This window comes from Colias croceus, chromosome 8, assembly GCF_905220415.1.
Source record: "Colias croceus chromosome 8, ilColCroc2.1".
Taxonomy (NCBI): domain Eukaryota; kingdom Metazoa; phylum Arthropoda; class Insecta; order Lepidoptera; family Pieridae; genus Colias; species Colias croceus.
Window position 1 is genome coordinate 3,910,482 of NC_059544.1, and position 72,089 is coordinate 3,982,570.

The following is a 72,089-nucleotide window of genomic DNA, read 5'->3' on the forward strand; positions in this document are numbered from 1 at the left end:
GTTTGTACCTAACCCACAAATTGATCAATAAATGATTTTTATTTTTATTTATTTTATTTACTATGTATTGGTATTGAACGATTCTGCTACTAATCGATAGGTTCTAAATGCTAGTGAAGAAAAGTATAAACGCCGGTTTCGCAGCTTTCACGTACTGTTTTATGTTCTGTTTAGCTTAACTGTCAAATAATTAATATTAAAATTCACAATTGTTAAAATGACAAATAATTAAATATTAAAATTCATGTCAAAAATACAAATAGGTAATAATGGATATTACCAGCGAGCGGAAAATCTGGCTCTAACTTTTGCAATGTAGAAATGTTGGATCACATCCGAACTGTAAAAAATATCGATTAGTACAACTAGTTTAACAACTCATGATATTTTTTTGTAAAACATAATTCGTCTTCTTCATGAACTTGTGGTAAGATAATTTTGGATTTCCGTGTTTGTTCAGTATTTTTATGAAACGCTAGGCTAAAGAGGAAAATATTATAAATCTCCTGATATTTTAAAATTAATTAAAATATTGTTTTTGCATGAACGAAAACTTCATATCAATTTCTTTTATTTGCTACGTAAACAGTCCCATTGTGATGTAATTGAAAAATCGCTGCCTCGAACTACGATCAGCGGGCTACATTATTCAGTCGACAATCACGTGAATTTCCGAAAAACGAAGTAAAAACATTCCGCTGTTGTTCCTCGACGATCTGCTGTATAAAAAATTCAGTGACTTAATCGCAACGGTGACCAAACAAACTCCATTCGATTTGCGAAACCATGATAGTTCGCAATTTATCCGACTCATTTGTGAAACATTCGAGCAAATAACCTTTTTAAAGAATAACTGATGTCTAGACTCGTGTTTGTCTTTCTTTAACTGAACTCATTTAACTTTGCACACTTATTTTGGGATTGTTCAAGCAAACAGAATAAGTTTGGGGTTGAGCAATTTTTTAAAATAACATAATATAGAAAATATGTTTCCAAAAAAATATAAAATAATAAATCTAAACTAATTTATGTTCAAGTGCAATTTATTATATGGTAGACAATATTGTTGTAAAATTTAGTTAAAATATTTAAGAAAAACTTGCGTTACACTTATCACATTTCACGTCTTTATAAATACATTAAAATATATTAAAATGATTTAACAACTTTACTGCTATCCGCATATTATTGATCACCTACTTAAAATTTTGTTAAAATTAATATTTTTTCCGCACAACTGTTATTGGACACGACTGATCCCCAATTCAATTAGGGTATTCTCGCAAAGCAAATATCTTTGGGAATTTTTCCTGATAATTTTTCTTGAGCATATGCGGGCAGAGCATACCCGTTCCCGTCGCATGGGGGAAAACTCGCTAACTCATCAAAACAATAAACAAAGTATCGGGGCCCTATTTTATTATATTATTATGCACGCCGCCCTATGATTTACGCTGCATAACATTTTATGTGCAAAATATTTTTATTCGGTTACCAAGAACATTTAACGTTTTCCACGGTTATCTCATATAACCAAAATTTTTCATTCTAGCTGAATTTCTGTATAAATTAAAATATGTTATTAATTTTGATGGCTTTTTCACAACAATTCGGTTTGCAGTTTGCACGCCGTCGCTTAAAATAATTTGCCACTATTGTCGCCTGAGACCACAAGACATTCTTAGCCGCTGGAACATCATATTTTGTTTATCCAAACTTTAACAGAACCGCTAATTAGATAAACCTGTATTCTAGAATCTAGATCAATGTGTCCACAAGCCCACATTTGTTTTACCTCCACACAAATAAGGTCCCATTTAATTCTCACACGAAGTGTTTTTCTGTAACCGCAAGATTATCAATCAAGGAGCATTCTCGGTACAAATTTATCACGAGCGTCTTATTGTGAAGCCGGATAACACAATATCCATCGGATATCCGGAGGGGAGCTCGACATCATATTTTTATCATCATTATGTCAAAAAAATTGTTAACTAATGGTGGACATTACACGAATTTAGTGGGTATAAACGGTTATCTGGATGTTTGAGTGTTAGGTACTCCTAACACCTAAGTGTGGGTAGTAATTATAAAAAAGTTAATTGCATAAAACATACCTACATAACTATGGAATATTAAAGAACCTGTTTAGAACTTGAAAATTTACATCATTATTTTTGTATAACTTCAAATTAAAATATGCTAATCTAGGCCATAATGATAAACACAAGTATAAATTAATAATATCTACTGTAACTCATACTAATACTCAGTTGGTACGCCTACGCCCTTTTTTACAATACATAAAATGAAAGTAACTAGATTATTTCAATTAAACTCTACAATTTACACAAATTACATTTTTTTAAACGCGGTTACATCCATAGTAAACTTTCGGTTCGCGTATTTTGATTCCGTCCCGCGCTGTTTTTAACGCGCGATGCATATTATTTCCGGATTAATGATTCCATAGTCACCTACTCAAGATCTTATGAAAACAACTGCAAATTTTTCAAAAATTATAAAAGAATTAATAATATTATAATGTGCAAAACAACTGAACTATAGCAATAGACATTAATTTTAGATATATGTAATCCCACCAAAAACATTTTCATGTAAAATGTTGCCAAGACGAGCCCATATGACTCGCACTGTCAAAAAGTTATCAGATCTCATGTAGAGCCAAGTTTCTAACACTACACGCCCTAACTCTACAAAGCCTAACTTCACAAACTCTACACCTTAGTCAAAATATGTGGCTTGGCCATTTCGCTACATTCACATCGGCGTAAGGTGAAAAATTAATTCACTGTTCATTACTTTTGTGTTATACAATAGTTCTTGTAGTAACGAACGGCCAAGCCACATATTTTGACTAAGGTGTAGAGTTTGTGAAGTTAGGCCTTGTAGAGTTAGGGTGTGTAGTGTTAGAAGCTTGGCTCTACATGAGATCTGATAACTTTTTGACAGTGCGAGTCATATGGGCTCGTCTTGGCAACATTTTACATGAAAATGTTTTTGGTGGGATTTCATTTCTTTTTGTAAGTTGTTTGTAACAAAATTTTATATGTCAATTAATTTTTTTTTTTTAACAAGGAGTACCTATACATATACATATCTACCTATGTATATCTAGGGGAGCCAAGTTTTAGATTATGAGATTAGACCTCTAGCGTCATCAAAATTTAATTTAAAATTACAGGTCTCATACAAACTCCCATCCCCTAGTTTAAGGGGTTGGGGGATGAAAGTCATAACTTTATAATTTTTTTGTTGTTTTTGTGCTAATACTAGCGTACATACAAAATTTCAGCTTTCTAGGACATTAGGAAGTACCTTAAGAATTTTGATGATCATCAGTGAGACAGTGACGAAATTAGCGTTTTTTAGATATAAATAAAATCTGAAGTATAAAAGCTAATGTAATTAAAACTTAATATGTTCAATAAGTCCGCTATTGTCAATATATCCCGAAAATTTTGTTGATCTAGCATAATCCAAAACCAAGTTATGAGGGTTCAAAAAAACGTCGAAGCGCTTCGAGAAAAGGTAGGTAGTGCCCGTGCGCTTCGCTTGTTCGCTTGGCTCGTCTTGGCGGGGACACTACCGTGCCCCCAGATATAATTGCGTATACTTTTGACCTACCTACTTTTTCTAGATTTTTGTATCGTTCTTTCAGTCACTTCACTGGGACTTTCTGGAAGAGATCACTCATAAGTGATAAGGCCGCTTTCTGTGCTGTATTTCTTTTAGAATATTTTTTTTTGTATTGTTTTTATTTTATCGGCGCAATAAAGTGTATAAGTATAGGTAAGGAAATTAATAAATCATTTCACGATCTGGGCAATATTAATTACTAACATAGTTATTAACTCTAGCCATGATAGAGGTAAGTGGCTATGACTAAGGTAACTATTATTTTTAATTGTGTTTCTTTATGTAATGTAAGATTATGGGGATAGTAAAATCATAAAAATTCAATCATTGTAGTAATGTGATTATTTATTATTAACATATTCGAACTTACCTTAAACAATTTAAACAATTTATTAATTTTTCAGCATGGCGGTGTGGTTACAATTGTGGAATTTAGAACTTCCCTGTTAAGTTAAATAAACCTAAATAATAAACCTTGGTAGAATAATAGTATTTATATTTTTTGGTTTTTATGGCATTCAAATGCTTTATAAGAAGAATAATAGTAATCAGACAATCATCACTTTCCATTTAAGTTCTATTTATTCGAATACGTTAATAACGGACTTTTGTATTTTAATTAGATCATTTAAATCATGAAAACAATAAGTTTCCGTTCTTATATTACTTGTGTGCTTTATTTTGCGTCTTCCGGTTTCGTATACCGTAGTCTAATAGTCTTCGAAAGCTAATAGATCTGCGACATCCAAATTATATGCTAAATAAATAAATAAATATTATACTGAATAACATATGCTATGACGTCCGCGTCGGTCCTATAAATTAATTATATTATGAGCTGGGCTCTTAAAGCTTTATTTTCATATAAGATGTTCCAGGTCTCTCCTATCTTAACAAATCAACTGAAAATTCTCATGATAACGTCTTTTTCTAAGAGGTTAGCCATTTCTATATGTCTCATAATATCTTATTTTATAACATAAAACAAGACTATCTTTCATATATATGTATGATTAAAAGAAATTCTTGTTATTTATACCACTTATAACTCAAGAACGGCTGAACAAATTTTAGTTTTGGGTTTAATAAATTGGTCTCCGATTGGATTAAAAAAATAAAACGTATTCAAAATCAATAACGGGCATCAAAAAGCGAAATACGTATTAAAATAATTATTTAGTGCTACCTTGTACCTTCTCAGCTATTTAAAATGTCAGTGTTTGACTAAGTTAACTTTTTTAGGTTTAATCGTTACAAGTTCTGAAATAAGATTAATAAATACCTATTATCTAGTATTAACGTAATTTGAGCCGAGATAAAATAAATTATAATCATTTCAATGTTCTGAATAATGAATATGCTGATCGTATTTTATATTAAATAAATTAAATGATAATAATATGTGAAATAACAATGTAAATATTCTAATCAAAATTTATACCAATCCGGAAAATATTCACTGTTGTTTAATTTTTATTCTGAAGTATATTTGTAACAAGAAATTTCAAGTTTAATAAACCATCTTCGTTATATAACCATATTCTCGTATGTGTGATTAAATCTCACCCCATGGGTATTTATCAATCGTCTAGAAAGTTAGACCGATCAATATGATTTGCCATATTACCTACCCATTGTAATCCGGCCAAATGAAATATTACTTTTTTGTAGAGATCTTCTCTTTAAACTCGATATCCTGGATTTGGACGTGTTACAATGAATTGTCTCGCTTCACGGAATCTCGGCTTTCAGCAATGAAGACGGTTTTGGGCGTGTTCCTTTTAGACCACGCCCAATGAATGGGCGTTCCTTACAATAATATTCCAGTCTATATAATATAGCATACTGTAGGATAATATTATAGAAGATATTATTTTTACAAACCGACAATTTAATTGTGTTCTAGAAATTGAGCAAACGTAATCTGAATGATTTCTGAAAAATCCTGCCTGTAAAAGTATGGAATATTTTAAACAATTTTCTTTTATTTGACGTAAAATTCATATTTTACCTATAGATCTATAATCATATTCGTTAAAGGTTGGAAAAAAAGATCCATTACAATTTATTAGATGTTGTTTATATGTGGGCCAATTGCATGTTTTTATTAAACTACACTTTCCTCAACAAATCAAAAAAGACAATACTTAATTTGATTATGACATAATTTAATTCTACGTAGGTATTGATTTATTTTGATAATTTTAAACCGAAGCGTCGCCGCGTCGTTTATTTTGAATTTAGAAATAATTATCCCACCAAACAAACACATTTTTATCCTAGAAATGTATGAATACACCCTTAAAACCGTTCTTATTCACATTCACATTGCTTCACCTATTATAAACTTTTGACACTGCCTCTTTCTTCACCACTGCACTAAGTCTGTAAGGCGGAGCCTAACCCCGATTTTCCGCCCGAAGTTTTCCGAACACGACCGAGTTCGGACTCACTAAAATGCAAACCACCATTCTAAGACCTCCCCCGCTTCATACTACAGCCATTATTCTCATATAAGTTATGTCTTCAGCAGGGGGAATGGGAGGTCATGGTAAAATGGTAGAGCTCTGGGAGAAAATGCATGAAAATTGAGGGATGAGTGAAGGAATTTGCCAGGATCTGTTACGTAACGTCAGTTGAGTGTGGACCGTGGTGCAGGGAGCACGTTTCTATTGTTATACCGGTACACAATAAACAACAACAACGTGTTGACAGACGTAAACAAGATACTTGGGCGGTTTTTGAGATTTGTCGATTTCAGGTAAGATTTTTGAATGGTATTATTTTTTTGTGAACTGTGCGATACTATTGTTATTTTTATATTGTATTTTATAAATGTGTATTAATATTGCATATTATTGAATATATTTTATATGTATTGATTGAATATTATTTATTTCTATATTGAAGCTATGTAATGATTTCAAATATTACATAGATATAAGTATAGAACAAATAACTCTACCTCTTTTGCAATGCAAAATAATGTAAGTAAAATTGAATAAAACGTTTATTTAAAAAAGAGAATTTCATGATTGAACAAGACTTAAAATTTTTTAATGTGAAAAGTTAGACCTGTTGTAATTTTTCATAGGTAGGTACTAATTTTATTTTTTTTGTAGATTTATCTAAAGCAGATTATTTTACAAATTTACAGAAATATTAAATAATCTATTAATTTAAGAATACGTAAGTAATTAAGATATTTTGTCAATCTTTTAAATAGTTTTAATATTTATATATCATTTACAAGCCCACCTCCATTTTGAAAGGCGACTTTATGCGCGATGGTGAATAATTATCATCAGTCAACACCACGATATTCCATTCCATTCTCTTATCAAACTCGTATTTAAACCTAAATTTAACTTTACCTACTGTTAAACTATTATTTATTTATTATATTATTTTAATCTTTAAAAAATTATAGAGCCTATTGAAAGTTTATATTATATAGAGCTTTCGAAAGAGCAATTAAATTATTCATCTTACATTAGTATAGCCTTATTATTGCATTCAATGAATAACGTAAAAAAAATTAAATTAGATAGATAGATAGATTATACATGTACTTATGTTTTCACCGTCGTATTTAGGTATGTACACGGGTGCAAATCATTTCGCTGCCCGAATACCGGCTGAATTTAAAAGCCATCTTATTAACTATTTTAAATTAAAGTCATTCCCAATGAAAATAAATTACAAACAATCTATTCAATTAGCACTTATTATTATTTATCATATCCAACATTACCTATTTTTTTAAGACAACTTGCTCCAAATTTTATTGCACTCACAACTATACGTTTAAACATTTAGATAAACGCGGTAAAAGTTTCGCCTACATATATCGATTAAACTAATTGTTTATTGTATCGAGGGCACCCTTGTTTACGTCTCCCCTCTGTTTACTGTTTACCTCCCTCCCTGCATCGCTATGCACCTTTGAAGACACGTTTTTGTGATCTTGATTTACATGATACAATGAAAGTTTTAAGTAGTGCTTTTGTGCAACAATACATTGATTTATTGATATTGGTATTATAATAAATACAAAAAAATGTTTAACTAATTAAAAATATGAATCTAATTAGATGAGTAAGAAATTAACTTAATTTTCTTTTCATCCGTATAAAGATTCAATTGTTTGATAATATAATTTGACAATTTTACAAATACCAATTGTATAAAGTCATAATCTTTAACATAACCTTTTTTTTCTCTTGAATGTTTATTCAACGTTAATACCAAAGGCGATAGGTAGTAAAAGCTCTATATAATATTATAATATTAAAAAGCATTGATAGATCTCGATAAATATTATACTTATTCCTACATACCATATTACTATATATTCTATTACTTTGAATATATTAAAAATTAATTGACTAATATGTAAGAGTTTTACTTATCCAATAAATATTTCAAAATAGAGTTCTAGAGTTAAAGCTTGTATAAAAAAATCGGCGAGAGTCATTTTTAAAACGCCTGAATTAGCCACTACCGCAAGATTTCAAATCTTTCTTTCTATTTCCAATTAATTACATTAATTCAAAAAATAAAATATTCATCTCAAAACATGACTAATTAAAGAAAAGCTGATCTGAATATTTGATTGTTACCAGAGGGTAATAAGCTAACCGCGGCGTGGTTTAATAATTCAGATATTTAAACAATTGAATCTGAGCGCGATACCTGTATTAAATATGTAAATTAGTTATTTATTCAAGTCTCACAAAGGGGAGCTCTTTATGAAAACTTTCTCATGCGAATTCGTGACACTGTGTCATGTAAAACCACTTTGTGGAAGTGATTAGTGGGAAAGTGTCACGTTTCAATTCAATACTTCATCTGCAAATTATTACAAATATGGTAAATCTATACTTAATATTATAAATGCGAAAGTAGTTAACTCTGTCTGACTGTCTGTCACTCAATCACGCCTAAACTATTGAATCGATTTTCATGAAATTTGGTATGGAGATATTTTGATACCCGAGAAAGGACATAGACTACTTTTTTCCCGGAAAATTGACGCAATCCCGGAAATCCCATTCCCCATCCCATTTTTTCCTAATTATGAGTTATTAAGTAGGTATAAAAAAACGTATATTCATAGAAAAGTAAATTAATAAAGTTGTAATTATACTTTATAAGGTTATACAAATTTTTGATATTCATCTACAAGGCGGCTATAGCCGAGCTAATCAAAATTATTAATTGAAGAATATTAAACAATAGCAAGATATCGTGAGCGGTCTCCCTTGAGAATCGTTTAATTTAGATTATTTATAATTTCGCCGGCCCAAGACGTCGGTACAAGCTAATTTCAAAAATAAATATTGGTTCAATCAAACCGCTTCGAATGGACTGTAATATTACAGTCATTGTTGTTCCGTCTTAGCTTCTCTAACTTATAATAATTGATCTATCTAAATTTAAGGAAATAAAAATAATATTTTGATTTAATCAGACGATAGGTACAAGCTTAAACATGTAAATCTGTTTAAATACTTTTAATATTATTGTCTCGTAAGTATAAATTGGCGCATAAGAAAATTATTTTATTTCACTACATTATTTTCGCTATATTTATGCTAACTACTCAACTCAATTAAGCAACTCTACTTTATGCAGCAACTAAAAAATGAACTGCAGAAAGCTTGTGTAACAAGTCACAATCTGAAAAATAAATACATAATGTTATAATATTAGCTCTACATACTTTATATTACAATAGCTTAAAGATAAGCGAAAGACAAGATCAGAAATGGAAGAAGGTGTATTGTTTTCAATAAATTAAACGTAGGACAAGGACCAGCTCCGCAAACAGCCGGCGGCCTCCGTCAACACAATTATTATACTCGGACAGCCACCCTTGTTGATAAACATACTCTAAATAAATTAACTCTCTCTAATATAGAAATGTTTATTGTAATAACAGTTCGGAGCATGGACTGCTGGATATTCTATTTATTTATTATCTTACATTTAATAATATAATAATATCACGAAGCAAGGAAGCAGGGGAATTATAACTATAAATTAGATAATACACACTTAAATACTTAAAATAATTTTACTTTTGTTACAGATCATAAAAAATGAGTGCGCCGACAACCGCCGGTGCTCGTACCAAGAAACAGAACCACGCCAACATACCTTGTCCGATTGAAGATTGCGCTCGCTTCACATATGGAAAATTACCTGATCATCTCACCAAAATACACGGACTGACTGGAGCCGAACGAGACGCTCTCAATGAACAACAACGTAAACGTTTCTTCAACGGTGAACTTTGCCAAGTCCGCTATTTGAAAGAATCAGCTATTAGAGATCTTTGGGGGTCCGATTACGACGATCCACGGATCAGAGCAAAAATACACCAAAGTTATGCACTAGTCAAAATAAGAATCATACCTTTAGCTGCAACTCAACGAAGTCGTCCCCTAACAGAGCAGGATGCGAATGTTCTAACAGCCTATAATGCAAGAACAGCTCCGAGACCAGCACGTGTTCAAAGAACAAGAACCAGAGCTAGACCGTACTCTGTGCCAGAAACCAGTTCAGTTGAAAGTCGCGTATCCAGTGAATCAAGCGAGGGTGAAGACAGTGCTCGCAGTTCATTGCCTCTATCACCTCCGCCGTCGTCACCGTCACTGCCACCATCACCATCTCCATATGAATTACAACCAGTAGAAACACGGTTACAAGATATATTTGATTCCAAAATTGACGCAGGCTACAAAGCGGTAATTGATGACATGAAGAAAACGATGGCTATGGGTCGAACGCTTGGAGCCAGAAAACGGAAAATCTACAGAACATACCGGCGATACGCAAAACGATTGATCGCGTTCTTACATCGACAGCACTCACCACTGGCGTATGATGTTGATGTCCTCCTGTGTGGAGAGAGACAAGTTTGTGCTTTCCTTGAGCGCATAAGCAGCGAGCATAAAACGAAAACGCTCAGAAACTACATCGTAGCCGCGATAAAATTGCTGGATTCACGCCTTTTCGCCATTGAAAGAGACCCTTCATGCAAGGAAAAAGTTGTATCAATGACACGTGTTTATGAAGTTTTGCTTGGACGCTTGAACGATTGTGATAGACTTCTTGCACAAAAAGAGATAATTTGCCAAAAGGAAACATTCGAAAATGATGATTTAGCTCAAGAATTCCACGGAAGCTATGACGAACTTGTATAAAATAAAGGCGAATCGATGAAAAAATATGGTGTATAATATTACGAACTTTTTTATTTGTAAATAAATACTTATTTTCTTTTATATTGGCTTACATGTAGAGTAATACATTGTTCTAGTCTTGTACACTAGTCATAATATCAATCATTCCAAATGTAAAATAAGTTTTAGTACATATATCATGCTGTTTCTACTATATTTTAAATAATTAGGAAATAAATCTGTACATTATTTAACAATACGTGTTGGAAGCAATAATATAAATTATAACTATTTATTATGTTATTAGAAATAATGCAAATCGTATTATTTAAATAATTCCAGTAATATTTGTGAATTATAAACGTAGTCATTGAGTAATTAATATGCTTTAAAATTTCATTTACATAAAATAGTGTTATTTGTAAGCAATGTCTATTATTTATTATTATCAGTATTATCTACCAACGTAGTATTTACTTAATAAGCAGTAAGCACATCTTCTGAATTATTGATTTGGCTGTAAGCGATTAATTAATAATAATTAATAAAATTATTAATGACAAACATGTACATAGTATCGTAATTTTATTGATAGCGAATAAATTCACTGTCTTAGACAAGATCTCGTTTTATTTCACATAATGGTACCAGCAAAACTTTTCTCAGAAAACAAACCTCTACTATCTTTTGTTTTTTCTTTTGGGAAATCTTACCGTCTAAAACCCCACTGTCGAGACGCTTTATCGATGGGACTACTACCTACCACCTGTCTACCTACTATTTAAATTTTCTATTGCAAAAAAAATGTTATTGTAAGTAGGTATGTATTGGAATGACTGACGTCATTCAAGCCGAAGTTAAAATTGAGGAAAGATTGCAATTCCATAATCATACGGTTAAAGACTATCGAACTCAAACTAAGAATTTAGCTTGAAATTGTTTTCCAATTGTTTCATCAAACAAACAAACAAAGTTTTCCTCTTTATAATATTATTAGTGTAGACTATAAGTTTTTTATTAAACACCTTGTCCGCATTAAAAATATAGATGGCGCTGATTCTATATTCTCTATTATTTCTTTAGTAATAATGCCATCTTGTGTCAACTAGCAACAATAACAAGTTCGTAATACTTCCATTAGGCACTAGATAGCGTGTTTATTATCATTGTCATGTATTTAGCCACTTCAAGTTTATGATATCCTAGTACGCGGCGATCGTAACTGCCTGCTCCAGATTCTCCACTTACGGACGCCCACGTTCCAAGCATGCCGATATAAATTCAAAAGAAACAACGGCAATCCAAGGAACTTTGATGGATGGATTTTTCACTATTTAAAAAAAATCTTGCTAATTTAATTTTTATGTATCTACTTCTAGGAATGCTCATTTTAATATTGAGCAAACATAATAATATCTTCCCTACGAGTTTATTTTTTTGTGTTTCATTTAGGTATATCATCTACTGCTAGTATTTTACAACCACAGTATTACAATATTATAGGAAATATGGTAATACTGTGGTTATAACATTTAACACTAAAGAAAAGGACATTTTTGCTTGTCTTTTGTTTGTCGCTTCTCCGCTCTACTACTTTTGTAGGTAATTGTGTTTTTTACTTAGGTTTTTTAGTTATCCGTGCTTTTACTCTATTTTATATTATAGTATACACACTACTCAGGTTCGATATCTTAAATTTATTTTATAAAGTAATGGTTTCAAGGGTATTTCAATTTTTATCATGAGTTTAAACATTATTATAATATAAAATTTGGATTCTGCAGTTAGCTCGAGGCTAGTGTGGGGAAGTGGGGAAAATAATACTAGGTTCTCTTGATTTTTTTTTTCTTCTTGTAGTAATTTAAAAAGTGTATCGTGTCGTATTTTTTTCTTGATTTTCGTATTAAAGATCTACTTATCTCGTGCAATTTAACATTCAAATACATTTTGGATAATTCGTTAACTAGCATGTTTGACGGATGACTAATCTGTCAAAGCATACGTGAATACGACCAGTGGGATGGTGTTATTTTAAGCATCACATTCAGAGGGCTATTCTCGTAACAATCTTGAACTGAAACATTAAGTACTTGCTCCACGAGGTTGAAGGTACAGAACATTCTGGAGACACGTCAATCTTTCACCAATCACCGTAAAATATTCAAAAATTCCTTCTGGAATTTTCCAAATAGTGATTCAACGTTTACTTTTGCCAGTTTTAGTTGCCAGGTACACCGAAAAATTATTTTCAGCCGTTCGTGGGAGGCGTTGCAAAAACATTTTCAAAGCCTATTTTTAATAACGGAATCCGCTATAACGGCCGTTACTTCGCCCGCGTTACACATAGTTGAGGATGGTGGCAAAAATAGACGCGTCTGACTAATATACTGGATGTTGTGTAAACTTATATGAGTTTCATAAAAAATGAGGTGAAGCAAATTTACATTTTCTTCTCCTGTTACTAGTGGCTTTTAATTTCTTTGTATAATTTAATCAAATGTTTCTACATCTTTAATTCAATCTCTCATTAATTCTTCAATCTTCTACGAGTTTGCTTCTCGTTTTATTTTAATAAAATAGACAAAGTACCTACAATTAGTGATAATTTAGATTTGAATCACGTCGTCAAATTGTTTTTAATTGTTTTATCTTAATTATTTATATGGTGAAAGTAATTATTTATGTAATTGAATTAAACAGCGTGCCATGTACGATAACAATAACAATTATACATGATGTGTAAAAAATCTAGGCATGTACACGGTTTCACTCCACAAGTTTAGAAAAAAAAATATTATGATGATACGAAAATTTTTCGAAACTAGATACTATAATAAAGAAACATGAGAGTGACAAGATTTATCATGTCAACAGACGTGTAATGCGGCGTGAGCAAAACAAATTGAACAGAAATACTTGAAAAGTGCTCTATCAAACAATACAATGAGAACTGGGTGACGTCACGCACATTCGGTGCAAAGTGCATGTATGCACCACAATCTCTCAACATTTATGCAGTCCTAGTTAATGTTCCTTTTGTGAACGACACCAAAGGGGCCCTATCCCCTTCGGAGCACCCTTCTCTGGGTCATCGCTCGTCACTCGGTCAATAGCCTGGTGATCTTGATTGTAACAGTTTACACTCTAACCTCTCTCTATGGTTGCTGCGAACTGTTGTTACTTGTTAGAGTTAGGAAAAATCGTCTTCGACATTTAATTGTAGGTGAAGAAAATGTCCCAAAAAATTTAAGTACAGACTTGCAGCTTACAATTATTTTATTTTTGGGTTAGTTTATAATCAAAAATGTTTCGTTTCAAAACTTATTCTCTGTATCTCATATGGATTTTAACAATAACAAAAGAATTTTTCAAATTAATGAACGAACTAAATAAATTAATCGTCAAGGAAAACTTTTCACTAGTAAAATAATTTTCTTTGTCTTGAATGTCTACCTTACCAGGAACTTGTTGGACAAGGATTGCAGAGAATGTAGGAGTGATCTGATGCAATTATTCTGCATACAAAACCTGTTGCATTTCGTAACGGAGCGATAAGTCGTGGTCGGCTATTATTAATGACGTACGTTGGCATTATTGAAAGGTTGTGGCCGAAATCTATGTAACCTATAATTATATCGGCACTTTACAATGTAAACATTGTGTATTTCTGTGTTTTAAATAGAATATAAAGTTTATGAATTAATAAATTAATGATAATACATGAGATTAAAGTAATTTATTAATTTAATTAGTCGTTTCGAATTGGCACAAGATTTGATCGTGATATTGTGAAGTGGGCATGAGCATGACAAAGAAAATAACAATTTTGTATCCGTTTTCCTCCAATTTTGTATAGTACTTTATTGTTAGTCAGATATACAAAATATACCAGGGGAAAGTTGCAGTGATGGCGCTGAAAGACCTTTATAACTCTATATTTTCCGCAATGGAATTAGTTCTGCGTTAAGACGTCAATGTAGCACCTCCCATAGCTGTAGATGTTTATGCATTTGTTTCTAATATTAACAATTATTTATGTACCTATTTTCATATATTTAGTTTTAAACAGTGTCCTAAGATGGAACATAACTGTTTCTAATTTTTTAAATTTGTACTACTAGATTATTTCTTTGACTAGTTTTTCAAAGGTGAATTAGAAATTTGCACATTAAAAAATGGTGAGATAGACTACTTTTTTCATAATATTGTACACAAAAGAACTTCTAATAACCTAATAATAATTGATGTATTAATTCCTTTCCTAGATTTATAGTATTAATCACTGAGATTTATCAAAAATTTATTGACCATTAAAAAACAGTTGGCATCTTCAAAACGTGCGAAATGTTTCACTATCTAATAATGTGAACAAAGATAATTTTTATAACACCACTATAGAAATAACACAAAATTAAACTTGTAAATTACAACCTTGTTCTATTTTCAGAGGTCAATCTTTCTTATAAATAGAAATTATCGAATACCTAGGGCAAATCTTTGATATAATTATTTATATTACGCCGATTTCAACGGTTGAACATCTGTTGAATTTTGCTAACTCAATTATAGAAAAACTGCTGCTATAAATTTACCGGAAGCTAATAATAGGTAATTGTGATTATCATTGAGTTTTCACTATGATTTTTGATTTCATTACATATCATGAAAAATGGTATCTCAATTGTACTGCTTCAGAATCAGAATCTTCTTTAATAAATATTACCTATTGGAATTAAATTTTGAAAGCAAAATCATACCTCTGATGGGCGATAGGATAAAGGTACATAGTAAATATCTACTACATAATATATTAATTGTAAAGTGTTACCCAAGTACACGTTATCCATTATGAAAATTTTGGGCCGTTGTTTTCGTATGCCATTCAGTTGTGTTGTGTTATTATACGTTGAGTAATTTCCATAACAGTTTATTCCATCAATACGGGCTTTCTACGTAAAGAGATATTTTGGGTATCGTTTGCCTGTTTCTGCGTAATGTCCGTTCTCACCAGTATTCACATCTATAGGCGCTTTGCGGCCCCATATAAAACAGGTTAGATGACTCAGTACAGCTTATTTTGTTCTTCACTTTTGCAAGAGAGCCATCTAGTGGTTGACGTGCCAAAACGCGCGCGTGTGAATTGTGAGTGCTAGTGTTTCAGAGAAAAATTCCTAAAAATGCCTGGTCGTCCTATTTGGCAGGTAAATGCATGAATAATGTATTATTTACCAATTCATTATTGTAGCATCCATAAGTATGTAAAGAAAATAATTAAACTGAATTATTTTAAAAGACAATTTCAAAAAATATTTTTCTCATTATGTACTCAAATAAAAGATAACGTGGTTTATTTTTAATAAAAATTAAGGGGATAAATAGGTATGTTTATTGTTCAGTCTATTTTTGAAAGTAAATAATCTGGATGAGTAGGTAATTTGTGTGACCTTGGCATGTTTACCTGAAAGCTTCAGGTATAAACAGCACGTGTAGTCGTAAAATCGGGACGTTTGAAATAATTTTAGAAATAAGAAACTATTTTTTTAGTCGTTTTACATTAAATATATTAAATTAGATAATACTATTATTGAAATTAAATTATACAAAGAGAGATTATAACTACAGCGTATTATTTACAAAAGTAGGCATAACCTTAAAAAATAATCTTATATCTATAGCAGTCAAGTACGAATTAGTACAAATAGGTATATTTGCAATTTTAATAATATTTTTGAACTTCATAATATTCTTGAATACGAAAAAATGCAGAAAGAAGACAAGAAATTGTTTTGAGTTGTGACAATGAAGTAAATTACTAATTTAACTAAAATACTTGTTGTTAATTATTCTTTTTCATCCTTTTTGCTGAATAAATTATTACTTTTTATATCTTCAATCATGAATTTAGCCGGTAAATTGTGGAATATTTGCTGCATAAAGCCAAGTAAAATATCTTCAATTGTTTTTGTTAGAATTGGTCTCAGTGACTCCGACACGGGTCTCCAATTGGCATTTAAATAGGCGTTCGTGCTTTCCTCTGAAAAATAAAAATCAATAAAAATATGTATATGTATAACAATAACACACATTTGCACTGATCATTGTTAAGATTTTAAACCATCAAATTCGTAATAAAACTTTTGTTATTAGTGTTTTATTTTAATTATTAAATAAAAAATTTGCAACTTTGGAAAGGTCGGTCTCAATCGTTGCAATTTGTAACATACTAGTACCAGGATTACATGAACAACAAAAGATGCGTCTATTGTGCTGACATCTATTGGAGAATAGTAAAATTAAAACATGAATGCCGCGTGCGAGGATGATACTTTTATTTGTATTAATGCATCTTTTATCCACTAGATGGCGCTCCAGTCATATTATTGTCCCGACTTACCGAGAGAAGAGATTCCATCAAATAAGTTGTGCATGTATAGTTTTAACAGCCCAATATTATATTTAACATGAACTTGAGTTACGTTAAAAAAAGTAAATCCGCCTTTATCGTATAACTTTACATCGCTCACTATGTCTATTGTCATGTTACCTGAAACATAAATTATTATGAATCCAATGACTCCAACGTGTAAAAAAATATCGTAATGGATTGTTATTGTTCTAATATCTAAATAAATTAAATACGTACTCGGCTCAAACCAACATTTGCCTCTACCGACCAATGGTATTAGCAAAATTTTTCCTTTTAAGTCGTATGTGCCTTGTATTCTTATTTTTGGAACTCTTACTTTCGTGTAAAAGTCGTACGTCTTACTGTCAACTCTGAAATTATAAATAAAAAAAAATAACATTTTACTCCAGTAATTAAGTTTACAAACTCACAATATAATAAAATAATAGAATAATGTCAATAATTTCAAAGAAAGACTCTTTTTGTTTATTGGAAACATGATTTCATTTTATGGTAAGAGAATCGGCGGATAGCGTCGGTAACGAACGGATTGTTTGTGGAACACAGATTGCGATCTATCCACGTCAGTCGATCAAACAGTTGCCTGAGTACCAGGATCGCATAGATATGAACAACTTTACTCACTGACTCAATAGTACGATGGTCTTGCCGAAACCCGTAACTATAACATCATCAAGAGCAGCATTTACGTTAACTGGGCCTTCTCCCTGTAAAATCCTAATTTTCGGTATTTTTAGAGGATCTAATGAGGGTAGGTCGATTTCTGGCAGGCCTGTAATGAGTTCACACTTCGTTTAGTTATTATGTCATCGTTATGTGACATATCGTTGAAAAATATCAGTACAATTAATACGGAACAAATAAACAAATAATTAGGGCAGGTCCTGCGCTTGAAAAAAAATTTTGATTGTTTTTATACTCCTAGCCCCCTATGTCACAAAGCATTTATTGTTATTTCAAATAATATAAATTTATATTATTGATAAAATATTAAATACTTGTAACTTTCGCTTTCCGCAGGTATAGATAGGCTTGTTTCGTAATTGAGGCTAGGTACGTAGATATGTGGTTAGTAACTAGTACGGTAAAATTAAGCATTTTCAGATTGTTTCCTTTATTTATGTATTCGTTTATAAAAACAAAAAAAAACTTTATAAGTACATAAATCATAAATTTATAATATTTGCCTGGCCAAGCAGAAATTATTTTTTCTCATCTCTACTAATTTACACAATAAATTCGAATTCGACAATTCGAATTGTCTTCAATCTTACCAAATTCAATGTTTAAATGACGTAAATGACAATAAAATTAAAATGTTTTTCTGGAAAGATCGAAATTGTTTGGTTATTTGCTTGTTACTTGTCTATGTTATATTCTATGTATATTTTTTATTTATGTATTAAAAAAAACTTAATAAATAAATTTGTTTAAATTAAAAAGTAATAGGAGCACAGCACGCATGAGGAGGTTAAACCAACAAACACGTTTAACTTGTGTAACACCTACTATGCTGACCAAGTAATGTTGCAGCTACTTACGTATTAATATTAGTCACTAATAACATAAATTGCCGTATTACATATTCGCTTAACCCAGAAGAAAAACTTACCAGGTCCTAAAGCATTGAAGAGTGATTGCACGGCCTCTTGGGAACAATCGTCAAAGTCTGGGTCACTTAATGAACATGTTTTCACGAAGCTCGCTATAAAGCAAAATAAAAATAGTTTCAGATACAAATTAAATACTTCTGAGCAAATTTGTGAAATATTTGAAATAGCTTTCATGTAAAATTGGTTTATAGATGGAAAAAATGAAATTCATGAAATTTGTGCTATCCGAACATGGCTGGCGTGGCACAACCAATTGCTGAAAATATTTTGAGTGTATACATCATCTTATTACAAGGACTTTAAATAAAATATATGGTGCAAAATGCAAATTATATTATATACAATGTCGTTACAAAATCCAAAATGCCGGTCATTTGTTTATTTTGGTACAAGTGGGTCGAGAAATGGCGTAAATGCAAAACAATGTGTACTTACGCTTCGTCTTATAATGTTCTGCGGTAGAACTATAGAGCACTGAAACTAAAAGTATTATTATCTTCATGATGTGGTAAAGACTGTTATGTGAGAGAACCTCGAGCTAGCTGCCCGAGGTGGTGGTTTGAGACTAAATCAGCGACTTGTTATGTTACTGCAACGCTCTGTGGAGTGGGGCCATGCAATTGTTGGCTTCGTAAACAAAACTTAAACTTTGTCCTCTTTATGCTATTTGTGACAAGGTATTCTTATGGTAGACGTTTCGTATGTGACTGTGAAATAATGGGCGTTATAATTATATTGATTGAATGAGTAATTGAGAAGGTTTGTTCAATTATCAAGCATTACAGGGATTTTGTTGTTGTGATGAAAAATACTTTGTCATTATTCTCAAGTGCAAATTTGAACTATCATATACCCAATAAACCCCTTTCTGGTTATTTAATAGCATCATGTCTATAAAACGTGATTCTAGAGGGTAGAGTGATTCGTTAATGTAGCTCTACAATAATTATTACACGATAAAATTTCCAAAAAAATCCTAGTCGGCAGTTTGGTCCAGCTAATTATTTTGAATTTTGAAATACCAAGACGGCTGCATATTACAGCTGCATCGATGTCGCAATCACCTTACTAACAGTATGCAATATGCAGATATCATTTTCTAAACACTGGAAGAACCTTTAAAAGGACTTGGCCCGAAACAGTAGCCACGTCCAAACGCACAATTCCTGTATATCAAGTTAAACTGGTCTATCTAAGTAGTGCAATCGTAATGCAAACCCACAAACCGTATTAAATTGTTACGTTCGTTCCGTATCATCAATTCCTTGAACGCGGGTAGATGTCGCAAATGGATTTCATTTTATAACTATAAGTGTATATGCCCTTATGTAATGCTCTCACTGTCTCACAATGAAGTTAAAACAAACTGTACCGACGATTTACTCACATTTTTCTACGTCTTTGACATCGTTAGTTTTTCTTGTATTAATGTGGTATTATGAAGACAGTCAACGTAATAACGATATAATATAATCTGTTTCGTTTCTATGTTCAAGGAAAAAATATTCATTATGAGCCAGAATTACAGAAGAATTTTTTTTTTTCAGTATCGGATGATATTTTAATTCGCGTAGCAACTGCGCAATTCCTGCTAGCCTGATATACTCTTTCCTGCGTCTATTAATTGCAGTTCTATTGTTCTTCTATTCTAATATCATAGTTTTGTATATATCCAAGTTTCTATGGAGAGGGTAGCGGAGAATGCCTGCAAGTGAGCGGCCTTGAGCGGTGAATGCTGTCGCGTCTCTTACGAAAGTCTACAAAGGGTAAAGGACAGAGATGCAAATCTGTCTTGCAACAATGCTTGACTTCGTTAAGAGGTTATGTTAATTCATATTTGCTTATATTTTGTTTGTTAAATGATTCCATTCGAGGATGTTTATTATGATAGCAATGTTAGCAATCGTAGAAACTCCTGGATATCTGGTAAAAATGACCCTTAAATTTTATGACAAGTTTTTGAATCGCTCTAGTAGGCAGATTTCAAGCTACATATAAACTGTTTTAGATTCGAGTTTAACTCAATTTACAGCTGGAACAAAAAGATAGGAACTGAAATAAATCCTCAATATATTATCAAAGCAGCTAGCTGTAGCTTTAAGGATTAACCGGACCAAATAAAAGGACTGCATATGAATGATTCTTGTTCATACAGGTATAGTATACGTACACTGAATAAAAACCGTTAATTTTAACATTGAAAAATCCACACTAATCTTGTTTAATTGCACAGATTAATCACAAATAAATACATTCTAATCGCTAGTCAATTATGTTAAACAGACACTTAGAATTGCATCTGCATCAAATTAGGAGTCCTATTCAAGACCTTGAAAAGTATTTAGGGCGATGAATGGCTGCAATTAGTTAACAAATGTTCGTATGTCAAGGCTTATGTCATGTTTTAGTATAAATTAAACTAGTGCTCTTTTCTTGGCGCCTGGTCAAGATAAACAAAAAATGGATCGTGCCTGCAGGCCCACGCGCAGCCGCTCTTTCTGGAACTAGAAATTAACGTAATTCTGGATAATAACTAACTCCTATTTATGTAATCCTTATACAGTCTTTATTGTATGTTTAAGTGAATAATGATAATTTCATTAAAAAACGCTTAATCGCGCACCGGTACATTTTAAATGTATTACCGTTTTCAAGCATTCAACTTTTATTCGATCATTTTATTTTTTTATCGTTGATAAATTCTTAATTTTCCTAGATGTCAATTATCGATTTTAACAATATCCATCTATTTCCAAATCCCAGTAGCGTCCAAGGCATGAAAACGCACAGACGGACAGAGATAAATTAATTTGCATAAATACGAAATTGAATAGACAAAAAGACGATTCCACGAATGCGGTTTTCAAATAAAGCGCAAAATACCACAAAATATTTTAATTTATTAGGTATGTCTAAAGCCAGATACCACATTACAACCAGTCAGATCATAAAACTGTTTATTTTCGTACTCTACAGACTGAACCTCATTCATAGATACCTACTTGCTGGTTTGGCTTCACGCGGTTTGAACTAGTAAAATCTTTCCTTCAATCTTTAATATATATATACATTACCTACTTATTTATGGCAATTTTAATTGTTCAATAATTATCAACAACTTACTGAGTATACTTGTTTAATTTCACCTATTGGGGTGAAGCGTATCAAAATTCGATGTGATTTTTTTTTCAATTTTTGTATTCGGGATTTTATCAAATTGTAGATTAGGAAAAACCTTGATTTTATTTTTGAAAGTTGCATTAGACCTAGCGCATCTACACAAAAATAAACATATCATGGAGGGATAAAAGAAATACGATTCGATAGGTTCATGTTTCAAAATAGATACTGCGGTGCTGCAGTACAGCTAATTAAATAAAAGAGAGTTGACCAAGTTTCCATTTTTTGGAAAAAAAATCATATTGACAAAATGACCATTAAGATCATAATATCTATAAGGTATCTTCCCTTCTATCCTTTTAAATAATGTGTATGTCCATTTATAGAAACCCTAATGATTTAGTTTAACGACCCCCGCATCCGAAATAGCTTATATCTCAGTGTTGATTGACGATACTGTCACACGTACCTATTGAGTCATAGCCAGGTGTCATTACATGACTAATTTGCTGTGAGAATTTAAAGTGATATAATTACATATAATATTTGTAAACAATTAAACGATGAAAGGTCTTAAAATAGATTAATAAATAATTGCACTTGGATAGTTCCTAGCTCTTGTCACTTGTGTAAAACATTAGTTTTGTTTATTGAATATACTGTTTTTAACTGACTTCAAAAAAAGGAGGACGTTATGAATACGACCGGTATATTTTTAATTCTATATTTAATTAAAGCGATTGAAAGAGAGTATTACAACGATATAATTGAATTATTTAAGAAGTTTTAAATGTACCGAATGCTACAGCATAATCTCTTGACTTATTAGGCTCTACCTTAGGCTCTACAATGGCATATTTCTCAAAACCAAAAACAATTCATTAATCATTCATTTAACAATTATTTGTCATGTTAAATTAACACAAGATTAACGAAATATCATAAGATTTCATAATATAAATCAACTTCGTTGTAATTTGTATCTACTAGATATTCTGTATTAACGCAATTTTATGTCATACCTAATCGAATGTATTTGCCTGAATATTTAACAGCACATTAAGCTTTAAAAGTTTCCATACAAAATTTCTTAAGCGTTTATATTACAGTGTAAATTATATTATATTTATCCCTAACAGCATCACAGCAGAGATCGTAAATGTCATAAATCGTGTGAAGACAACATTAATATGTTAGCTCTATCGTTATTGTGTGAAAAACCTATGAATGAACTCGTTAAAAAGTTTAATTTTGTGAAAAAAGTCTCGTATTAATAAACAACGAATCTTTATTTATAACTGATAATATTTTCGTAATTAAAGCTTATAATAATCGAAAGTCATTATAAAAAATAGAGGGAGAAAATCATGAAAATTTGATAAAATCGGAATGCATAGATGTTATTACTGGACATTTTAGATATGTAACCTGATATTATAAGGTTAATTTCAAGGTTGCCTGTTGATGGATCTTAACTAGTAATTATGGTTAAATTATACCTGTTAACAAATATTGTAGTCATCACCACTTTTCTCATATAATTTTATCTTTGTAATGTCATCTTATGCTCCAGAATTTAAATTAATAGAAGTGTGGGTGTTTAATATTACATTAATTATTACAAGTAACAATTTCAATGAAGCGTTCACTCTATTTCCGCGCTCTTGAATGCATAACAGTTTCTAATCAGGCCAAGGGACGTCATTTATAATAAAGCACTCCAAATTTTATAATTTAGTATTTGGCATCACTTGAGCGAACACTAATCATAGTATTTATTTATATAGACGGACGCCAGAAAACGCGCAACAAACACAAAGTTTATGTTGAAATCTACAATGTAAAACATCACAGTAAAATTCATACAATGATTATTTATTTTTAACGTTGTTGCATAGTTGTGTAGTTTGTTTTATTGTGGGTATTGCGAAATGAAAAACAGCATTTAAAAAAGTTTGTTATAATATTTAATAGTAAAAAAAATATTTACAAAATACTATTAGATAAAAAGTCTTAGTCAAGGTACTCGTTAGATAAATCTAATTCCTTTAAACTTCTACTACTTTCCACATTATAACAGAACAAGCGATAACAAACATACACGTTCGTAAGCAAAATAAATTAAAATTAATAGAGAAACTAGAAGCATTCGCTTCGCCGTTGACAGACAAATACAAATTGAATAGAATTTCTCAAAAATACTGATCTTTAGAAAATGTCGACATAGCTTTGGAGACTTGTTGACAAGAGATTACATGTGGCGGGTGTTGCCAAAGGAGCCGAGACCGGCCTGAGAGGCACCCTTGTTGTACCCCATCTGCAGATTGAGCTCTGCGTTGTGAGCACGAAGCTGTTCCTCAGTGAATGTGCGTTCATTCTTGTCCGCCATTTTAGGACCTAATTGAGGCCCAGTCCATTCGGGGTGCTTTTGCGTCTATAAATAAACATTATCACATTAAATTAATCTGAAAGTAGATTGTTTACATCAATAAATCTATGGGAAAATTCTTACAATTCTGCCCAATGCATACAAGCACAATGTCACTTGTGGAATGTTACGCCTTTCAAACAAATCAGCTGTTTGGAAAATTTCTTCTTCTGGCACTCCGTACTTTTTGATAGCGGCCTGGAATCTGTGAATATAATTATATTTAGTCTTCATTTCCTTTGCGCTATAAATTTTTGTTATTATTGCATAGATTTGGCACTACCTTTGAATGTTTTCCATGAGCTGGAAGTTGGTACCCTTCTCCTGGATTTTCTTCACGGATCCAGGTGACAGTTTGTTAGCCAATTTGCAGAGGATAACTCCGTCTTTAAGGATGTCCTCATAAGCTCCATTGGGAAGAGGCTCGCCAATCACGGCGGCGATCCAAGTAAGGACCTCTTGTTCCTGTTCCTTGTTCCTGGCCTGGAAACACAATGTTTATAGAAACGTCTATAAAACAATTTTGAACACTGGCCATAAAATATTCACTCCAGTGCCAAGTCGTTTGATGGTAAACGAGCGGATTCCAGAATCATCTCCGAAAATAACATTTCGTAACGAAAACATACATCTCCTATCTCGTGAAGATGGATGTCTGGAAAGCTTTCGAGATTAAAGGATCGAGAGAACACCACAGCTGCGTATCATTAACTTTTGTAACGCTCAAACGGCATTGCTCTCAAACATTAATCTATGACAACGTATGACTGTTAATAGCATCAAAAAAACTTTTTTCTCTAAATCATTAAGTACAAATAACGGTAAATAAATACAAAATATAAACAAACTTCAAATCACCGTCCAAAACTAACAAGTTAATAAAACTACAATGTAAAATCAATATCAAAAGTATATAAGCAGTAAAGAACTAAGAAATGACACGACAGAAATCTTACAGGCATTTTGTAAGTCACAAAGTTTGCTGGAGAACACTTGAAACGAGTTTTCAGAGCGGTATCAAGAAGTGAACTGCGTTTGCCGCCCGCCCAGATCTACCGCGTGTACGTCAACCCGCCTTACTTCAAACTTTTGCACATAGGAGTACGTAATTATAGTCATTACGACATTGCTTTTCAGTTTACGATAGCATGATCGTCGATTCCGGATGTAATATTTCATTGCTAACTGGATGTACAAAAATAAACATCTTTCTATCGATTTTTTGAAAGCTTTTAATGCGAGGATTATTTTTTTTTTGTTAAATATCAACGTCATAGATATAGGAAAGATTTAAACTTAACGAGGAGAATCTTAACATGATTGTAAATAGCGGGAAAATTAGTGATTTTACTTAAAACTTTACAGGTAAAAATTATTGAAATAAATTATTATGATCAGGAATTATAGTTCTGTTTTGTTTCAAATTGATTATCCTTTCTCACAACTTATGAAGAACTTATGTACATCTTATGTATACCTACATCAGAAATTTTCCTTTAAACAATTTCAAGAAGCAAATAAACAAACGTCTTTTCATTTCATTCATGATCTCATTTATGATGTGTATTTTAGTAACAAAATGTTTTATTCGTTCTTCCAGAAGCTGTCCTAATTTTGATATTATTTTTGGACTGAAATCCATCGTAATGCAATTTCCGGCTATTCATTTCTGTAGAAAAATAATGCGGTCTCGGAATAGTTTCAAAAATAAGTATAAATAATGAAAGTTGAAACGTCAACATAATATAAAATGTAAGATATTATAATAATCGTCTCTTATAAATACCTCTCTACTTATATGTAGTTAAATTCAATTGAAGGCAAATGTATATTATTTCTCTGCTAAGGAACAATTGTTGTATTCCAAAAGAATGAGCTTGATAAAAACCATTTGCATATAAATCAAACCACGAGTAAGTACCTAGGTATAGTTTGCTCTCATTCAACGTCATTGATGTGTAACTTTTTCTCTCGACAAGTTTTATGAATAACAACAATAATACAGTCAATTGCTTCTTCTGTCTATTAATATAATATGAGTGAAATTTTTGTAGGTGTCTTCGCTGAAAATATTTATTGCCTTTCACCCTTTCAACCTACGAAACTTTATTCTTTAGTACTAAAGCTGAACCTCATTAAGCTTCTGTACAATTAAAAAAAAAAGTACTATTCTCATTTAGCAAATCAAAATAAGTGCATTCTTATAAAACGTTAAAGATAATTATAAACGCCTTTCATTTCGCCCGCCACAAATTATTGGTGTCATCCGAATGACTATAAAATAGGATTATATACAAAACAGCTGTAAAAATGTATTCAGTGTTACATTCTTGAACATCCGTCGTTCTCTGGTAAACTAAGAATAGTTGATAGATAACACTCATCATAGAAATGAACAATTTCGTAATAGTTATCTTTTCACACAAGTTACATTTTTTTAAAAGTAGATACTTAAGACAAAAAATATATGTTTTTGTATCTTGTGTACCTCGGTAGTATACTTTGAGGTTCATTATAAATGAAAAACACAGACAGGCACATCATTTGTGTCTCTATTATAACTTCCAAGAAACCAAGGTTCAAATTCAACCAACCATATAATATAATGTCCGTTTCTTACAAATCAATGTCACTGCGCAGTAAATATATACGAGGTGACATATTATTAGTGTCCACTCATTGTGGATTTTGGCTTTAATCTTCAATTATTAATATTGGATTCATAAATATAAATTCCTGAAGGTGCACTCTCACATAAAATATTATGATGTATTTTGCTCTCTGCATCTAATTGAATTCATATTATTCAACACAGAAAAAAACTTGGAGACACAGTGAGTGTAAATGAGTTATGCGATAATTGACTGATAAAAAAAAATCATTCCAACTCATCAGCTAACTCGTAAAAGGCAAATATAAAAAAAAATGTATCCTTTCTCCGTATTCTCCTTCGATCTTTAATAACAACATAGCTTTATGTCTGATGATACAGATGAAGATTGGTAGTCTCCTATAATTGTATCTACCAACTCTTTCAGGCTATCATACATTCCAGTAAATATTATTTTATGCAAACGTTTCTAAACTACCGAAATTTCAATTTATAGCATATATTTCAAAATTTAAAACCATATCAATTATTCTTAATTTCAGTGTGCCGGCAAGCGTGAGCCAGAAAAGGAGCAAGAAGCCCAAAGATGGATAGAAGCGGTTATCGGCGAAAGGTTTCCTTCAGACCTTCCCTACGAGCTGGCGCTCCGTGACGGCATCATCCTCTGCAAGCTGATGAACAGACTCCAACCTGGCATCATCTCTAAAGTCAACGTGTCGGGTGGTGACTACAAATTCATGGATAACATTAGCCAGTGAGTTCTTTTAACTTCTCAAATATAGATAGACATTAATTATCTTGTAAAACGAATGTTTTCTCAGTTTTTCATACATTCTGTTCACTTCAATGATTTAAGATATTCTGAAACATACATTGCATTGCAAACGAAATTATATATATTAGAAGAAACCAACGAAAGCCTGAAGCCAACAATACCATTGAAGTCGTACATAGAAATTCTTAATGTATACGTATGATTTTAAGCTCTATTTAGCTTTTCATCCCTAATTCTATCATTACAGGTTCCAAAAAGCTTGTGTGAAATATGGAGTGCCTGATGTAGACCTCTTCCAAACGACTGATCTCTGGGACCAGAAGAACATCGCTCTTGTCACACAAACCATTTACGCTGTTGGCAGAACAGTAAGTTCATTTATTTCATTTGATTTTATTATTCAATATTGTATAGATTCGCCTTTCCCACCCATAGTTAATAAACACAAGTACATTAACAGACAAAAGCTTCGAAATGCTTGCAAGTATTTGAGTTGAATCATGAATGTCATGTAAAATGAATTTAACGTTATCTTTTTGCTAAAAAGAACAGTATACCTATTATTGGTACCTATAGTTTTATAACATTAAAAAAACAGTAAGATTACAAAAGAAAAATAGAATGAAGTCTCAGAAAGAAGTTTTGTTAATTATTAAGTAGTTACTAATAGCATAATTAATTTCATTACGTTAATTTTACAGGCACACAAACACCCTGAATGGCGCGGCCCCTTCCTCGGACCCAAACCAGCTGAAGAAAACCGTCGTGATTTCAGCGAAGACGTTTTGCGTGCTGGTCAATCTGTTATTGGATTACAAGCCGGTACCAATAAGCTGGCGTCACAATCCGGACAAAACTTTGGCGCTTCCCGCAAAATCATCCTTGGCAAGTGAAGTACTAGGATCGCAGAACGTTCAAGAGATTAGACTAAGCTTATGATACGCTATAGTTATAATATAATGTTATATGTATGGTTAGTCTGTGGTCTTTAATCTATATTATGATAACCTTATCATAAAATATATGATATTATTATTATGTAGAAACTATTAATAGATATTATGTACTGTTATGATTAGTAGATATAATAATTATCATGATTAATTAAACTCAGTGTTTATTTTGTATTATGGAAAAATTATTGAATACCTACTTACCTAAATTAATTTAGGCTACATTTTCTCCGTTTATAACGAATTAATTATTTAAAAAAACACAATAACTAGGTATCGTTTTTTAGTAATGTATTTAATATTTATATAATTATTGTAATGTTAAGTTAATCCAAATATTATGTACTTACCAAAGAATAAGAAATTTCTAAAATAGTGTAAAAAAAATACTCTAGTGTAAGAACTACTCTTTTTGTTACCTATTATCAGTTTTCGTAAAAAAATTAATTTAGACGTAATAGTATTTACTATTTATGCTTACCTACGGATTAGCCCTTCTTGTTACTTTATTTCAATACGTATTGTTACATATTGTAAAATGTTATAAACGTTTTGTCAAATATTTATAAATAATAATCAAACGGAAAATAATTGTAATTACACCACATAATTTATTAGGGACAAGTTCATTCAAATTCAAATTGTAATAAAGATTACTTTGTTAAATAAAGTGTTTTATTTTGTTGAAAATATAGCTAGGTCATTCTAATGGGCGTAGCCACGGTGGGGCAGGGTGGGGCGCCTGCCCCACCCTGGCTTTGACCTGGAAGGTACCTAACCAAATCTAAACATTGAATTATCTAGGTAAGTACTAACTAGGTACTAAGCTTGCATTGGCACTTTTTTTTCTAGTGCCCACGATTCTTTGTGGGAACTTTTTTTCTACTTTTTAGTAGAATAAAAATGCCATCGCAAATGCCATCGCAATTGCCATCGCAAATGCCTTCGCAAATGCCTTCGAAAATGCCTTCGCAAATGCCTTCGCAAAGGCCTTCGCAAATGCCGGCGGCACGGCCAGTACCTATTATTTTTTATTGTTGCCCTTGAGCGTACGCCCATGGTCATTCTACCTAAATATAAGCCAAGGGGAAGCTACCTAAATTTTATGTGAATTTGCATTAATATTCTGAAACAGGCACAAATACAATCAAAATGGAACTTTAGTATATGATTTATTGGGTCTTTTTCTTTCGATGTAGGTACTAGACAGCCTACGTAATTGTTTTCGCTCGATTCATTTTTTATTCAAAAACTATGCCTTTTTTAAGGATTATTACATTTTTTTAAAGATTTACTTGGACTTTATGTCTAAAATAAATGTTAACAGTAAGAAAATAGAGTTTACTATCGAATCCCAAGATATTTTTTCTCTAGATCAATTATTACTTTAGTTATATACGAAATAAGAATTATTGAGACTTGCTTTTCAGTTTTTTCGAGCTCGAACGCGACCAAAGAGCGCACGCGATATTCAACTTTACCGTACCTTGTACCGTAACCGGTCTCTCAGTGCCAGAAATGTGAAAGGGAGCCTCCTCAAAGAATATAAAAAAATACGACCACGAGGCGAAAATTATTATATTTTTTTTTAAGATTACCATTAATAATTGGGTAACTAACTACCTATATTATTTATAATTGCAACGGTTTTGAAATATAAAATACCTAAAATACCTCCTACGTGTTAATCCAAGTTACCCTCTATATGTGTGCTAAATTTCATTGTAATCGGTTCAGTAGTTTTTACGTGAAAGAGTAACAAACATCCATACAAACTTTCGCATTTATAATATTATTAGGATAAAATACTAAATTTCCGCCCGCGGAACGAAAACTACCTCTCTTTGTATTCTTCACTTTCTTTTTAAATAAACGAAACCAAAACATTTATCTAATTGTTGGATCAAGGCTATGAAGTTCAGGCCTCCTGAGTGCTAATAAAATGCACCAACTCACAGTTAAATTTAAATTGATGATGCTTTGAAATTGAATTATTGTAAAAGTTAAAAATAAATCTGGTTAAAATTTATTATTAGTGACATCTGTAGTTAAATATAGCAAAGAGAGCAATTGGAAGAAGTAATCTGTCATGTGTACCAAAAATTGCGCATATTTATGGCTAGATGGCAGCACAAAGCAGCATCGCATTTTACAAGGCAAGTTTTATAATCGATTCGACATCAACTTCTATTCGATCTCGAAACCGAATTCATCGATTATAATTAATTGCGAAACGTTTTAATTGTTTATTTCTTTTTAATCGTACAAATTACAATAATTCGAAGAAAAACATACGAGACTTGAAAGTCACAACCATTGTCAAAATCGCCTAGTAATTGGTTATTGGAACGAAGTTCTTTAGATCGCGGTACACTGGCTAAAGGAGAGTTAGAACCACCTCCGACAGTTTTCCCATAGTGCGTAGCGCTCGGAACGTATTTTAACAATATTGCAATTTTTACGATCTTCCTTATTAAAAAAAGAGCGTGCATGCCGAGCACACGGTCGTGTCAGAATTGAAACTTATTTGGCAAGATTCAAAAATACCAAAATCGTCGCCATAATGCATGCGTGCAACCATGCAACGCATGACCCGGACGTAATGGTATTGCCATAACCTTGAAATTTTACATTCAAAGGGCCGAAAGAAGATTCAATTAAATAAATTTCATGATTTATCATAAAAAATAAATATCATGCTAAGGAAATCGGTTAAATCAATATTAAATTATCGATTACAGAATCGAATGGAATGTCAACACCCAGCACTAGCAGTCAGCTGTCACTACAACACTATTGTTAAATAACAAGCTGGTTGAAATAAATACTTGTTGTGGTTTTCTTTGAATATTTATTTGTGATTAACGCGGCGTGGCTTATAAAAAAACTGTACAAATGAATCGCAAACAAGCAAGAAAATGATAACATTCGGTAATCCGAACACTTCAAACGCGGAGGAGTCTGGTAAGAATCTTGTGATTTTTTATGTTGTGCGTCGAAGTCGAACTATTTTTGCTATCGACTATTAATTTAACATTGTTTTAGGTGAAGTGAGAAGTATTTGCGAAAGTGTTTGTAGTGATGGGTCGAACGCCACCGTTCAGGCCGGGGCTTCAAACCAAAGGCCCAGAATGGACATAGCATGTGTTTTGGACGTATCCCAAACATTGAATTTGGCTCACAGAAAAAGAGCATTAGAGGAAGTAAGATTGGCCTCGGATCTTGTAAATGCAAATTTACATCATATACATGTGAGTATTTGTGGGGTTAATTCTGTAATGAATTCTAAAATTTAGTATTCCACCTACTTATTTCGAGGTATTTCTAAATTTAAAAATTATATTGATATTATATTGATAATTGTAGTGGTAAAATTTGTTAGAAATTTATTAAATATGTAAATTATGAAGGTTTTAGTGACAAAATTTAGATAAATGCTTGTCCAGTTATTTAGTTATATCTGTATTAGTCTACTAAACAAGTATAAACAATCATACCTGAATAACCAATTACACAACATACATAAAACTCAAAAGTACCATGAACTTTTAGTTTGAAAAACTTGATTTTGGAGAGACGAGTGTACTCGACACATTCTACAATGCGGACGTGGCTCTTGTGGACCTCAGTGTGCAAGTGCAGCAGAGTTCTCTACTCTACCATCTTGGAGTTAGAGAGAGCTTTGATATGAAAGAGAATGTCCTGCTCTATAATGATGTGGACCCAGATGCTACGCTGCGCCTTAAGGTATGTTATATTAATATTTAAATTTACTGTGTGCTTTAAATATATTTATTTTTCAAGTGTTGCAGTATAATATCTACATATTAGACATAGCGTTGTTTCACATCTCGGTTTTCCATAGCTGTGTATCCATATTTGTTTGTCTGTCATGAGTTTTGTACAGACTATTATGATATTGTGTCCAGTCAGCTGTTTACGGACTGAAATGATTAAACATAAGCAAATCTTTCTCCTAGTACTTCCTTGAGATAATATAAATAGAAAATAACTATAATAAATATCAGAATTAATTTCTACATCTACAAAATACTGTTATGAATGTGAGAAATAATAAACTTTAATTCATTTTAAATTGATACATTAGATTAATTTAATGTTTATAAACACCACTGTATGGATTTTGATCATACTTGGCAGTGATATAGCTTATGTACCAGAACACCTAAGCTTATTAAATTACTTGATTTTGCCCACAGCCCAAGTGATTTTGCGGTTCGCGCGCAAATAAAACCGTGTGGCATAGCTAGTGTAGACATATTTGTTTATCAATGCACTTTCAATTTACATCTATATTCTATGTACATCATAACATACTACAGTTGTCAAACCTTGAATGATAATGTCTCAATAGTTATTACATTCAGTTCTACAATTGCCCAGTGTAACAATAATTTGCTTGTGCTGGTGCTTTCACATACATTGGAATGCTTTGTGGATATTTTAATTTTTATTTAATTATTTTACAATGTTTAATTTTAATGTGGAATTGTTACACACAGAATATGAGTTATCATTGCTATGCATATCAATTGAATATATTGTAGAAAATACATGAAAGCATTTTTACAATCAATACAGTGGTTTTTCAAGTGAATTTCAAGTTAAGGGTAAATAAAACACTTTGTGTATATTGATTTACTATAGTTATTATTGTTTAAAAATAATTTTATAACGAGGGTTTATTTAATTTTGAATGAAGAGTCATTCTAGCAAGGTCAATTTTTTTATCCAATCATATAAATATCCTATATAGTTGCAATTGTTAAGTTTACATAAAAAAGATTTCCATAATTCTTATAGTCTTTATTCCATCCAATCTATGTGACATGACCCTAACCTGGGAGTTCATTGAATTAATACCAGTGCCTCAATCATCTCCTAGATTTACATTGATTACCTAGGTATTGTGAACATGTCAAGGGCAATAATGTATTGACTTTTCCCACAGCAATATACTATGTAAGATGAACAATTTTAGGTTAATGTTATTGACTAAAATTGTGTTGTCAAACGAAAATAAGTTTTAAAAATTATGTATTTACTTAGTTTATTGTTAAGTTTGGTATTATTTTTATTGTTAGGTTTAATTTCAATAAAATGAAATAATATTTCTACTCTATTATAATAACTTTCTGTCTACGAATTATAACGACATGCATATAAGGTTAACTGTACACGCCAGTGAAACAATACACTCACAATTAAATACACATTTGCATGCTAATATTTAAGCGCGTTGTAAACATGGGGTTTTCCAGCATGCATTTATTTTTGCAGATATCGCTGCCGAATTTCCTGTTCGTCTCTTACAAACTAACTGATGCCGGGACTTGTGTTACTACGAACCCAGCAGCTACTAAGTTTAAGGGAGAGGAAACGGCTGATCCTAAACAACATTTGACTCTTAGATTGAAGAATATATTGCAAGATGTCGAGGTACAAACGAAGTGAGTATTGTTGGAACTTCGTTATCTTTTATAAAGGGTGGTACTATTATAATATATTACATGTTACTGTTCTTCTTTAAATGTCGTCATTCAATGAAGGCGCTAGTCATTCAATCAAATAGCAAATTCAACCAGATGACTGTGACATATACACTATCAAACACTTGAACAAAATCATCTTTATAACAGCTATAATATTATACTCTATTGTAGGGGAGATAAATTGGATGTAGCATGTTATTCGATCGTGAAAATGTTCATTTCATAAAGATGATTAATTCGTCGTATGCAAAGTGAATTGTCGTTACTTAAGCTTGTAATAAAATTCTAAACGAGATAAAAAGGAACATCTTGGTTTTATAGGAATTAATCTATAATCAGAGACATTTTGGGAATCTTTTTATAAAAATTAATAACGCAAATATTGTTATTTTCGTGTTACTAGGTAATACGTGAAACATTTACTTCCATGACTTGACATTTTAAATTAAACAATAGTAATAAATACATGTAGGTTTGCTCTGATAATATAAGCCGACCGCCAAGATTTGATTCATAAATGTTCATTCAAGGAAACAAGAACTGTAAATGTTTCGTATATTTGCATATTAAATGCACATTTAGTCCCACACAGACAACTTGGTTCGTTTTACTCATGCATCTTATAAATAAGACGCAATTAACTTATGCTTTAATTGGCGATTATTGCAGTTGTCAATTTAGCTATGCATTATTTAACATTTTGCCTTCACTTTATTTTACATTCAGTAACATGCTACTAGAAAAATAAGAGAGCGCACACATTACGATAGTTTTCGTTTTAGCTTACGCACTTTCTTATCTTAATTAGTACAATTAATGGTGTTGCATGCAGTCGTTAGTTACATAAACAAATTACTTTAGTTTTTACATTTGACTGAAAATTACGAAGTCGTACTTGTCAGCATTGTTATAAAGGACACAGCGAGATATCGAAATTTATTGAGTATCATAAAAGTAATATTATAAGCATGCAACTTGTAATAATTATTGGAAATTAGTGAATAAGGAATAGGAAAGAAGAGGGATTTAAAATAACTCATGTTTATATTCACTTACTAGCTTCCGCCCGCGACTCCGTCCGCGCGGAAAAATTAAGAAATATTAAAATTTATTTTTTTCTACGTATTTTTCCGGGATAAAAAGTATCCTATTTTATGCCCAGGATAATAAGGTATAATTATACCAAGTTTCATTGAAATCGAACCGTTAGTTTTCACGTGATGTCTTCACATACAGACAGACAGACAGACAGACAGACAGACAAAAACATTTTTAATCACATATTTGGGTTTGGTATCGATCCAGTAACACCCCCTGCTATTTATTTTTTCAATATTTTCAATGTACAGAATTGACCCTTCTACAGATTTATTATATGTATAGATTTTGTAATGTCATCTGACAAAATATAACCAGAGAGAATCGTACTCACTCACTGATGTACAGAGTTCATATATTTTATAGAGATTCTACAAAAGAAGCCTTGGCGGTTTTTCACTACGCTAGAAACAGCAACTTTTGAATTCCAAAGCAAACAAAATACATTATCTGTTATTTATGGTAGACCCGCAATAATATTCTCTAATCTTGTCCACAGAGCGCATCTACAAGAGAAATTCCTTTCAGATTTGCGTAAAGCGCGGGAAACATACACGGGTTTGGAATTATCGAACTATTTGCACGCAATGCGTCGAAGACTCGATGACCCAGGCGTACTATCGGGAGATACGATACTCAACTTATTGATATCGTATAGGGAAATACAGGATTATGATGCGATCGTACATATTGTGGACGATCTCAAGACCATTATGAATAGGAAGAACTATGTCAATATGCCGATTATTAGGTTCATGTATGCGTTCGCTATGAATAGGTAAGATAAAGGTCCATGATTCTAATAACAAAGGTAGACTGATTATTGCAAAATAAATGGGATATTAATTCCAAAAGTTATAGAATAAATTTTATCTTGTCTCTTTCAAATCTTTATTAAACTTAGGCAAAGTCTCTCTATAGATAAGTTATACATTTTTAGGAGAAACAAGGAAGGTGATAGGGAAAACGCTTTAAAAGTATGCGTAAAAGCATTGGAAAAGAAGGAAAATAGATTTCCGGACATGTTGTGTCTCTGTGGGCGCATTTATAAAGACAAATTTGTAGAATCTGAGCATACTGATATGGAAAGTTTAACTAATGCTATCCATTGGTAAGTTAAAAGAGTTATTTTATTGTGCTATGTATTTAAATTTAATGTCAAATAACATTATAAATGTGAATAAAAACTTCATAGAAATGGATAAGGTAACTTGATTTAAGTTACATACTCTCAAAGATTTTTAGTTCTTCAACAAATTGTGTAAAAATACCTCAATTAATGATGTTTACTAAAATTCTTTTACTTTGGAAAAAATCACCTTTATATATCTATCAATCACGGTACATTTATTTTGTCATAAGCCTATATACTTGTATAACATTTATAGGTATAGACAAGGATTCGAGGTCCAGCCAAATGAATATGCCGGAATAAATTTGGCAACACTTCTAGTCATTGCTGGGAACGATTTCAAAGATTCCCAGGAACTACAGCATATAGGTAATATACATATTAATATGTACTTAAATATTCATTATATTATTGTATACTAGCTGTTGCCTGCAGCGTGGCCTGCGCAGTCAAAGTAAAATAAAAGCCTATTTCACACTCCAGCCTCATAATCGGTGTGTTTCGACGTGAAAGAAAGACAAACAAACACACTTTCGCAAGATAATTTTAGAAAAGATAACAATGATTAATAATTTTCAAGCTTTTGGTATTTTACATAAATTATAAATTTCTGTTTCAGGGAGAATATTAAATCATTTAATAGGTAAAAAGGGCAGCTTATCGTCCCTCAAGGAGTATTGGGATGTGGCGACATTCTTCGAGATCTCAGTTCTAGCTCAGGACTACGTGAAGGCGATACAGGCCGCTGAGTGTATGTTTAAGTTGAAACCGCCGAATTGGTACCTGAAATCCACTATTGGGAATATAGAACTTATTGACAGGTAATGAAAGATTATTTTTGTTTGTACTAATATTTTTTCTTTTTGTTGTATTGCCCTGGGTATTTAATATTTATTTACGTTGTAACAAATCAAAGTTTGTTCAGATTATCTATTTACAATAAAATTAATAGTAGGTAATACAAGTTATACTAATTTTGGGTTATGGGATAACTGTGAATGTATTTGTAAATCTGTGTTATAAAAGCTTTTAAATATAAATTTATACTTGTAGTTTATACTTATACTATATTTTGTACTTATATATTGTGAAATAATGTTCACAGATTTAGAAAAAAGAATGAAGATACGTCACCTGAACAACAAGTCTTCTCGTTTTGGATGGAATTTTTCGTCGAGGCGACTAAAAGCAGCTGCGATAATATTATTAGATTCCCTGTGAGTTATTGTCAATCATCAATACATATAATAAAATTCTAGAAAAGCGGTGTCTGTACAATGAAAATATGGAAAAAAAAATTAGCAGGTGTTATTACTAAATCGATCCCAAACCCAAAACTGTAGTTAAAAAAATTTTTGTCTGTTTGTCTGTTTGTCTGTTTGTCTGTTTGTCTGTATGTTCGTGCACGCTAATCTCAGAAACGGCTTATCCGATTTAGATGCGGTTTTCACTAATATATTGGAGTAATCTTCATTTAACATTTAGTGTTTATTTCATGTCAATCGGTTCGTAAACAAAAAAGTTATGACCATTTAAGTATTCACGGCGAACATTTGCTAAGGCATTCTATTTATTGTACACTGTACAGTGTACGATATAAGTTATCTGTTACAGTTATTCCTATAAATGTCCAGGTGATCATATCGAAAGTCCCCAAGGGTGGGGGGGGGAGTGGGGTAAGCTGTAGTAGTAGGGGGGAAGGGGTCAAATTAGAATTATGTTTTTTTCTAGGTAAATTTTATACATAAAATGTCCTTTAAATTATGTCGATTGTCGTATTATATTTTTAACTCCCGACGCAAAAAGATGGGTGATGAGTGTTTGACAACTATATGTGTATAATACAATATGTTTGTGCTACCGTAGCTCGCTAACAGGTAATCCGAATTTGATGCGGTTTTTTTTTGTTAGGCAGCATATTTTCAGACGCTGGTTCTTAGATTAAGTGTACCTATCAAAATAGGTTCATCCGTTTATTATATCTAGGTATATAGGGGTAAAAGTGAAATGAAAGTGAACGACCAAATGAAAGTAACAATAAGTCAAATTTTATCAAAATCGGTTCATCCATTTATTTGATATAAGTAGGTATAAAAGTGGTAATAAAAAAATGAATTTTGTCAAATATACTCAAGTGACATATCAAATGAAAGGGCATGACGTGTAAAGTATCATTAGACATATTTAATCAAAATCGGTTCATCCATTTATTATACCTATATATATGGGTAAAAGTGGGAATGAAAAAAACGAATATTATCAAATATCAAAGTGCATAACGGGTGAAGTACAGTTAGTTATATTTTTATCCAATTCGGTTAATCCATTTATTAGATTACAGCGGTAAAAGTGGAAATGAACAATAATCGAATGTGGTCAAATAATATACTCAAGCGGGGCATATGAAAGGGCAAAGTGTGAATTACAATTAGTCATATTTTATCGAAATCGGTTCATCCGTTTATTACATTTAGGGCACTTTAGGGGCGACAGTGGGTATAAATAAACCAAATGGAGCATCAAACGACAGGATATGACGTGTACAATGTACATATAGGTACAATTACGTATAGATATGGTTTACATCAAAATCGGTTCTGCCATTTACTAGGGGTGGAAAGGAAAGGGTTAAAAATCTGTGAAAGAAGAGGAGATATGGGAGCGAGAGGATAGCCACACCCTGGAAATTTTGAACTCTACTCAAAGCCACATAGGCCTGGCCCTTGGAATTTTTTTTCCTAAATATACCACTTCTTTTGCCACTGTGGTCCATTACAATTTGGGCACGGTTACGGCCCAAATCAATATGATGTAGGAATGTAATATGGAGGTACATTTGATAGTTCGGTCTCGCTCACTTGAAAATATTACATGAAAATAAGAAACAGAAGTTTAAAAATTAAAAAAAAATTCCAAAGCAACGACGATAAAGGAATAAATCATTTTTCAAACTTCCCGACGATCTTAAAAATTAAGTACCATTCTAAAAAAAAATATTTATAGAGGTATATATGATATTATATTATGATAATGTTGGCATGGCAGCCCCGACGACTTTGTTTTTTTTATAAATATTTAAAATGGTATTTATTTTTAAAGATCGTCGGGAAGTTTGTGAAATTATTTATTCCTTTTTCTATGCACTTTTCTTCGTTGCGTTGGTTTTTTTTTTTTAATTTTTATTGCACGGTCTAAACGGTTTAGTTACTACAGGCGTGAGTCAGGAAAGATCTGATTTGGATTTGGTGCTGGATTTGATAAGAACTGAGTATCGATTAAGCTGATCAGTTGCTGCACGAAACATTGTTAATAACATCCATACAAGGAAGGAAGAAATTTGCTCGCCTCCCCCCTGGTGCTTAAAAATAATAATATGACATAATGTAAAAGAAATACATAGAAAATTAATAAGGCATTTATTTTTTTTATTTTTTAGCCCAGTTCGGTAATAAATTTTACTATCAGTTCTTTTAATTATTTATGGTAGTACGTGTTTACTCAATAATTAAGTTAATTAGTAACTACTATGCAGTCACTATTCCACGCGGACGAAGTCGCGGGCACAGCTAGTTAAAATTAAATTCGTTAACATGTCTACGTGATTTCACTCTTTTATTGATTTACGGAGATTTGATTGTATTATTAAATCAGTTTTTTTGCCTCTAAGTTTCACAGCCTCTATTTTGTTTTATTGTTTTAAGCAAGACACACTGGGCTCTATGAAGACTCTTTTCTTCTTTCATTATTTATTTTGTGTCTATTTCATACCCTATAACATATTTTAATTTTACTTCTACAGGTAGTAATTCTAGAAACAACGAAAGAGTACATGCCGTCTTATGTAAATGTGAATATGGGAGCGGAACAGAAATCTGTAGAGATATTGAACCTTTGTCTTAAATATATGAGAGGGGAATGTCGACAGGTTCATAGATGGCTCTTTACTTCGGATATGATAAGGACGTATAGGTAAGCTTGAGTTGTCCTATAATTGTAACAAAAATTACCTAAATTACTTAAACAATAGTTATTGTTATGAAGTAGTGTTGTATTCATGGACAATCAAACAAATGAAAAAAAAAAATAACAATATTATAAATGATCTTTCTTTCTTCTTTCAATCAAAAGTACAGTTGATTCTGATTTCTATTTTTGAATATTTCTTATTTAATTGACGTTAGAATCTTTTGGTATTCTAGTACAGTCCCCAATTGAAATAAAATTCATTTCCGTGGGACTCACCTCCGCCATACAGACAACTGATATCCACTTAATCGGCATGTTTTTCTGAACACAAAAAGTGCGGTTGTCTTTTCCTAGGGGTATGGAGGGGGGAGCTATGACGTAGCAAAGGTGGCCGTCGGGCCGTTCTATTGTGCGGTATATCTAGATAACTACTGGACCGATTTACTTAAAAAGGGTGTCAATTGAAAGATAATTAAATAAACATTATTTGATTCCTAAGATTCATTAATGTAAAACTAGTACCAACTGAAATATTTTCAAAAATCAACATTTTATGAAATACATATTTTTTTTAAATGTAAAAATCTCGGTAACCGTTAGAATTATGAGAATTTAGCTTATTATAAAACATATAGCTACTTTTATCACCTTTCTTATGAACCTTAAATAAAGACAATCGAGCAGTAAACAACGAAACTACAGCCTATTAATTGAGCGTCGGTAGCGCCAAATTAGCCCTTTTTGGTATGAATCATCTTGAAATTATCTTTAAATATAATAAAATCGTAGGAAAGTTAAAACTGTACATGGAATATTTGTTTAAAATAATACTCCGGGTGTGATCTACAATTGTATACCGAAGCCAAAATTATATTTTTTAGAATTTTTGTCTGTTTGTCTTTATGTCTGTCCGGGCTAAACTCAAAAAGTACTGTATGGATTTACTTCAAATTTGGAACAGAGATAGCTTGAGACATGAGGAAGGTTATAGGGTTCGTTTTAACCCGGAAATTCCATGGAAACGGGAACTATGCGTGTGTTTCTTTGACTATGCGGGCGAAGCCGCTGGTAAAATCATATAATTCTGAGTAAAAAGTAGTTAGTTATGTCAATTTTATTTATTTTAATTTCCTATTATGTGAGTAGAAACGTATTACATAGATAGTATTTTCAGTGTTTTTTTCTAATGTGATCAGCATAATAAATAGTATAGGACAGCGCACTTAACTTGGATATTAATAATAATGGTTTCTAGTAAACTCAATACAAGGATAAAATTAAATAAAAAATGTTTTTATCTAATTATCATCGTCATTATTTTGATCAATATCTTCTACATAATAAGACTGGTTAAAACATTTGTATCGGACGTGGCATATCCCTTCCAAGCACTTTTGTTTCATGTCACTACATACAAAACGGGATGAACGGCAACCAGCTTTACATTGTTATGATAATATCACTTCGATAAAGACTTTGCTGATGAAGTAATTAGCAACAGTTTTTTATCCTCAACGTTTCAGCTAGAGTCTATGGGTTCAGAAAGCGTGAGTCTTGCTACGTTAAGATGATTCATACCAAAAAGGGCTAATTTGGCGCTACCGACGCTCAATTAATAGGCTGTAGTTTCGTTGTTTACTGCTCGATTGTCTTTATTTAAGGTTCATTAGAAAGGTGATAAAAGTAGCTATATGTTTTATACTAAGCTAAATTCTCATAATTCTAACGGTTACCGAGATTTTTACATTTAAAAAAAATATATATTTCATAAAATGTTGATTTTTGAAAATATTTCAGTTGGTACTAGTTTTACATTAATGAATCTTAGGAATAAAATAATGTTTATTTAATTATCTTTCAATTGACACCCTTTTTAAGTAAATCGGTCCAGTAGTTATCTAGATATACCGCACAATAGAACGGCTCGACGGCCACCTTTGCTACGTCATAGCTCCCCCCTCCATACCCCTAGGAAGTGACAACCGCACTTTTTGTGTTCAGAAAAACATGCCGATTAAATGGATATCAGTTGTCCGTATGGCGGAGGTGAGTCCCACGAAAATCGTTATTTGAAGACTTTTTTACAAATGGGTCTCACACTATTCTACATTTCAGCAAAAATAATAATTACATATATTATGTGCGTATATGTGTGGTTTAATTGAACTCGGATCATAGGATAAATAGGTATGAATGTCCGGTAAGAAATAAGCCTAATCAATATCTATTATTCTCACAAATTTCCTTTCAGTTTATACAAACGAGACGACAGATGTCTCTTTCTATATGTGAGTGAGAACTCAGACGATTTTCAAATATTCCTGCCGTCGCAAATGTTCCGGCAGCGCTTGTACGAATTTTTGGGAGAACTCACGGCTGACCATGAGAAAGTAGCCGATTTGGATACTAGTGTGATGCAGGATCAACTGAAGGTGAGGAAATTCTTAATGGCATGATTAAAATGATATTTAATAACTCAGGCCCCGGAACCACAGGCACAATAGAAAATCTATTGTGTCGTGGACCGATCGAGCCACTTGGGGCTCAATGGGTTAATGATACTTATAATTCCTATCTTAATTGCAAGGCTGTTTTAAATGCGAGGTTGTTGTATAATATCTCATATTTTTGCATTAGCACTCTTTGTTGAAGTACAACTCGATTTAGGAAATTATTTCATTTTATTATTATAGATTTAAAGTCCTCTTACTGTAATTGTGAAAACAAAGCGCTTCTAAAATAAGTCTTGTTGAATAAATCAATATTTGACTTTAACTTTTTGAATGATCCTATCCGTTCTATCTCTCTTTTAACTTAATTAATTTAGTCAAGGAATTTTATTGTTGCTTGAATCAAGATGCTATACCATATAAACGAAAACAATAAATCCACATTTCAGTTCGAATACGAGCTAGACGATTGCAACAAGCGTGTAGTACTCGGTAAAGGCACGTACGGCGTGGTGTACGCAGCGAGAGATCTGAACACGCAAGTGCGTATCGCTGTTAAAGAGATACCGGAGAAGAATCTGGGCGATGTGCAGCCGTTGCACGAGGAGATATTGTTGCATTCGCAGTTGAGGCATCGGAATATTGTGCAGGTAAATATTTTTTGTAGATTTGTAAAAACTCTACAGTAAAAGAATATTTTATTTGCCCTTATTTTTGTGGTCGATGTTTTTGAGAAATTAGGACATAATTCACAATACTAGTCTAGGGCGAGATGGAAGATTAAATTTATTAAAAACACAAATAATTTACCACAGTAAAAAAACCCAAAATATCCATCTTTTCACAAACTTAAAAAAACACATGCTCATACGATATAATTACACATATCTTAAACTAATTATACCTCTTATTTTTACAGTACTTAGGTTCAATATCAGAAGACAATTACTTCAAGATATTCATGGAGCAAGTGCCGGGAGGTTCGCTGTCCGCTCTGTTGCGGTCGAAGTGGGGGCCTCTAAAAGAAAATGAGGCCACTATTGCGTATTATACTAAACAAATTTTAGAAGGTAAAAATAACAACACTTTCGATTTAGAGAATTTATAAAACACTATTTGCACTATAAATTCTGTTGGTCGAACTAATGATCATTGCTATAGCTTCAGTGATGTACAGTAGTCTTGTTAAAACTTCCCTTAACCGTTAATCCTAGGTTATGCATGATTTCCATGGTTTCGAAAGATACAAAAATATATTATACAAATAAAAATATACTATACCATCAGCAACGTCCAAATATTAGTTTAAAATTGACTCTTGGTTCATTTCTATGACACAATGTTAAACCTTAAAAATACTTAATAGTGATGCCTTATAACCAATTTTGCATACCTTTTAGGGCTCAAATACCTCCACGACCAGAAAATAGTCCATCGCGATATAAAAGGCGACAACGTACTAGTGAATACATACAGTGGAGTTGTTAAAATATCAGATTTCGGCACTTCCAAGCGATTGGCCGGATTGTGCCCGTCGACTGAAACGTTTGCGGGTACTTTGCAATATATGGCGCCTGAAGTTATCGATAAGGGACAGAGGGGTTATGGTGCTCCGGTATGTGTGTTTTTATTAGTTTGTACTTATTTATTTTTATAGATATAAAAAGAAGTATTTTTGCTTGAGTAAAACATAATTGTTTTTGTGTTCGTTTTAGCCGCGTAGGTGCAAGTTCATTTAAAACAATACTTTTATATACTTTCATGTTGTGAATAGAATGACCTTCTAATGTTCCATAATAATAACTTTTTTAGATTCAATGTGTCTTGTGTGTAGTTTATATAAAACTAGTGGTCCGTCCCGGCTTCGCCCGTGGTACATATTTAGCAATAAAAGGTAGCCTATGTCCTTTCTCGGGTATCAAAATATCTCCATACCAAATTTCATGCAAATTGGTTCAGTAGTTTGGGCGTGATTGAGTAACAGACAGACAGACAGAGTTACTTTCGCATTTATAATATTAATATGGATTATTCATAATGTTATAATTTTTCAGGCTGACATTTGGTCATTAGGTTGTACTGTGGTGGAGATGGCAACGGGAAATCCGCCGTTCATGGAATTGGGATCACCGCAGGCAGCTTTGTTTAAGGTACTTTTAAACTTTTCTTTTTTTTAAACTAATCAATTTTCAACTTTTTCTCTGTAGCTATGTGTATTAAAGCTTATATTTCTAATTTTACTTACTAATTTGAAGTATTACTAGAAAACAACATAATATATTATTGACGTGATAACGTCTTTAAAATCGTTTTAGTCGGGTGACATGTTCAGAAACTTGTGTCACACCAAAACCTCACGAGCGCGATCGCAGGTATAACGAGAGAGAGACGGACACATCTCCCGTCTCATCTCGAGCGTCTCATCTCATCATAAGACGTTATCACGTAAACATCTCGATCGTAAACCTACTTTACAAACAACCAATTTTATTTTTAAGTACGAATAAGTTTGAAAATACGAACGACGACGACTACGACATGTCTTAAATAACCTATATAATCAAATTATAGGTTGGCTATTACAAAATGCATCCCGAAATTCCAAGTGAGCTAACGCAGAAAGCGAAGAACTTTATTCTGCGATGTTTCATACCGGACCCGGAGAAACGAGCCACAGCCGCTGAGTTGTTAGAAGATCCGTTTTTATGCGAGTAAGTTATGTTATATTTATTTATTCTTATATATAAAAATGAATCGCAAAATGTGTTGGTAAGCGCATAACTCGAGAACGGCTGAACCGATTTCGATAATTCTTTTTTTATTATATTCCTTGAAGTACGAGGATGGTTCTTATGTAGAGAAAACGTAAACATGTACCACGGGCGAAGCCGGGGCGGACCGCTAGTTAATGATAAAATGACAAGGACATAAATTAAAAAAATGCTTTAGTAAGTTGATAATGTAATTATTGTACATTTGACATCAATTACTCGATTGTTAAGGGGACAAATAGAGGGAAAAGAAATACAAAATGAGATGATTTATTTTAATTAAATTAGATATGATGCGGTAGTATTGATCAAGTGGCGTTATTCACAAATAATTAATTTAAATTAGGAAGAAAAAAACGAGCAGTCGTCTCGGCAACAGCGTGGACTACAGTCGCAGTATATCCGTTCCCGCTGACAAAGCTAGATCGACTGTCGCTCAGAAGAAGATATCGGAACCCAGTCTACCCGGAAACTTGCCGAGTTCACCGGAAATCGAGTAAGTTCTAGAATATTCTAGTAATTTTGGCCAATTCAGGAAAAGCGGGGATAAGGTAGAAAAATTTGAATTGGATTTTATTTTGAGTACAGCAATAGAAAATTGTTCAAACTTGCATGTTTTTACTTGCATATAGAAACACAGAACACGATATTGGTTCTTATTACACATACATACAGTGGTGGTCATATAATTAAGAACGCTGATACAAACGGAAGATTTTTTCAGACTAAGATGCATAACTAATTTCATGTGATTATTTTTATTTTTCTCGATATAGAAATACTTTTCCAACAAATCACTGTATTTATTAATACACGTGATTAGCCTAAAAATTAATAGACAAACTTTTTACACTACTTCTAAACATAGTATTCCTATTTACTGGCTGGTCACATAATTAAGAACGCTAAATAGTTTATACTTTTATTCAGATTTGAATAGAGAACACTCGACTTGATTTATGGTTGTAGGTGTATTTTGGCGCCATTAAGAGTTGCCAAAGATTAAAAGTGATTACTTCGTATTAAAAAAAATGGGAAAAAATAAAAGTTGCGATAAATCTACTAGGGAAGTTATAATAAAACTTCGCGGGAAGAATTGGTCTTATAAAAAGATAGCCGACCATCTGCAATGTTCAAAAACTATGGTTTTCCACGCCATAAGGCATTTTGATACGTATCAAACAACTTCGGATGTCCCACGTATGCCAAGACATAGAAAAACAACTCCTCGGGATGACCGAAACATCGTCCGTATAGCGAAACAAAATCCTTTTAAAGGGTCCAATGAGCTGAGAAAAGAATATTTCGGGGAAAATAACCCTTCAGCAATCTCAGCACGCACTATTCGAAGACGTTTGGTAGAAGAAAAATTGCATGGTCGGATAGCAAGAAAAGTACCCATGTTGAAACTTTGCCACAGGCAAGCCCGTCTTAGATTTGCAAGAAAATATGAAAACTGGACTGTGCGACAGTGGAAAAATGTACTTTTCTCTGACGAAACGAAAATAAACAGAGTATGTTCCGATGGAAAACGTTATGTTCGACGTCCTCCGAATACAGATTTCGACCCTAAGTACACGAAAGTTACATTAAAACACGGTGGTGGGAATGTGAAAATTTGGGGGTGCTTTTCTGGACATGGTGTTGGTCCTGTAAAGTTGATAGAAGGTAACATGGATCAATTCCAATACAAAAATATACTGGAAGAAACAATGTTACCTTATGCTGAAGAAGTTCTACCGGTTATTTGGACATTCCAGCATGACAATGATCCAAAGCACACTGCACACACTGTAAAGGAATTTCTAACAGCGCAGTCAGTTTCTGTTTTGGACTGGCCAGCTAACAGCCCTGACCTAAACCCAATAGAGAATCTGTGGTTCGAAGTAAAGAAAAAGGTTTCAAATACACAGTGTCGAAGCTGTACGACGTTTTCTTAGAAGAATGGAACTCTATTTCTCTAGCAAAATGTCAAAAATTAATAGAGTCAATGCCTCGCCGGTGTAAAGCAGTAATTAAAAGCCCAAGTGGACATGCTATTAAATATTAATTTTAGTTAAAAATGTATTAACTTGCTTTATAAGTTTTTCGCGCAACGTATTATTGTATTTTTTTTAATGAAAGTGTCATACAAAACAATTTCCGAGCAGATAAATTAATCGTTCTTAATTATTTGTCCAGCTTCACTATTATTTAAATGTGTTGCTTTGGTAAAATAAATTATTTTTCAAAAAAAATTGTAGGCGATTTTATTATTTATTCTTAAACTTAGTTGCTCTATTAATGTGGCTATTTTATGACATAACTAGTTGCTTCTCAGAAGGTGTACATCTCTGTGTATGACATTAATTAAATAAAAATTTCTAGTACTTCGAATCGTTCTTAATTATATGACCACAACTATATAAGGTATAATATTGCACTCTTACAAATGAACTCTAAAAAATTATTCTTTCACACAACACATTTGTTTGGACTTTTTTCTTAATTATAACTAATTGAGCATTAAATATACTTTATCTCCGCTCTGATGAACAACAAACCTAAATATTTTACGCATGATATTGCCAATTCCTACAATATTAGCAACCTGCATGTAACAAGGTAACAACGGTTTTAAGTTCAATTTTTGTTTGAATATAATATCGATTTGGATAAAGGTGAGCTTTGATCAAGTCATTTGTTCATCCATAGAGATACATAAACGACCTTCAAACCTCATACATAAGGTGGATTTTCGGACATCGACATAGTTTGTGTCTAATACAGATATACAATGTATTTGTGCGCTTTGTTTATGGGTTAATGAACTGAACACCATTTATGAACCAGTGTACGGTTTGCAGTATTACCAATACAAAACCATGATCCATAATTAAATAATTTTGCTTGTTCTAATCAATGGAGTGTTTTATTTCTATACTATAATATTTTTGGTTTACAACTTGGCCTCTTGCTGCTTTTCAGCAACTGCCGTCTAAATTTAACTTAACACATGAATTTGCAAGCGTATGAGTTTTGATTTTGTGTGTGCTCTTTTGTGTGTCAAGAAATGCCCTTAAGTAACGAAATAGTAAATTATCAAGCGATCCATATAATTATATTACATCAATTTCATACCGCTCTCAGAGGCTTTGCACTAAACACTTAAGAAAGTGTCGTGAGTGTTGCACTTTCACTAAATTTCCGTTGTACAAAAAAAAATAGTTACTCGATTTCGAAATTGGAGTCACGACAAAGCATAGCCGACTCACGTAACCCCTAACATGGAAATGCCACGTGTGCCACTAAGTGTTGTTTGTTTTCCCACAAAAGGGTTAAAACGGTCCGGTCTAACCCGACAATCACTAGGACGGCGTCGTCAATGCTGTCACCGATATTGATATACCCGCCGGACTTGTCGAACAGCAGGTAACATATTGTTTATAGCACACTTCATGTTTGCACTTGACTTGGTTGCTGGGTAGGGGGAGTGAACAAAAAAGTAAAAAAAAAAAACGATTAATGTCTTGATATGGTCTCATGAAATGTTTTTTGCGAACACATAATGTTTCTTATGTATAGTTGAACTTGTAGTTGGTTTGCTCAATCTCAAATAAATGTATAAATTAGGAAAATATCTACTTAGATATACATTTTCTAGAAGTTTTAGTTTAAGTGTTAATTATGTAACTTCCGAAACGTCGGATGATATTAAGAATTTGTCTGCTTATCTAAATTTTGTTTTATGTTTGTTAGAACTTAAAATCGTTACTAAAACTAGTTGTAGTTATAGAATTTAATAATTAATTTATTTTAGAAAACACGTTGATAGTAGATGTAGATGAAATTAGTAACTTAGTACTTTTCTATTCATAATTCAAAGCTTTGTTCATTGCTGTTTTGAGTTATGTAAAACATGTAAAAAATAGTCACTGAAAATTAACATGTTTTGCATCTCTCATCCAATCATTGCATTTTCATTGCTTTATCTTATTCATACGAAAAGTTATGTATTTCCCTCCCACATGAACATGCTAATAAAACTAAATAAATTACATTATTAATACACTTACAAATCCGATCAATTGCATGTCATGATAACATTGACATTAAATTCTAATATTGTTAACACTTACTAAAACTATCTGCAACCTTGTAAAGAACATGATACTTTATTCTAAGCATGATTTAAAGTCCAAATGAATATAAGACACAGATAAATGTGTAATAACTATATCCTTATATAAATTTTATTCTTTTAGTACAATGCCGAACACTCCATCTACTGATGACATGGATAACAATGACACTATATTGAATAGGCGGAGTTCTTCAGGTGGTCTTTTATCACCAGAGGTATGAAAAAATCCCTATTTTTCTCTTGCTATTATTAAATTATACTATGCAGTATGAAATAAAAACGAAAAAAGTAACATTTGAGCGTTAATGTTGTTAATTGGCTCTTTAACTTTGAAACGACCTCATGTTTTTGACTAACTTAAAAAAAGCTTCATTTTATTTGTGAATACATATTAATTATTCGTTTTTAATAAAAGAAATCATTAAAAATTGTCATACTAAATAAATATGATATCAACAACGTGATTTTAAAATTGTATTCTTTTTAAGGTCGATATGACGAACGTGCCGCGATCATCAATAGACATAGAGCACGATGGGTTTTATCTCCTAAAGAAAGATTCACAGCGCCGTCTCACTCTCTCGCGTGTGTTAGAGCAGGACAGCGAGAAGATCTGCTCAAAATGGATGACTAGTATACAACAGGACTTTGGAAATACTGTGTTGACTATGGTAGGTCATTTTTAGGTTATTTGTTTTCTTTAAGGTGAGGAAAGATAGTAAAAAAGTTGTGTGTTTTTATAAATTTACGTCATCAATTTCTATGAAGTTGTTTTACGTAAGCAAGTTACCAACGTAAAAAAAAACTTGACAAAAATTTATGAATCAGATTTGAGCTATCAGAATTCCGAGTTATTATATTTGCATTTTGCAATGTTGTAGAATCTTATTTTTGGGAACTTAAAAAAGGGTCTATTATTTAAAAATAAAATACTTTAAACAATATATTTCTTCCTCAGAGTCACTTAGAAACCCTGCGATGCGCGCTCAAAGAATACATAATGGACCAAAACAGAGCTGTCATAGAGCAAGCTATAACTACCCTCAAGGAGGATTTGGACTTCGACTCCAATGCTATAAACGAGCTACATTCAGCAATATATATGTTCCAAGAGGCAGTTAATGTTGTATTGAGAATGCATAGTATCAAACCACATTGGATGTTCGCGTTGGATAATCTTGTTAGGAACGCTGTGCAAGCGGCCATTACTGTTTTGTCACCAGGTATGTAACTAAGGAATTTGGTATATTTTTAGGTGGTTGTTAGATAATTTTGCATTACCATAACGATATTAAAGTGTTTATTCGCTCATAACTAAAACACTGTCGAACAATATTTGGTCTTGTTAGTGAAAATATTCATAGGCAGCATCTGAACAAGTTTCACTTCTATTTTAATTTTTGGACAACCATTCTCTGTTATAGTTCCATTTAATCTGTATTAGTGTTCTCATTATTTTCACATTTAATGAAGTGTAATATAACAACAGGTAAATATTTAAAAGTTCGATAATCTTTATTTCCTATAGTGTAATTTTTTTGTAATAAGATGTATAGTGCAAAATTTTAATGTTATAAGATTCTTCTAAATTGTGTTATACTAACAAATTTTATTATTTTCTCTATTAATTTCCAAAAATTCCTTGTTTACAGAATTAGGCGCAAATCTAGCGGGTCAAGATGGGCGCCGGGAACGCGGTAGCAACGAAGGGGCAACTCCTTCTGCATTATCCACCGCTACTTCTACACGAGAACATCAGTTACACCAACTAAGACATGAGAATCATAAGTATGAACATTATTTTATATTTATATACACTTTATTGCACACACAAAAATTTTGACAAAATCAGGATAATATACTAAGCAATTGGCGGCTTTATTGCTTAACAGCAATTTCTTCCAAGCAACTAAAAAGAAAAAAGAAAAGCAACAAGTCAATACAATTACAAAATTGGGAAGATAGTAATAATAATAATAATAAATATTTTATTTATTTCTCCTCACAATTCCCAGTCACAAAATTAATCTACATGCATACAAAAAATTATAAACAATAAGCTGGAGTTGGAGGAGCTGGTGTCTGAAATGGGTTTTAACCGGTATCACAGATCACCAGGTCCCCGCCCTCGGAACCAAAAAACACTTACAAAAATAAGTTTCACATACATAATTCAAGAGTTTGTGCTTAGGTAGTGAGAACGACATAAGTTTATTGTTATTTAAAATTTAAAAACAAAAAAAAATTAAAATAATATACCTACATATGTGTTGTGTGAGTGTTGTGTGTGTGTATGTGTGTGTGTGTTGTGAGTGTGTGTGTGTGTGTGTGCGCGCGTTTATGTTTGTGTGTCATAAATATTTTCCAATTCATCCATTTGTTTATTTATATTCTAAATAAAATAATTTACACTGAAAGCAATTTTATCATTTTACCTACTGTAATAAATAATTTATTATTATATTATTAATATTAATTTCATATTTACTAACATCACAATTTAAAGCAAGTTTTCGGTAGCAGCATAATCCAATTTTTGAATCCATTCCTTTACCACACGTTTACATTTGTCAGTTGTTAGTGAAAAAATTGAGAGAATTTCGTTTAATTTATTGTAGATATTAGGGCCCTGGTAACAAAAAAAGCGATGTGAAAATTTTGTACTAAACTTATTTGTTTCACAAATTTTGCCCCTTCTGCGTGACGCGTTAGCCCGCTCAAGGCTGAAGGTAGTAAGAGAATGTTGGCGTACAGCTGTGTGAAGAATAAATAACTGTCGTACAGTTAGTACCCTGGTCATCACATAAACGTCCTTTGTAGGGTGAAAGAAAGGCAGAAATTTTATAACTTTTAAGACAGCTCGTTGTGCTCTTTCTATCTTAATAAAATAAGTTTTAGGAGCACCACCCCAAGATGTTATGCAATAGGTCAACAGTGACTGGCATAGGGCTTTATATACTGTTATAATGAGCTGTTCATCAGTAACATGTCTTAAATTTTTGAAAATTGAGATAAGCTTACGGGTGCGAGTGGCTATTAAGTTAATGTGTGATTGAAAATTCAATTTATCGTCTATAATAACGCCCAAGTATTTTATTGATTCAGTACTATTTATTCTAGGACATGTGCAGTTTGGATCATTTTTGTTACAAGAGTGTGAAATTAAACTATGCATATCAGTTTTATCAGTATTTTTCATAGAGAAAGTTATATACTTTGTCTTATCGATGTTTAAAGTTAGGGAATTTACATGTAACCACTCAGTAACTTCATCAAGTCCTTGTTGGGCATTTAAAAATACTTCATTCCACGTATCACCGCTGAATACCAAAGATGTGTCATCAGCAAAGGTAATGATTTTAGCTGATGGAAATTTAAGTTGACACAAATCATTAATATAGACGAGAAACAAAGTAGGGCCTAAAATACTGCCCTGCGGGACGCCATAGTTGATAGGAGCCTCATCACTGGTAACATCGTCAATTATTACACATTGCGTTCGATCAGTCAAATAGCTTTTGAACAGATTCAATTGTATATCCCTAACACCTAAGCATTCAAGTTTGTTTATCAAGATCGGGACAGAGACTGTGTCAAAAGCCTTGGCCAGATCCAGAAATATTGCTAATGTTTTCTTCTTTTTATCCATATTAGTCACAATAAAATTTGTAAGTTCGTGTACAGCATCAGAAGTCGATTTGTTAGCTCTAAAACCGAATTGAGCTGAAGACAAAAGCTTATTCTTCTCTAAAAAGTCAACAAGCCTTTTATTCATGACTCTTTCCAAAATTTTTGACAAAGCTGGAAGGATAGAAATTGGCCTGTAGTTATTAACACAGTCCCTGTCTCCGCCCTTGTGGATTGGATGGATTCTAGATTTTTTTAAAACTTTAGGAAATTGTCCTGTCGATATTGACAAGTTACAAATATATGTTATATGAGGAGATAAAATTTCACAGAAATTCTTTAGGATATTGGAAGAAATCAGATCGAGACCAACAGCGCAATCACTTTTTAGATTCCTTATTATAGATTTGACTTCATCTTCAGTGGTAGGTAGCATAACAAAAGAATGGGGGTTGGAAACATGTGCTGAAGAGCCTGTCCGTCTGATATGTTTGTTCAGGTTTATTTTTTCTGCCAACTTTTCGCCAATATTAACAAAGAAGCTATTAACGTCATTTATAGATTGCTTAGAGTTATTGCTTAATAGGAGTTCGGATGAATTATTTTTAATTTTCGCTGTATTTGTGATTTCTTTGATGGCTTTCCATAGTCTTTTATTATTATTTTTAGCATTTTGTAGTTGTAATTTCTCGTAATCTCTTTTTAATTTTTTAATCAAAGACGAACAAAAATTTCTGTATCTCTTATAAGTAACTTTTAAGATATCGTTATTTGGTTCTTTTTTAGTTTTTTTGTATAGGCTATCTCGATTTTTAAGACATTTTAAGATTCCTTGTGTCATCCATGGCTTAAGAATTTTCTTTCTCTTAGACTTTACGGTCTTAGTAGAGTTCGCAACTATCAGAGTTCGAAGACTATTTATAAAGAAGTCAACAGCATCATCTATATCCGGAAATGTGTAAAGAGGTTCAAAATCTGTTTCATTTAAATCAATACCTAATTTATCATAGTTTATATGTGTTACATGTTTACTGGGTTTTAAGATTTTATTTATGGAAATATAAAGAACTACACTGTTATGATCAGTAAGAGATGTTGGAAGTATAAGACAATGAGCAGCTAGTTTAGTTTTAAGTAAAATGTGATCTAAGCATGATTTATAGCGAGTAGGAAGAGAATGAGCCGGTTGAATGCCATGGAATGCTAGCATTTCCAAATAAGTGAAGGCGTTTATATCCGAGCAATTTTCGCTAATGTCAATATTAATGTCACCCACGATTATTATATTCTGAGTGGAAGAATAATTCATCAAAATGCTGTTTAGAGATTGAATAAAGTTATTTATATTTTTATACCCTGGAGGTCTATAAATAGCAATAACGATAGTATTACGATCTGGTTGAAGAATAACACAGTTTGCGTCCACTATTTGTGGTTCCGATACCAGAGTAACTAATTCATTTCTATAATACACCACGACGCCTTCGTTTTGAACTTTTGAGTACGATTGTTCGTACTAGCGTGATGGTGGTACCCTTCCATAATTGGTATATTATAATTAAGTGACAGCCAACACTCCGTCAAGACAACATAGTCCCACAAAACTCCACTGCTGGAAAGAATCGCTAATAGACCATCAAAATTACAACTTAAGCTACGTATATTTTGCTGGAAAATTTTTAAACATTTTTTAGAAACTGGAAGGTGAGACCGACAGTCTTCAATATCACACATAGTAGATTCAGCTATATTAAAGGAATCTATGTCTTTGTGTATTTGATTAACATCATCGAATTTTAAATAAAATGATATAATACTGATTGTTCATTATATAAAAGGGCGTATACGATTTTTTAAGACAATACAAAATAACGATACCTTCTACATTTGTACATAGAAACGTATATAGTGTATTTAAAATTGGGGTTTTTTTAATTGCGACAAAGAGAAAACCTAATATTATAGCCTTACAACAACAAGCAGTTGTGTCTAAATTAGCTAAGCAATATTTACTTTTTTTTAAACAGATTATAAAAGCGGTTGTATTGTAGTGGAAGTGCAAATAACATTCAGATCCACAATCAATATAAATGGTAGTTATGATGTAGTACTGGAGGATGAATTTGGTGTCGTTTATAAAGTGATAAAAATATGTGTTTCTGTAGATAATTAATGTATAATTAACATGTGTATATGTTATGTGTTTGTTGAAATTGTTTACATTCATTTTAGTAATAAATACATAATAAGTTGAAAGAAAAAAATAGTTTACAAAATTAAAATATTTAAACTTTACAAAAATTAGTCATTTTGATATACATAAGGATGTTAGAATATCTTGCGAGTTTACGCGAATTGCTTGACTACCCTCCTTTTTCTTCAAATAAACAAAACCTCGGGATGTCCAACAATAGCTATAGTTATTGGTTTTTGCAAAATCTCGGGCTAAATAAAAAAGGTGTCTTGTTTTTGCGGTAAGAGATTCTGACATATAGACCTGTTTAGACGGTCCTTCAATTTCCAGATTTGTAGAGTTGAAGAAATTCGGTTTATTTATCTGATTATATTTTTTCAATGACTGTAAAAATCTTTCTTTAGTTATAACTGAATTAAATTCAACTATCAGAGATTTCATGCCTTGTGAATTTGCTTTAGTACGGAATACATCAAAGATATCCGAAGGAGCGACAGGAACACTTAGGAAGTTGCCCGTGTTGATAACTATTTTAAAAAGGTCTTCTTTGGATTCCGGTATACGTGAAGGTATGTTTCTCAATTCTAGGCTAGCTCTTTTTTGATGCCTTTCAAAGTTTTCGATTTTATCTACGAGCATATTCGTGTTATTAAGAAGTGCTTTCTTTTCGCTTATTAAGGTATTAAATTGTTCTTTTAAATCATCGTATTGTTTTGAGATGAATTCCGTTGTCTTGCAGAAATTTGATAGTGATTTATTCATTTCTTCAAATCTGTTAAGCAAGGAGGCATATTTCTTTTCTTGTTCATCTTTAAATTCCGTAAAAACCTTTTTAAAATATTCCTTTAAATCACTCAATTCCTCACCGTGCTCCAGTTTGCGTTTACGTCCTTGGCTTATATTTATAGTTTGTCTCCCATAAGACGGAGTATTTGAGTCCGATTCGGTATCACATTTTGATTTAGATGAGCCAGTTGGTGGTGTTCTTTTAAGGGGCATTATGAGGCCCAAAAAATAAATATATAAAAAATAATAAAAATAAAATATAAAAAATTCAATATATTCTGTTGGGGCTAGAACTCGCTTTCCTCAAGACGTTGTCTCGTCCGTACTGCAGTCCAACTAGCTAAGACGACATTAATGGACTTCGTGAATTTTTTGTACAGTTTTTAGCGTTTTATCTCTTTTACTGATGTTCTCCTAGTACATTTAGTAGTATAGTGTACACAGAAACAAAAAAGTTATTGTATTACAAAAAAGTTATTAAATATTGCCACGTTTAATATGCTCTTATACTTAAAGAATTGCTAAAAACATGTCTCTATCGAAGCTTATAAGCCAATGTAGATAATAAATTCCACTTCTTAAACTTCTTGTATATTACAAGTAAATAACGCAAATATAAGTTATATAAATTGTATGAGCCTTAAATTATTTCGTACTTATAATAAAATCTTTATGTTTCGTTTACTAAAAGAAATACTATTTTATAGATTACAACAGGAATTAATGGACAGCTATCAACAATACCAATCGTTGCTGCGGCTTATGTTAGAAGAGCAAAAGGCGCAGACACAAATCATCAGAGAATTTGTTGAGAAACGACCTAGGTAATTATCAATTGTATTATCTCATTTGTTACCTACTTAAAAAAATGGGAAAACTAAAATCGTGAATTTCAAATTAAATTTGAATACAAAGCTTAAAAAAGCTCATCTACACTAATATTATAAAGAGGAAAACTTTGATTGTTTGTTTGATTGATGGTAACGAATAGGCTCATAAACTACTGGACCGATTTTAAAAATTCTTTCACCATTCGAAAGCTACATTATCCACGAGTAATATAGGCTAGGTTTTATCCAGGAAATCCCACCTTTGAGAACGCGGGTGAAGACGCAGGCGGAAAGCTAGTATATTATACTCTTATTTTTTTAATATTCAAAGTATACATAATGAGCGTAAGAGCTTATTGAAGATCTGCTAAAACGTAACGTGAATTTTAATTGTTTTGTATGACGAGTTATCAGTATTATTCATTTAGCATGATGTTATATCTTGAAATTAAATTTAATTGTTTTTACAAAGATTTAATTTTCTACTGTACTAATAGATATAAACAATATTCACAGAATACACAGCACAAGAGAAGACGATTACGACGAAGAACAATACGAGGTGATAAAAGAATGGATGACGTCACGCGGCGTGCCCGAAGAAGCTTCTAGAGCATTAGCTTGTCAAGGGTTTTCATTGGGTGATCTGTTGGTACACGCACAAAGAGAGGATATAGCTAAATTGAATCTTAAGTAAGTAGTAATTAGATAAATTATCGTTTGACTGCATTTTATTTAGTATAGCTACGAAGAAACTTCTAGAGCATTAGCTTGTCAGGGCTTCTCATTGGCCGACCTGATGGTAAACGCACAAACAGAGGATATAGCTAAATTGAACCTTAAGTAAGTAGTAATAAGATCGTTTTCGATCCTTTGATTCAATTTGAATAAATATAGCGACTTGAATGGCCCGAAGAAGGTTCTAGAAGGGTGGCGTGTCATCACTTCTCATAAGTTTGTACACGCACAGATAGAAAAATAAAGTTTTACTTAATTATTTAGATTTTATAATGTATTTCAAATACAGTCATTTGAATATGTAAAACTTGACGTCAGAAATGTGATATGTAACTATTTTTAAGAAATATCATCATCATCATCATCAGCCCATATTATACGTTCCCACTGCTGGGACACGGGCCTCCTATGAGGGTACAGGCCATAATCCACCACGCTGGCCAAGTGCGTGTTGGCGGATGACACATGTCGTCGAACTTTTTAATTCTTCGACATGTCGGTTTCCTCACGATGTTTTCCTTCACCGTTCGAGCAGTGGTGATGTTACAACATGCGCAGATAAAATGAAAAATCAATTTATTTCCTGCACGCTCGCCTGGTCTCGAAACCCGGACTTATCGATTCGAAGCCCGAGGTCTCATCACTGAGCCACCACTGCTCTTTAAGAAATATATTAAGAAATATATTTAATTCTAAATATTATTTCACAGAGGTGGCGTCGAGCTTCGCATATGGCGGGCAATCTTAGAACATCGACTGCAAACAAACAACAATATATTACGCCGTACTAGCAGTACTGAAACAGACATGGACACTAACTCCATAGTCGTAGTCGAGTGTCAGAAGTGTAAAACTGCACGTACACTATCTAATAACTCGTGTAGTGCCAACCCTACTATAGTCATACGAGATCAAGTTAATGGCAGCGATACAAATGAATACTTTTCAGGCAATGGCGGAGTCGATATTTGACTATTGCGAGGGTGGTGCACTCTACAATAAGCGACGTTAAGATAATTCTAGAATTCTCGATTGTGACAGCCCTAATCGAATGTATGGATTTCTTGTTAGATTTTCAGAGCTAAAATAATGCCTTCAAAATATAGGGATGTTATGTTTACAATATTTATTTTCTCACTACAAAAATTATGTATAATAATTAATTATACAGTATTTTAATTTTAGTTTACCGTTGTGCCATTCACCAATATACAAATTCATAATAATAAATTAATAATGTAAGTTTTTCATAAATTTTCATAGTTTACACAAGAAATCTATAGCACATTTTTCTCAAATATATGTGATGTAAATAAAATTAACGCAATAAAGATTGAGCAATAGCTTTGTAGGTAATCAATTAGGCACTAAACTTATGCTAAATTAACACTAAATCCCCATTTACATGATGCCATTTTCTTGTACATTCAAGGGTAATAATAATTGAATGCAATACTTTAGGCGCAATAATTAATTTTAAATAATTGTAAGCAACTGTTTAACGCATAAGTTATTCAGTTTTTTCTTACGAAAATGGAATAAAAATACCAATTATAACTTCAATTTAATTGTAACAGGCAAGAAATTTGCATTGTGTAAATGGGCCTCAATAATAAATGAGTTAAATCATAACCGCTTGCGTCGCTTCAAAAATAATAATGAAATAATGAGTGTGTCACCCATATTTATTTTACGTATGTTATATTAATGTTTGTAGGAATATTAAAGATGACCACTATTTCGTTCTTCATAGAATATCTATATATAATTTAATATGTCTAAGTGTCGTAATAAATATAAGGAACGAATGAGCTCACTGAAATGCTATAAAAATCTCACTTATCAAGAACTTAAATGAAAACAAAGAACCATAGTTTTAAAAATATACACGGCAGTTTTTCATAAAGCTGTCAAGGGCTCAGCTTGCCCAGTCGAGATAATTAAATGTACAAAAAATATAAAAATATGTATCAGAATAATTTACCTATTTCTACTATGGTTCAAAATGATCATGTGTGTTTAAGAAATTAGATGGCACTATCAACGCTTGATTTCAATCATAATTAAAAATGTATGGAATTTTTATCAATTACACCTTGAATACAAACTATTATAGTTCTTCATATATCTTAAAGATTTAAAAGAAAGTTTACGAAATCTTGCTCACAGCAATCCAATCATATTTAAAGCATGTACAAACAAACTATGGTAATATCATAAATAGTAATGTTAGTTATATTGTTAAGTTTATTGATCTACGGTGTATACGTTAGAAATAATAGAGTTTATATCAAACGTTAAAATGTGAACAACTTTATGAATAACACAACTCCATTAAACAACTTCTGAAGTGTTCTTTTGGTGTCATGTGGGGATTTTTATGTCAGTTTTTTTAAAACAGTAAAACTGGCGACTAGGTTATTTTGGCGAGTAGGAAATTTTGATTTACGATATTTAAGCAGACTGTGCGGCCATTGAGAAATTGTTAATTAATTTTTAATTTGGGCATTATGAATATAATAAAAACATGTACGTTCACTGACAAAAATTGTCCACAGATTGTTATTTAGTTTTTTTTTTTTTACCTTTCTTTTGAAGGGTTTCCTGTAAATAGGATCAAATAATCGCCAAAATAACCTTTTACCTAGGCTACATGAATAATCGAATGAAAATATTTCTTTACACGACTTTAAACCGTATCATTCTATTATAAGCACGAATATGAAATGAAAATTCTATATATCGTTATATATTTACTAGTCTATTGTAAATAAACGCATAATAAAAGGCGAATAAGTGTCGCTTCACACCGGCTTATCGTTGCTTTATGATATGGTGCTAACATTGTGATGTGAAGTGCCTTTATAATATGCTTTAGTATGGAAAAGTTCATCGTCCCAAACTATTGTTAAAACGAATTTTCAATTCGCTTAATTAAGGAGTTTATAAATGTTGTAAGTGAAAAATTATTAAATTTAATATAGTAATAAGGCTCATTAAAATTATCAGTGTTGTATACGCTCTTCCGATGAATATGAGGTTTAATTTTTTGTTATTATTTCAAAATGCTTCGATCAAATCGTGGTTGAATTATATATATTTTATTTTGTAACTAATACGTGTTAACATTTTGTATTATTCATATTTTCGTGCCATACATACAAAACTTATTTTTATATTTATATAACGTAGATTATTTTTATAATACGATACATCGATTTTATATAAGCATCAGCTATACGAATGAGGCAATAACGAAAAGAATACGAAAGCAATTGTTATATCGAGAATTTAATAAAACGTTGCTTTTTAAGGCAATAATGAATATGATTCTTAATAATTCTAATTATCTAGTTTATATTTCTTAGGAAATACATTTGTTTTTTTTGTCACTAAGCTATTTAACACATTTTGTTGTGTCCTTTCCCGCACTGAGTCTCATAAACAGTACATCATATTTTCATCTCCAAAATAATTAAGAAGGAATGTTGTTCAACGTTATATTACATAAATAAACACCTGCAATTGTTTTTTATTAAAACTTTATCCTCTTTTAAAATATCTTATATTGACAACCGTAGTGTAGACATTTTTATTCTGTGGTGCACATTTCGCCGAGTATTGTATTGTTTAAGTTTTTGATATCATATCGATTGGTCTGTAGTTATAATAAAAATTGTATTACTTTTTGAGAATTTCATATCGATTGGTCTGTAGTTATAATAAAAATTGTATTACTTTTTGAGAATTACTGTGTACTATTATTTGTTTTGTTTTTTATTATTCATATAAGTTTGATATGAATTTGTCAAACAGTTTTATTGTAAGACAAAATAAATTATTAGATCACTTAATGGCTTCTTAAACCACTGTAATATTACCTCAAATTATCGCCTTATTAAAACGCGGCGAACGTTAAAAACATAAGGAAATAGCCCTTTGAATACAAAGAAGCAGGGCTTCCATGCGATTAAAAATCTACTTTAATAACGTATCTATAAGCTTGTTAATTATATATTTTAAAAGATAATAATAGATTAATTTGTAACAATGACTTATTTTGTATAAGATTACACTTTAACAATATAGCACTATTCTAATACTCAATAATATTGTGAAGTACAAATACATAACATAGTTTATAATTATATGGTATTTTTATTATTTCTCCATAAATCTCCAAGAATGTTTTGATACTTCGACGCATTCAAGTTAAAATAACTATTACAAAGATGCCTTTGAAATAAATCTATAAAAGAAAAAGCAGAAGATTACCTTAGAACCGTTTTAAATACATTTTGACTGCCGAATACTATCATTGAACATAAAATAAATTTACCTAAACCTTTAGACAAAGCTGGATATGCAAACAGCAAATCCGAAAAATATGCACCTACTAGAGAAACAATTAAGATTCCCTGAATTTGAATTCCAATACTCATTAAAAATAACATTAAATTAATACAATACACGTTGATAATATCGTCTTACACAAAATCGTTTTAAAGAATTACCAATTCTATTAAATCGAAATAACAAGCTCGAAACTGAAACAAAGCTTTAATTAGATGTAGAATTTCTTGTCAATATGTACGAGTATGTCTTACAAGTAATTTAAATACGTTATTAGCGAGACGCGTAGGTACGATTCGATATTGTTACAATTTAAGTTCTCAACTCCCTCGGGGCGCCGGCAAGACGTATAATACATTAATTCACCCAATGTTTGCGGGATAAAGTCTGCTTAATTTACATATTCCGTGAAATGTATTAACTTACGTTAGGTACCCCTAATAGCATTCTTATTACCATATACATGTGTTTTGTGTACCTATGAAGTAGGTGCGATGGTGAAAGGGTTGAATTTGTAGTACCTTCGTATGAGGAGGTTTGTAAGTATTTCTTAAGAAATGTTCCCTTGCTATGGGAAATTAGTAAATTAATAATAATTATAATAAATATAATTTCAGTTCATACACTGAAATTGTAGAGCTAGGGGACTATATTTTATTAGGGGAATCTAATAACAACGCAATATCGAATTTGATAACAGTCAAGGGTACAGGAACGAAAGTATTAAAATACCTAGCATTTTTACATAAATACTATATATCATATTATTATTATTTCTACAAAACCTCTTATATTTTGTTAAATTCATTGTATTTCCACAATAAAATTGATTTACCTAACGCACACTTCAGCTTGAAACAAAACGCTCCTATCCTCCAGAAAGCAATATCTCAATATCTTAATTTAGTAATTAGCCCCGACTTATCAGATAAATTAGAATTTCTTCAATTCAATACAACAAAATACCAAAAAGTTAGCGGGAGCCAAGTTCCAAAGCTGAGGGTGAATGTCTACTCAATTACTGACCGTCTTAATTATATTAGATATGCTTGAGACATCGGATTTGAATTTCAATCGAGGACCGAAACTGGTGTCAGACGAAAGAATTGTTAATTTTATTACATGCCGGAGCTTTTTAATGTAAATCGAGCTTTATCTCGTTAGTGTGGATTTTAATTTCGTCGACATTAGATTGCGAATTAATTATGATTATAAAGTAATCGAATCGTACCTATGGATTAATTCACATTAATTCGTTATTGATATTATTGAAAGACGAACTTGAGTTAACTAAAGTTGTAACACTAAAATTTAATTTGAGAATTTTAGACAGCTCTATCTTCTTTTGACTTATTGACACGTATTGATGGAAAAATTCGATACATAATTATAGCATAATAGATATTAATTATTACACAATAAACAATATTTTTTACAGATACAAAGCATGGCGTAAATAATTTATGATATCAATACAAAATCTACATGTTAACCACAATATTCAATGATATCAATCGTGAAAGGTCCAAAATTGAAATTATAGCTATAGGTAAAAATGACAGTATGTTATGAATTCAAAACCGCAGAATTAGTCAAGGCATATACATATTATGTGTATACAGGAGTCTGCTGGCAGTGAACCAAAACGTTGTTACTTGCATAATGTGGATTTATATCAAGCGCGAGATCACTAAAGCGGAACCTTAAAGTCTGAGCCCTGAGCAATTTGCACACAAGTGATGCGCAACAACGTTCTATCGCGAATATAGTGATAACGGGCGAGATTCGTTTAAAATGAGCCTGTCTTCACATAAAAATGTTGTGTCGTGTCGTTCGTTACGATTTATTTATTGGTTGCTTGTTTATTGTGAATTATTTGTAAATAAAAATAATTCATCTATTAGCTTGATAAATGATAATCAGAGTGATCATAGATTTAGATCTCGAATTAAACTATTGTTTAAATCACAGTTTAAATGTATTAGCTCTCTCTATTTTGTGTGCCTACGCGCACGGTATTAAATCCCAAAAATATACATGAAAAGCAAAATAGGTTGGCATATAGCAAATTTTCAATTGGCGTCTAAAATATAGCCGACTATTAATTACTTACAAATAAATTCTTTGTTTATTTATAGCAGTGCAACGTTTGATTTATAGTCAGAAAGTCTTTAGTGATTAGTACACATTATAACATTTGAATAAAATAAACAAATACCTAAACAGCTACCTTTATTATTGAAATGGACACGATTTTTATACCAGTGTTAGCTTTCAGATTATGAGATCAGTTCAAAGCAAAAGGACGAAATGGAAAGTTTATTTGATTTTACTCTGCAAGTAAAATAAATGGATCTTTTACGAGTTCATCAGGTGACAAGCATCTCGTTCATGTAGCGGCGTTACGACTCGTACCCAAGAGACGGGAATCGAAATCGATTGATCGCATCGACAGACGGTTTTGCCGCGTGTTGAAAGGTCTTAGATAATATAATATAAAAGCTTTCAAGAGAATAGCGCTTCACGGCGTGTCTGAAGTATCAATTCAGCTTGTAAAATGACTACCTCTCGGATATTCCAGACCTCTGATGGCTGTATTGGAAAATTGCTACGGCACGCTCTGGGTTTGCGAGAAATCTTGCGGGACTCGGTTTTATTAAAAGTTTACAACACTGTATCGACATTTGATCGTATGAATTTTTATCCGGCTCGTAAGTTTATGTGGTCTTCGAGTTATTTATTGTAAAGCTTGTATATAAAGGAAGAAATGTATTAGTATAACATAAAAGATGTTTCCATACCGGTGGCCCTACTAGTGGAATCGTAAGAATGCGTTCCAACTGCCTTGTGATATTTTATCGTGAATGGAAAGGAACTTAGGGATTCTTCTGTTTGTTTGAACAAACGAACAACAAATGCGTTGCGGAAATGCAAACCGCTTCTATTTTACCAAGCGAAGCAATTCAAAGGGATATTCCTTCAAGGCAACAAAGGGAACAAAATAGTTGCCTTCATTATATACGACGTGAAATGCTAAGTATATTTATGTTTATGGTAATACGCCGGGAGAGCTGTGATTATATAAAGCTTCTTATGGCAACAGTCGCAATTCCAGTTAACTGGCTCGCTTATAATAAAGAACACGATAATATTTTGTAATAACAACCGTTTGAACATGAAAATAATTAGTTTGCGCCGCGTCTATAATCCCTAAATATTAGCATGCACACATCACAGTACCTATAGTGAGCGTCATTTATGAAAGGCAAAGTGTCTCTGTTATTAAACAATATTTGTTTAGGCTCTCATACGAGGTTTGAAACGGCGGAATTTGCATATTGGTAGCTACAAGCTGTCTTAATTTTGGCGTAATGTGCCGGGGCGTGATTGTATGGGGCCGGGTGTCGCCCACATGATGCTGTTTCTGTTCAATTTATTGTCTCAATTTGTGAGCCAGCTGAACTTACAATTTGTTGTGAAGGTATTGAAGTGAACCCTGATTTAGAAAGCGTGGACGTTGATAGAAAATTGTGTTCGATGTTAGTTATTGTGCTTGCGTTTTGCAATTGTTAGTCGAAGTTGAAACGGTTGGATTTATTGCGACGGTAAAATTGATTCAATAATCTATTGTATAACTTTTATTTCCCATACTGTGCTTTTAAAATTTAAACCCTATTAAATTATTTATATTAAAGTATAACTTTCGTATTCAAAATAATAATGACAAACATAATACAAGGAGTCAACTTGTATATCCAAAAGGTGTATTCAAAAGCACTATCGAATCAAATAAAAAGTTGTTTATTTCGTGAAAAATTCCCGCTATCCCAAGGATCTGAGCTCGCGTACTCGACGGGGCAAAACACCGACTGAGAAGCAATAAAAATACCATCCGAGGGTCAATCAGGTTAAGTGTTTGTCCGCCGAATATCTGCGTCCACATAATATATATTCAAGATTTATATTTCAGGGAGTAAATGGCGAAATTGCTGGAATAATAGCGTTGTAGTTCGGATGGGCGTTGGGAGCATCGTAGGTACGTGGTATTTCAGGAGTGCACACTGCATTCCTACATGAAATAGTATGAACATAGTATATTTACTAGGATTTATTGCGGAAAAAATAATGTTTTTAAGAAATATTGTGGCTTCTATCGTTACTTTTCAGGTTGTTAACTTTATAAAGATGCTGATGGAGATGAAGGTAGTAGAGCAGCATTAAAATACGAATAAATATTAATTTCATTTAAAAAGTGAGTGAACAACAATTTTTTGACCTCCTGATGAGGCGTATTTTTCTCTAATAATAAATTAAGCTTAAAATGTCCATATCATAAACTTAACACGTGAAAACTCCTTAAAAATAAAGCATCTTAAACGCGAAAATACTCTCTACTCTTCAAGAAGGATCATAAACCCAGCAAGTTGTTTATTAAGGCTTAAGATTTGCGTGTTCACAAATATTTCCTCTCGGCTTTAACTTAGACGTCGACTTAGTGGGCAGCAACAGGTAGAACTGTCTAGAGACTGCTAAAAGAAAACCACTTTTTTCTTTACTTAATATTTCATAAGTGCTTTTTATTCGTACGTTTTCATTAAAGTAGCCCACAACGTTTAATATAAACGGTTGAAACGAGAATGGAAAGATATGTAAATTTTTTATTAGTAGATATTGGCTTTACATGAAAATGATATTGCTAACTCGCTCTTTTATGTTTAAATTAAATTAAAGATGGCTATTATTAATATCTGAAACTGTCGTTGGTCTTGAGATACGAAAATAAGAAAATAAAGTAAATAAATCGTTTTTGTTGTTGGTGTTGGAAGAATATTAAACAACATTTTAAAATAAATTATTGTATGGGATTTATTTATATCTGAAAAATTCAGTAGTTATATTTTTCAAATCACAGTACAAACGGACTAGATGTAACTATAGGTACTTTAACCCATTGAGCCCCAAGCTTCCCGATCGGTCCCAGACACAATAGATTTTCTATTGTGGTTCTGGGGCCTGAGTTAATAATATAATTATCTGATATATGTAATACTCTATTACAAGTTGACTAAAATAAAAATATTTTTTTCTTTCGTCCCATCGCCATCAACTGAATTCTCCAAAACGAACAATAGAGCTTAGAGGCATTGACATTTTTAATTAGACCGCAAGGACGACGCTCTGAGAACGTTTATCTTATTATTTAATAAATCAATATCAATAATGGAAAAATTAATGTTCAATAAGTGTTCTATAATTTCGCTGAAAATGGCCATATCTACTTCTATAAATAATGCTTCAACGAACATTTTAATTTACTTTTAATATTCTACAGTTTTAATTATTTCGTGGAGCGCAGAAAACACTTTTGAAATATCAGAAAAATAAAAGGTTGTTTTCACAATAAAGATATTTGAAATGTACTTAAAATTCTGTTTCTTTGTAGTTGGCAAACATCTGAAAGCTCGAAGCGATATTAAAATTTTCAAAACCGCCCAGGTGTTAGGTTTCAACGATGTCTCAGGCTTCTCTCGGGATCAAAATGTTTTATTTATAAACGCTAGACGTTCGCAGACATGCCTGCGACAGGCTACTTCTTAGGCATTGCGCCCGTAATAGATACTGCCATATTATGGCGATAGCATTGCACTTTATAAAATTGCTATTAAATTTAGAGACTCTACTGTTGTTCTGTTCGAATTCGTACTCTTTAGTGTTTATTATCATTTGTTTCTGAATTGGAAAACTAGCTAATTCGGGATTAGATTTCGTTTTTGGGTACTACCTACTATACTATGAACTTTGTTTCTTTTATTTACTTTTAAATCACAAACTTTTAGATATTTATAATTAGATGAGTTTAAAATATTTTAGTAGAAGATGAGTTTAATATTTACTACATACCTGCTACTCTAAGACACTTCTCAAAACTGTCGAATCTATAACCTCTGAAAAGTGGGTGTGACACAGGTTCATTGTACGAATACTCCAAATCGTAGATATCAGTTGACTTGTTTAAAATAACATGAAATATTCAGCTATCTCAATGCCTTACAAGTACAACAATAGAATTATTCATTTCAAAATAAACAGGTAAATTGTAATTTAATAATTCCTATCTCATGTAACAGAATAAGATAAGCTTTGTTTACTGAAAATACAATATCACTGTCAAGAATAATTTTGCGATAATTTAATTATAAGATCGCAAGTGGGTGTCAAGCAGCAATGAAGCATTACCTAAGCAAAATATTTTATGAAAAATACGTACCTAGTTGTGTTCTGTTTAAATATTATATTTCTTTGTATTTGGAGAATTTATTGCGTCGATAATAATAAAGAATGAATACAAAATGTACCTGTATTAGTATAGAATATGAATAAAAGACGCCACTAAAGTAAATTCCGTAGTTTTGGCTTTCTCAAAGTTAATTATAAAAATTAAAATATTTAAGCACTAGGTAGGTACGTGTTTTTAGACGTAAAAGTTCTAATTTAAGTTCGAAAATTAAGAAAATAATTAGAGATAAACAAACCCCCAAATTCTATCCATCTTCTATCTAGACACGCGGCAGCGTGTCAAGCCGAGTTCAAGCGAAGAGAACTGGCGAGCAGCAGCCGTGTGTATATTTACACGAACCATTTCGAGCCACTTTTCACCCCCTTATAACTCAAAAACTATTTAAGTTATATAAACCAAATTTGGTACATATCAAGAGGACCTCAAGACAAACAAGAACCTTAAATTTCATAAATACAGATTAAACGGTTGCGTAGATATTAATATCCAAAAATCGCAATTTTTAAGACTGACTGACTTATAGACATATACAAAACCTAACCCACTTCCAGATGACCTAGAAAGTTCAAATTTTGTAATCAACTAGGTAATAGTGAGTGTACAAAGGAAAAAATCAGAAAATACTGAATTTATTTGTATTTAATTTTTTTTTCAATGACATTAATTTTATTTGTATGGAAAAATGGAAAAGTTTAAAAAAATAGAAAATAGTATATTCACCTTACTAGTCTTAAAAAGTAGATCAAAACTAATCAGTGTCCGAAAAAATTTTTGAAATCCATCAATAAATGACTGAGATATAGATTATTGAAGTTTACATATTTTAGGACGAAACATCTGTAGATTCGAAGCGCCTCTGACATCACACTCACTCGCGCTAGTATCGCTAGGGCGGATTACTTCGATTGCATGATTTCTTTATTCAAAACTGTTATTAAACGTAAAATAAAAGAAAATTGTAATAAAAATATTGCTCATACAGTTAAAAATAATATATAATTTTACATATTCACATTTATTTATTCTTTATTTATGAGTATTAGTTTTAATTTCAGTGTAAATAAATAAATAAATAAATAAATAAATAAATAAAATCTTTATTTTGCTTTAAACATGGTCTTCAATGGTGATACAATTATATTAATAAAGCACAAACATGTTCATTGTTCAGCCAATACAAGCATGCAAAAATAATTACCATAAATGGTGTAATGGAAGAAGGCTTCGTCGAAGGTCGAAATGATTTAATTTGCGTAATATTAATATGAGTGAAACATCTTTAGGCGCGTTTAGAGTAAAATTTCAAGATCGCGTCATGGCAATACCGTAACGTCATGGAGTAAGGCGACGATTCTTCTACAACGATCTTTGCATCTTGGTAATAGTGTGTGTACAAATTCACGCTGGATGTTTAGAAAATCATGTAATCTTTTAAACAGAAAACGAGTTTTAAAAATTGCAGAAAATTGCAGATAATGACGGGGCAATGTGCGCTGACATTCATAACATACAAGAAAATATAGAAAATAATACTAAACAAACCATACAGAGAAACCGCAAGAAAAAAAAATCGTATATAAAAAGTATTATATTTATAAAGTAAATCAAATTTGCAGAGTAATTTTCTGTACAAAAAGTAATGATATCCTACCAAAAACATAAATGTAAAAATTGGAGCCGAGTTCAATCGTTGACTTAATTTGCCAAAAAAAGAAATGAGATCTAAATGTGTGCCAAGTTCTGCAGACAGTCCAGAAATTTATTTACAAAGATGTATTAAGTTCTTAGGTTGACTGAAAACTCAATTGTTTTATTTTCCCTTAGAGAACATGTTTATTCCAAAATATAACTTTTTTAATTTGAATAATATAATTATTTTCACAAAGCAAACAACTAATGACATAGGTATTCAATTTGTCTTGGTGGAATGATGAGTTCGCGCAGATGAAAAAGGAAGTTGCCATGAGGAGACGCAGGATCCGAAACGCAGCACCTGTTCGCAGAAACCGCGTTGTTGGATTGTATCTTGAACAAAAGGAGAAGTATGAAAAGGCTGTGAAAGATGCGCAATGTGAGAGCTGGAAGGAGTTTTGCCGGAAACAGGATAGAGAGGGGGTCTGGGAGGGCATCTACAGGGTGCTGAACAGAGCCACTAGGAGAGAGGAGGATCTGCCCCTTACGAAGGGTGGTGGAACCCTCGACGCCCGAAGCTCTGCAGAACTGTTGGTGGAGACTTTCTACCCCGTGGACTTGGAGAGTGGTGAAAGTGAGGAACATCGTCTGACGCGCCTGCGGGCGGAGTCCTTGGACACCGAACCGCCGATGGGTCCGGACGATCCTCCTTTCATCATGGAGGAGTTGAAGGGAGCCGTTAGGTCCTTCAATCCCAAGAAGGCCCCCGGGGCGGATGGCCTCACGGCCGACATCTGCCAGCACGCTGTAGATTGTAACCCGGAGTGGTTCCTTGCGCTGTTGAACAGGTGCCTCATTGTCGCCTACTTCCCCAAACAGTGGAAGTGGGCGACTGTGGTGGTCCTGAGAAAGCCGGGCAGGGAATCATACCGGGTACCGAAAGCCTATCGACCGATCGGTCTCTTACCTGTTCTCGGCAAAATCTTCGAAAAGATGTTGGTCGCCCGACTCAGGTTCTACTTGCTGCCCAAAATAAGCCCCCACCAGTATGGTTTCATGCCACAGAGGAGCACCGAGGACGCCCTCTATAGACTGGTGAACCATATCAGAAATAAGAGGGAGGAGAAGAAGGTTTCTGTTGTGGTTTCGCTAGACATAGAGGGAGCTTTCGACAGCGCCTGGTGGCCAGCCATAAAGGTGCGGTTGGCCGAAGTTGGGTGTCCGGTGAACATGAGGCGGGTGATTAGCAGCTACCTGAGTGAAAGGGGAGTGAATGTAAGGTATGCAGGTGTGGAAGTAAGTAGAGAGACCAACAAGGGGTGCGTACAGGGGTCCATAGGTGGACCGCTCCTGTGGGACCTCTTGTTGGATCCCCTGCTGTGGATGTTAGAGGAGATGGAAGTGTTCTGTCAGGCGTTTGCCGACGACATAGTGTTAGTGTTTGATGGAGATACGGGTTTAGAAGTAGAGGTCAAGGCAAACCGCATATTAGCAAAAATTGACGAATGGGGTGTCAGAAATAAGCTGAAATTCGCGCCACACAAGACATGTGCCCTGCTCTCGACACGAAAACTAAAATATGACAAGCCACGACTTACAATGGGGAGTGTGGACATCCAATATTACGATAATGTTAAGATACTGGGCCTTATTATTGACGGCGGCCTGACATTCAACGACCATGTCGGGAGCGTTTGCAAGAAGGCAATCGCCCGCTACAAACTGTTAGCGAGAGCAGCCAGAGTAAGTTGGGGGCTTAACCCCCAAGTAGTTAAGACCATATATATCGCCGTTATAGAAC

The 72,089-nt window shown here is 32.4% G+C and overlaps 5 protein-coding genes across 5 annotated transcripts; 3 read left to right on the forward strand and 2 right to left on the reverse strand.

Moving 5' to 3' along the window:
* Positions 1–9,764: 9,764 nt before the first annotated feature.
* LOC123694066 lies at positions 9,765–10,949 on the forward strand. The gene has a single exon (XM_045639365.1). It carries the CDS (start codon positions 9,765–9,767, stop codon positions 10,869–10,871), a length of 1,107 nt encoding a protein of 368 aa, XP_045495321.1. The 3' UTR covers positions 10,872–10,949.
* Positions 10,950–15,916: 4,967 nt separating this feature from the next.
* Positions 15,917–28,806, forward strand: LOC123693775 (muscle-specific protein 20-like). Its single transcript, XM_045638988.1, has 4 exons — positions 15,917–16,051; positions 27,592–27,803; positions 28,072–28,192; positions 28,526–28,806. Exons 1-4 carry the CDS (start codon positions 16,028–16,030, stop codon positions 28,715–28,717), a joined length of 549 nt encoding a protein of 182 aa, XP_045494944.1. The 5' UTR covers positions 15,917–16,027; the 3' UTR covers positions 28,718–28,806.
* On the reverse strand, positions 16,428–19,469 carry LOC123693774 (circadian clock-controlled protein daywake-like). The gene is made up of 6 exons (XM_045638987.1): positions 19,326–19,469; positions 18,890–18,982; positions 17,902–18,049; positions 17,494–17,627; positions 17,245–17,394; positions 16,428–16,884 (listed from the first exon to the last, which is right to left on the reverse strand). Exons 1-6 carry the CDS (start codon positions 19,390–19,392, stop codon positions 16,691–16,693), a joined length of 786 nt encoding a protein of 261 aa, XP_045494943.1. The 5' UTR covers positions 19,393–19,469; the 3' UTR covers positions 16,428–16,690.
* On the reverse strand, positions 23,955–25,528 carry LOC123693777 (myophilin). The gene is made up of 4 exons (XM_045638989.1): positions 25,395–25,528; positions 24,722–24,921; positions 24,523–24,643; positions 23,955–24,444 (listed from the first exon to the last, which is right to left on the reverse strand). Exons 1-4 carry the CDS (start codon positions 25,398–25,400, stop codon positions 24,262–24,264), a joined length of 510 nt encoding a protein of 169 aa, XP_045494945.1. The 5' UTR covers positions 25,401–25,528; the 3' UTR covers positions 23,955–24,261.
* A 2,794-nt stretch (positions 28,807–31,600) lies between the features above and the next one.
* On the forward strand, positions 31,601–60,226 carry LOC123693588 (mitogen-activated protein kinase kinase kinase 15). The gene is made up of 25 exons (XM_045638751.1): positions 31,601–31,741; positions 31,823–32,028; positions 32,330–32,524; positions 34,079–34,248; positions 35,888–36,166; positions 36,329–36,499; positions 36,777–36,889; positions 37,140–37,341; positions 37,626–37,737; positions 40,320–40,489; positions 42,738–42,918; positions 43,386–43,586; positions 43,856–44,006; positions 44,337–44,551; positions 44,991–45,086; positions 45,508–45,647; positions 46,054–46,203; positions 49,023–49,118; positions 49,952–50,045; positions 50,319–50,501; positions 50,789–51,053; positions 51,483–51,618; positions 57,145–57,261; positions 57,784–57,960; positions 58,716–60,226. Exons 1-25 carry the CDS (start codon positions 31,696–31,698, stop codon positions 58,975–58,977), a joined length of 4,128 nt encoding a protein of 1,375 aa, XP_045494707.1. The 5' UTR covers positions 31,601–31,695; the 3' UTR covers positions 58,978–60,226.
* The last annotated feature ends 11,863 nt before the right edge of the window (positions 60,227–72,089 follow it).

Excerpts from the sequence above, each read along its gene's own strand:
- LOC123693588 (XM_045638751.1), top strand. The coding sequence starts at position 31,696 with ATGATAACATTCGGTAATCCGAACACTTCAAACGCGGAGGAGTCTG. Across the intron at positions 32,525-34,078 it reads ATGCTACGCTGCGCCTTAAG|ATATCGCTGCCGAATTTCCT; the intron begins GTATGTTATATT and ends TTATTTTTGCAG. Across the intron at positions 36,890-37,139 it reads CCAGGAACTACAGCATATAG|GGAGAATATTAAATCATTTA; the intron begins GTAATATACATA and ends TTTCTGTTTCAG.
- LOC123693774 (XM_045638987.1), bottom strand. The coding sequence starts at position 19,392 with ATGAAGATAATAATACTTTTAGTTTCAGTGCTCTATAGTTCTACCGCA. Across the intron at positions 18,983-19,325 it reads AGAACATTATAAGACGAAGC|CGAGCTTCGTGAAAACATGT; the intron begins GTAAGTACACAT and ends TTTGCTTTATAG. Across the intron at positions 18,050-18,889 it reads CTTCAATGCTTTAGGACCTG|GCCTGCCAGAAATCGACCTA; the intron begins GTAAGTTTTTCT and ends AACTCATTACAG.
- LOC123694066 (XM_045639365.1), top strand. The coding sequence starts at position 9,765 with ATGAGTGCGCCGACAACCGCCGGTGCTCGTACCAAGAAACAGAACCAC.
- LOC123693777 (XM_045638989.1), bottom strand. Across the intron at positions 24,644-24,721 it reads CTCATGGAAAACATTCAAAG|ATTCCAGGCCGCTATCAAAA; the intron begins GTAGTGCCAAAT and ends TTATATTCACAG. Across the intron at positions 24,445-24,522 it reads TGTATGCATTGGGCAGAATT|ACGCAAAAGCACCCCGAATG; the intron begins GTAAGAATTTTC and ends GTTTATTTATAG.
- LOC123693775 (XM_045638988.1), top strand. The coding sequence starts at position 16,028 with ATGCCTGGTCGTCCTATTTGGCAG. Across the intron at positions 16,052-27,591 it reads CTGGTCGTCCTATTTGGCAG|TGTGCCGGCAAGCGTGAGCC; the intron begins GTAAATGCATGA and ends TCTTAATTTCAG. Across the intron at positions 27,804-28,071 it reads TTCATGGATAACATTAGCCA|GTTCCAAAAAGCTTGTGTGA; the intron begins GTGAGTTCTTTT and ends CTATCATTACAG.